General features: G+C 32.4%; 2 protein-coding genes across 3 annotated transcripts; both read left to right on the top strand.

Annotated features, from left to right (window-relative positions):
* The first annotated feature begins 35,630 nt into the window (after positions 1-35,630).
* LOC139872136 (aspartic proteinase 36-like) lies at positions 35,631-42,141 on the top strand. Its single transcript, XM_071859955.1, has 11 exons — positions 35,631-35,660; positions 35,775-36,187; positions 36,624-36,753; positions 38,136-38,383; positions 39,273-39,500; positions 39,942-40,104; positions 40,359-40,432; positions 40,563-40,653; positions 40,738-40,810; positions 41,161-41,232; positions 41,818-42,141. The coding sequence occupies exons 2-11, from the start codon at positions 35,970-35,972 to the stop codon at positions 41,979-41,981; spliced, it is 1,461 nt and encodes a 486-aa protein (XP_071716056.1). The 5' UTR covers positions 35,631-35,660; positions 35,775-35,969; the 3' UTR covers positions 41,982-42,141.
* Positions 42,142-43,241: 1,100 nt separating this feature from the next.
* On the top strand, positions 43,242-47,449 carry LOC139873164 (uncharacterized). 2 transcript variants are annotated; one of them, XM_071861097.1, is made up of 9 exons: positions 43,242-43,440; positions 43,521-43,600; positions 43,806-43,968; positions 44,111-44,207; positions 44,454-44,560; positions 45,203-45,931; positions 46,488-46,560; positions 46,809-46,867; positions 47,200-47,449. In XM_071861097.1, the coding sequence occupies exons 1-9, from the start codon at positions 43,318-43,320 to the stop codon at positions 47,233-47,235; spliced, it is 1,467 nt and encodes a 488-aa protein (XP_071717198.1). In that variant the 5' UTR covers positions 43,242-43,317; the 3' UTR covers positions 47,236-47,449. The 2 variants fall into 2 exon arrangements, with proteins under 2 accessions (XP_071717198.1, XP_071717197.1); XM_071861096.1 differs by having other exon boundaries at positions 44,454-44,593; positions 47,200-47,448.
* The last annotated feature ends 24,640 nt before the right edge of the window (positions 47,450-72,089 follow it).

The raw sequence follows: 72,089 nt of genomic DNA, 5'->3' as shown, positions 1-72,089 counted from the left end.
TTATCCAATTTTGTTTTACCCGTCATTTCTTCGTTTCAAATTCGTTTGCTATGGTTTCATATTGAAATTATGTTTATGAATCTAAACAGAAAAAGTATAAGTTTATAGTCGGAAATACAGGTTACAAGTCATTTTTTAAAGAGGTAGTCATTTCCGTCGAAAGAACGACATCTAGATGACCATTTTGAAAAACATACCTTCACTTTGAGTTTAACCATGATTTTTGGATATAGTTTCATGTTCATAAGAAAAAAAAAATTTCCCAGAAGAACAACTTTTAAATCAAAGTTTATCATAGTTTTTAATTATCAAACCCAAAACAGCCTGCGGTGTTACAACAACGGCGTATGTCCGGTTTTACGGTATTTTTCGTGTTTCCAGGTTTTAAATCATTAAGTTAGCATATCATATAGATATAGAACATGTGTTTAGTTGATTTTAAAAGTCAAGTTAGAAGGATTAACTTTATTTGCGAACAAGTTTAGAATTAACTAAACTATGTTCTAGTGATTACAAGTTTAAATCTTCGAATAAGATAGTTATATATATATATGAATCGAATGATGTTATGAACATCATTACTACCTAAAGTATAGTAGGTAAACCTACTGGAAGTAACAAAAATTGATCTAGCTTCAAAGGATTCTTGGATGGCTTGAAAGTTCTTGAAGTAGAATCATGACACGAAAACAAGTTCAAGTAAGATTTCCACTCGAAATAAGATAGTTATAGTTATAGAAATTTAATCAAAGTTTGAATATGAGTATTACCTTGTATTAGAAAGATATCTTACTGTAAATAAGAAAGATTTCTTGAGCTTAGATGATTACTTGGATTGGATTAGAAAGCTTGGAAGTAATCTTGCAAACTTGATAGTATTCTTGATTTTATGAAACTAGAACTTATAGAATTTATGAAGAACACTTAGAAATTGAAGATAGAACTTGAGAGAGATCAATTAGATGAAGAAAATTGAAGAATGAAAGTGTTTTTAGGTGTTTTTGGTCGTTGGTATATGGATTAGATATAAAGAATGTGTAAGTTTGTTTTCATGTAAATAATTCATGAATGATTTATAATATTTTTTGTAATTTTGTGAGATATTTCATGCTAGTTGCCAAATGATGGTTCCCAGATGTTTAATGACTCACATGGGTTGATAAGGAGCTGATGATTGAGTGTATATACCAATAGTATATACATCTTAGAAGCTGTGTATTGTACGAGTACGAATACGGGTGCATACGAGTAGAATTGTTGATGAAAATGAATGAGGATGTAATTGTAAGCATTTTTTTTAAGTAGAAGTACTTTGATATATGTCATGAAGTCTTCCAAAAGTGTATTAATACATCTTAATACACTATATGTATATACATTTAACTGAGTCGTTAAGTCATCGTTAGTCGTTATATGTAAGTGTTGTTTCGGAACCTTTAAGTTAACGATCTTGTTAAATGTAATTGATCCATTGTTATTACACTTAAATGAGATGTTAAATTGTTATGTTAACATGTTAACATGGTGTATTAATATCTTAATATGATACATATGTATTTAGTAAGATGTTGTTATAATGATAATCATTATATTTATCGTTTCGAGTTTTCTTAATTCACTAGTCTCATTTTATGTATATAACTCATTGTTAATATACCTAGTGAGATAATTTCTTATCATAATATCATGTTAACTATATATATATATATATATATATATATATATATATATATATATATATATCATCATATAATTTTTACAAGTTTTAACGTTCGTGAATCGCCGGTCAACTTGGGTGGTCAATTGTCTACATGAAACTCATTTCAAATAATCAAGTCTTAACAAGTTTGATTGCTTAACATGTTGGAAATATTTAATTATGCAAATATAGTTTTCATTTAATATATAATCATGGAAAAGTTCGGGTCACTACAATATATATATATATATATATATATATATATATATATATATATATATATATATATATATATATATATATATATATATATATATATATATATATATATATATATATATATATATATATATATATATAAGGTTTTTGCTTAGGTGTCATTTTCTTATTAAGTTTAATTGAATTAATTATTAATTATAATTTGATATATATACCAATCTATAGTTTCTATTAAAATCCTACAATGATGATGTCGTTATTAGGCTAATTCCTTTGTTAAGAAATAATTAAAAAGAAAGAGAAAAAATATAAGCCCTTAAGGTGATGTCATTAATCTAATTGTTAATGACTTATTTATTAAATTTACTTATTTATTTATTTCATATTTTTCGAGAAAAAAATTCACTCTCATTAATTATTAATTATTATTATATTATTATTCAAATTTAAATATAAGTTCTCTTTACGAGATTAATTACGTTATATATGTATACGAAATATACGTCTCAATAAAAGGTTCTAATGTACGCTTTTATGATAAGGAAAATAGTAATTGTGATGAAAATTGAAAGATGGTGAGAGACTAAATGTAGTTCATTTATTCCGACCAAGTTAAGTACATCAATGTGTTATAAAAATAAAGAGAAGTTTCTTAGTCGAAATCTGTTGGGTCATTAAACTAAATGACTTTAGCATTTAAATTCACTTAATACATAAACTATACCATTAAATTGTTTTGTCTAAACATACCTGTAATTACACGGGTCATTTCACTAGTAGATATAGATTTACATACATAGATTATATAAATATAAATTACTATTATGTGAATTTCGTGAGTATTAAAAACGCAAAGAGATTATGATGTAAGAGACTATGATGTACATGTAATTCAATTATATCTTTTAATATAAGAGTTATTTAGTTGTAGAAAGTATATCTTAATAATAAGTAATTAGAATATGCTACAAAATAAATTCCAAAAACATAACTTTTACCTATATCTTTCAATGAATGATGAAGTGGCATAAAAATGTTAAGATATATATATATATATATATATATATATATATATATATATATATATATATATATATATATATATATATATATATATATATACATATATATATATATATATATATATATATATATACATATATATATAGGGATCATATGAGAACTTTTTAGCAATGAGAACCCTGAGAACTGAGGAATTTCGAGCAAAAAAATTAACGCGGCCGAACAAAAAAAATTACGTAGTCGAACAATTTTTCATTTCAACTTATACTCCTTTCAATTTGAGTGATTGCAGCAGGTTGATGATAAATTAGATCCCACTTTTGAATTCTTTATCTAGAATACTCCCATTAGCTGTAAAGGAGGCATGAAGTTTTTCTTTAGTGGTAGATATGGGCCCCACCTTAAGAAATCATTTGTTTGACTACAGTACCTACTTGCGAAACCCACTTGCAAAGAAGATAAAATTTCTTACAAAAATTATTAGAAGCTACCACTGTGCAATTAACTGTTGTTTTAATTGTCTGCAACAAGTAATGGTAATTTTTAAGCGACAGATGGAAGTGATTGAACTATTGAAACTCTTGTCCATGTAAGTCTGCACTTTTTAATTTTTACACCTTGATCTTATTGAGGTTATTATGAATCTAATTAAGCTTTACACCTTCAATTTTTTCTCCTTCATCTTGATTCTACAAAAAAATATGATTTTCAAACAAAAATGATAAGTTCGAACAATTTTTGTTATGCAATTTTTGTTCTACATCTTATGTTCTACAAATAGATGCAAGTTGATGCACCTATTAAATATGTAGAACATAAATTGTGGAAGGTGCAATTCGAACAAATTTGGATAAATTCGAACAAATTTGTAGAAATTCAAACAATTTTAAGTTCTACAAAATCTCAATTAGAACAAAATCAGGTCTAATTCGTACAATTTTTCACCAATTCAAACCTGTTTTACATCTTTTTTGTTTCAACACCAAAAAGATGCAGCTCCAATTTTTGTTCGCCATTTATAAAAAAAGAAACTGATTTAGATCAAAACAGGTTGAATTCGAACAAAATTGGACGAATTCGAACAATTTTTGTCATACAATTTGTTATACAAACTGTATAGTCGAACAAAATTAGCCATAGTCGAACAAATTGGGCCATATTCGAACACTTTTTGTTCTACAACTTTTTGTTCTATAGAAAAGATGCATCAATATTATTTGTTAAACTGTGCCCAAAAATGTTCGACCGTGTCCTAATTTTTTGTTCGAATTCCCTTCTTTTTTGTTCGCCCGCCAAGTTTTTGTTCGAATTACCTTGTTTTTTGCTCATCCGCGTGTGTTTTTGCTCAAATTTCAATGTATTTGGAGTTCTCATGGTTCTCACATCAATTGAGTTCTCGCTGGATCCTCTCCCTATATATATATATATATATATATATATATATATATATATATATATATATATATATATATATATATATATATATATATAATTTTTTCCCTTTTTTGGATTTTTTATCAGGCATCAAGATCACACGAAAATATGAACATTTAAAAAAGATACTTCGTGATGAATGTTATTATTTATGAGGGAAAATGATCGATAAAAATAACATTCAAGATAATATTGTTCGTGAAGAATGCTAACGTTTTTTTTTCATGTTTTGTGAAGTAAAATTTAGCCCGATTTAGAGTTTAGGGTTTATGGTTTAGGGTTTAGGGTTTGGTGTTTTGAGTTTATTCCATAAACCCAAAACACCAAACCCTAAACCCTAAACCCTAAACTCTAAACCGTTTGTGTTAAAAACTCAATCTAAATCCTAAATCTAAGCCCTAAACCCTAAATTTCTAAACCCTGATATCTAAACCATATAAACCCTTATATCTAAACCCTAATATCTAAAACCTCAACATACGCTCGAAAAACACGATAATTGTTATATATTAGTTCTTCGAGCGTTTTTCCGCCAAAATAAAAACATTTATCACAAAATGTCTTTATTAAATGTTCATATTTTCATCCAATCTATAATGTTCGTGAACAAAGTTTTTTCAAAAAATGGATAAAAAAAGATTTTGCTTCCCCCCGCCTCCCCCGGATTGGTTACTTCCCTCTTGATCCTACCACTATATATATATATATATATATATATATATATATATATATATATATATATATATATATATATATATATATATATATATATATATATATATATATATATATATATATATATATATATATATATATATATCGATTTTTTAAAATTAAACTCGCGAGTTACACTTTTATTAAAAAAGAATTGTATAAAATAATTCTAAAATAATATAACATATATTTTACTGATGTTACGTTCTACAACAAATTTCAATGTACTACAAATATTACGTAGTATATAATGCATATATTAAAAAGATATTAATGATGAGAGAAAAAATTGTAGACAATATGTTATTAACGCCACTCAAAATCACTTTTAAAATTTGTCAACATCACGAGCTCTTAAACTCAAAATAACTTTTACAAATTCGTCACTAAAAGGATTTTTTAAAATTTATCAGCACCACGGGCTCTTAAACTCAAAAGAATTTTTAAAATTTGTCAACACAACGGGCTTTTAAATAATTATTATACTTTTCATATTTTTTTAGTATCGCTATTTATAGCAATATGAACTGCAAATTACATTTTTTGTACGGTATTTTACACACCCGTGCAACGCACGAGCTCAAAAAACTAGTATGTATATATATATATATATATATATATATATATATATATATATATATATATATATATATATATATATATATATATATATATATATATATATATATATATATATATATATATATTCACTACCCGTTCATATAGATTATAAACGATTCATATCAGTTGATTACATTGCGAGGTTCTGACCTATATATGATACATTTTACAAACATTGCATTCGTTTTTAAAAGACAAACTTTCATTTCATCGAAAGTTGACGGTATGCATACCATTTCATAATATATCCAACTATAAATGACTTAATAATATTCTTGATGAACTCAACGACTCGAATGCAACGTCTTTTGAAATATGCCATGAATGACTCCAAGTAATATCTCTAAAATGAGCAAATGCACAGCGGAAGTTTTCTTTCATACCTGAGAATAAACATGCTTAAAAGTGTCAACCAAAAGGTTGGTGAGTTCATTAGTTTATCATAATCGATCATTTTCATAATTTTAATAGACCACAAGATTTCATTTTTCCATAAATATACATCTCATATCAGGCATTTCGCAAACTGTATAGAGATAAAAATCATTCATATGGTGAACGCTTGATAACCGAACTAACAGGATGCATATAGAATATCACCATCATTCCAGGACTCTCATCGGACATGATAATCGAAGCACTAAAGTATTCGTAACCCGAATGGGATGTGTCAAGGTCCATAGATCTATCTTTAGGATTTGCGTCAATTAGGGGCCATTTCCCAAATTCTTAGGCTACCAAGCTAAAAAGGACATATTCGATTCGATAATCCAACCATAGAATGTAGTTTCGATTACTTGTGTCTATTTCGTAAAACATTTATAAAAACAGCGCATGTATTCTCAGTCCCAAAAATATATATTGCAAAAGCATTTAAAAAGGGAGCAAATGAAACTCACAATACTGTATTTCGTAGTAAAAATACATATGACGTCATTGAACAAGTGTAAGGTTGGCCTCAGATTCACGAACCTATATCATTCGTATATATATTAAAACATATCCTTGTAATCGAACAATTTTATACATATATATTATTTTTAATGATATAATTTTTATATTAGTAACTAATGTATTTTCATTATTAATATATATTCATTTCTATATATAAGAATATAGATTTTGTTATGTTACATATATTAAATATCTTATATATATACTTTATTTATATGTATTATGTCTTAAATTTTATGTTATATATCTATTTTATATATATATTCATTTAAAATAAAAAAAATTTATATTCATTTTGTTATATTAATATATCTATAAATATATGTTTAGTATTTTATTTAAAACCGGTAGTTTGTTATATGTAAATAATTTTATAAATAATGTTCATAATAATAATACTAACCTAAATGAAATTGTTAATATATATAATATCTTTAATAAAAAAAATGTTAATTTTTGATAAAAGATAGTTTTAATAAAAATAGTAGTAATAATCTTATTAATAACAATAATGATAATATAAATAATAATACTTATGATAATAATAATAATAATAATATTAATGATAATAACTTAATACTAATACTAATACTAATGAAAAATAATAATAACTTGTATTATTTTCATAATAATAATAATAACCCTAATCATAATAATATTAATACATATATAATAGCTATAATACATAAATGATAACATTTTACAATAGTCGACATAGTAATAATACTTATAGCAATAAATCAACATAGTAATAATACTTATAGCAATAATAATGATTATGATATTTATAATTAGGATAATATTAATAATAATGATAATCATAATACTAGCACTAAAAACAATTATAATACTTATGAATATAAATGTGATAATAATTATAATCATAATACTAATACTAATAATAATCATCATAATAATAATGAAAATGAAAATAATAATAATAATAATAATTTTGATATTAAAAACTATCTTAGAAGTCCTTTAAAAAAAATAGTTGCACCTAGCAAGGATAGAACCCGAGACCTCTCGAAACCCGACACCACCTCTTAACCGTTCAGCTGTACTTGCTTATCTGTTTTGTATCAAGTTTAAATTTATATAACCCATCATTTTTATTTCTTATTTCTTCTTCCCCTTCTCTCTAACCTAATCGACCCAGGATCAAATCAATCACCACAATAACATATTTGTATTTGTTTTTGTATTCAAAACTTAAACAGAAATCTTATGTACTTGTTGGAATTATTTAAAACAACGAAAAAAAAGAAACTGGAACAGGTACTGTAGGAGTCGTATGAACTCCAAATCAAACTAGAAATTCTTGAAAGTGTTAGACCATACTTATAACATGAAAAAGATAGTAATTGACTACTAGAAACTTTACAAATCATCAATTTTACTGGAAACTAAATAGAGAACTCGAATTTTACGATGAACAATCTATTGACCTTTTAATTCCGAAACTTTGACTCTAAAATTAATGATCGATAGGAGGAATTGGAACCTCAATTTTTGCAGATAGTTTGAGTAAAAGATTGTTAACAAAACTGTATTATTACTTTTTGAAATTGAATTCAAATTTGGGCTGTTATAATTCGAGTTAACGAACAGAGATAAAAGTTTTATTTTTCTGTATTTTTCTCTATTTAAATCATTGAAATTTATAATTGATGATAAATGTGGACGACTGTCTGATATTATTATTATGATATAGCTGATTGTTTTATAGTGAAACTTGATCAACCTCAATAATCGTGGTGGACAGGAAGACAAAATCAAAATAAAGAATAAAAATAAAAAAATTAGAACCCGTTAAAATACTTTAACAAAATTGTACGATTGATATAGATGCCTAACTGTTTTTGATTTGTATTGAGGACAGAATCACAATCAGGTTAAAAGCATATCGCTGAATTCAATTTATATCAGGATTAAAGGCAGGAAAAGACCTTGGATTGTGATGTTAAACTTACTCCAATTTTATAATTACAGTTATAGTATATTTAGTATTAATAATAAATGATTTTGAATATATTAATAATAATAATAATACTATTAATAAGAATAAATAATAATAATAATTAATAATAATAATATTATAAAAAAATAATATTATTGATAAGGATACTAATAATAATAAATGATAAAAATAATAATATGATAATATCAATAATAACAAAATAATAATCAAATAATAATTTAATAATAACTAATAATTATAATTACAATAATAATTATTTTTAATGATAAAAGGAATAATAATTGTAAAAGTAATAATAATATAACAATTTACATGTATCAAATTTTATATTTATATTTAATAATTTTAACAGTATTAGTAATACCGATATTAATATTAATATTAATATTTATCTTAATATTAATATAATAACTACATTTTAACTTGTTAGTAAATTTAATATATTGATAATACATATTATCAATTAATGATTACATATTATATGATAACTTATTTTTAGTATTAGATTTTTATACGTTTTTAATATATATTACAATATACACATAATAATAATTATGTATAGGAATCATATATATTCTCAACTACTATATATATAATTATGTTTTAAATATCAAGTTTTATTACTTAGAAAAATATTTTAATTATATATATAACTTAAAGTATAACATTATACATTTAATACATTGTTAACGTTGACAATTTATGTTCGAAATTATTTATTCAATATACTCCATATATTTAGAATAACAAGTTTTAGTTATATAAAGTTATCTTTCACAATAACTAAATTACATATTAGTTCATTAATATATTTAATTTTATATACATATTTATTAAAAAAATTTGTTCGTGAATCGTCGAGCACAGTCAAAAGGTAATTGATTACATGAATATAATTCCAAAATTTTTGAGACTCAACATTACAGACTTTGCTTATCGTGTCGAATTCATATAGAGATTAAGTTTAAATTTGGTCGGAAATTTCTGGGTCATCACAGTACCTTCCCGTTAAAGAAATTTCATCCCGAAATTTGAGTGAGGTGGTCACGACTAATAATAAAAATATTTTCATGACGAATATGACTTGATAAATAGAGTTTTATCATTATTGAGTAATACGGATAAAATAATTCGATTACTCGAATAGTACGAATGAAGCTATCACTAAATAGTGAAATGAGAAAGACATGTTTCATCATAACTTTTGACTAGTCATGGTTGAATTTAGGTAAATAAGGTTCGTCCTAACTTTTGACGTTGTCTTGGTTGAATTCCGGAATTCAAAAGATTTAAAGAAAATCTTCGAAATATAATGATTTGATTCTTCGGCGAATAAGGAAATTAAGATCTCTATAATTAAATACGGTGATCTACCTCGATTACTCTGTCTGATATTTCTATTATAAATTAAACTCTTCCATTCCATTATTCTCACCATTCATATACTTTCTTTCTTAGTTCATACATCCAAAAGATTGTGAAAATGCTTAATCCCGTTCTAATCCTTGATATTTTCCTAATTATCATTTCTGTCATCCTTTTTTTCAATCTTCCACCAGAAGAATCTGTTTACTTCTACTATTACCTTGGGGTGATATTTTTCTTAATTCTACCGTGTCCTTATATTGCTATTCGTATTAATATCCACAGTTTGTAACTTCCGTGTTGTTATTGAGCTTTATATTTTCTCTTTTATTTTGGAGCTCTTTGCCTTTTTATTCTCTTTTTGACCTCTAGTAAAGCGAGTAATGGTCCAGAATCTGTAAGTATGGAGTTTTGAATGAACTTAATATTCTAAACAATAAAGAACATAATAGCACGATTTGATTTGTCAAATTACCTGAATCACTGAGAACAGAACTATCAAGAATATATTTTCTTGATATGTTCAGAAGTTAAGCAGAATGAAAGAGTTATGTAACATGGCACATGGTGACGTTATGATATGTGAATCATCACGTCCCATTAGAAACTCTGCATGACTTACTGTAATATAATCACGTTGATCAAGTGTCATTATATTATACTAACTCATGCATCAGTTCCCAACACTACTTCAAAAATATTCATATTTTAAACTCGAAGGTTTCAGAATTAGAAACTAAAATAGTTTCTCTTCTGATGTAACACTGATATCGCGAAGAGATAATTGATTTCAGATAAGAATACTTATGAAAATATCTTCAGAAATATGGTGGATATTTATAATGAATGATACGATGATATCTTAGAATTTTAGAATCATAGTGTGATGAAGAAATTCATTCATAATGATTTAAAATAATTAAGAAGTAAGATATTCGCTAAAGATTTCATCAGAAACAGAATCATCGGGATTCTTTATGTACAAGTTTAGTCCTTGTGATTTGTTCAGGGTCTCCTTCATGGTTTGCTCAATTCATTTTTCTAGTTCCAACTTTTCTACACTTTGTCAACACACTATTCTTTATCATCAAACTTCCGACGGTTAAGGTCGTTTATGGTTGTTTACAGTTTCTGCTGCTTCATTCAGCTTTTTCAACATTTTAGAGTACTGATTCGTAGACTGGGTGTTTTTCAGAATTTTCGGAATTGAAGATCATAATTCTAGGAAGTGCATGTTATATGTAAACATATAACTGTTGCTGTAGACATGCTGCGAGACTCGAAATACTGATTGCTGATTCTCAGTAATTGGTATGGCAATTCTCGTTACAAGATGTGGATGAGTATATGATAGGTTTTCAATGAACGTAATGATTTTTTGGAAAGTCAAAAATTAATGGAGTTACTGGTAAGTTTACTGCTAATGCGGTGGGATATAAATGGTTCCTCGGTACCGATGGCGAAAGGCAAACTTATATATCAAGATTATAATAAGGCTAATTCAAATGAAAGTCGAAGTTGGTTTGCTGGAACTGTGACAAAATTGGCTAATTTGAAGAGGGATTGTAAAGTTATTTTCGGTAATAACAACGCCAAAGGAGCTAGCACAGATACATGTTAAATGTTTATCCAAGTTCCAAGTGTTTTCAGGTGCATAACTATATGTATAACTCTTTCCTTTCGTAGATGAAGTGCGGTTGGTTCATCCTCTCGATTGAGATGTTTTCAAGAATCATGAAAAGCTTGAACGCAGATTGTAATCGTCGCGATACAAATGAGGTTTAAGATGAAATCAAGTGGCAAACTTGAAGAAAGGTTTAGTTTCATCTGTTATAATCAATATTTTAATTCATTTTAATTGTCCAATGTCATTAGTCCATAGTTAGGGGTTCACAATTAGTAGTTCAACAATTCATATATAGTTTAATATATAATATTCGAATTAATTAATACATGTCGTGACCCGTTATATACATGTCTCAGACTCGATCACAACTCAAAGTATATATATTATTATAGAATTAACCTCAACCCTGTATAGCTAACTCGAACATTACTGCAATAGAGTGTCTATGGTTATTCCAAATAATATATATAGATGCGTCGATATGATATGTCAAAACCTTGTATACGTGTCCCGATATTTAAAGTGCGTAAAATAAATAACAGAAATTAAATGACGATAAATAAAATTACGAGAATTAAAATTGCGATAATTAAATTGCGATAAATAAATTGCGATAAATAAATGTAATAAGGGATTAACAGTTAGTTAGGAACAGTTAGCTAGGATTTTGTTAGCGTGTATTCTTAACAAGATCTATCATAGTTAATTTGTTTGTTTCTAACAAATTTTATTTTTGTCAATTGTTTTCTTCGTTATGCCACTTGTTGATTCTGATAGGTCAAAATCCAAATATGAAATTGAATAAAAATGATTATTCTGTGGTGAACGGATACGTATATTGGTGGATGTAAGTAGGATAGTAAATGACTATTGAATCAAATTGAAAAAATGTACAGTGTAACTTATTAATGTGAAATCTAAATATTTCTCGGGTATTACCTACCCGTTAAAATATTTCCACCATTAACGGTTTGTACAAAGAAATTTTTAATTACAATCTTTATGAAAATATACATATATATTTTCTTCAGATGTAATCATGGATTTAATGAGTTAATATGATATTAATCTCATTTGATTTTTTTTTTCTTTTTCTGTTTGAATTAGAATATATAATCTCTTAAAACATTAGAGATTACATAAATGACATGTAGAACGAAGATAAATGATGTAGGACTATATGTAGAGTGAAGATTAAAGATTATAGATATCGATTGTTAGATTGTTGATGGAAGGTGTGAATGATAGCATATGTGAATTAAATATGATAAAAGTCCTTTAAAGCTTCTTTTATCTTTCTCGGGTATTACTTACCCGTTGAAAATTCACACGTCATAGTTAATATGGAAAGAATTTTTATTACGATCTCGAGATATACATAAACATATATACGTATATCCTTTTAATCGTGAAACGAAAGTATTTGAATTAATATTTTATAATTCATCATTTTCAGTACTCTTTGATGTCTGTGGTACTTACGGAGCTTGTGGTGATTGCAGTGCTTGTGGTGTTGGAGAGGATGCTGGTACTGGTGGTGTTGCTGCTGGTGTTGGTATTGCTTATGGTACCTGCGTAGTAGATGAGCCTAGCTTCCAAATCGAATACCGTCACCTCCAGGGTTTCTACTTTACGCTCGAGTCTATGAATTATTTCTACCCATTCTTCCGTAAGGTTTGTCAATTCTTGATATTTAGTTTAAAGTCTTCTAACTTCTTCTAATAATCCTATCTTATTGAAATTCAGGAGTAGAGGACGAATACTATCTTTAACGACATCGAGTCGACCTTCGAGGCGGAAAATCTGTGAGAAAAGAGTGAAAACGGTATTGCGAACAGGTTCGCGGGTAAGCGGATCGAGCACTCCGACGTTAGGTGGTAAGTTCGGCTCGTGATATGGAGTACCTTCTTCATTTCTCCATAGGGAAAGTATTTCGCGAACCCATCCCCACTTTCTAAAGAAATCACGGTAGTTGATCGGTTGGTGCGCTCCCGTCACGCTGTCTTCGGAGTCAGAGGAACTTGGTCGATTCGTAGAGGCCATCTTACGCGATCACCGAAAAGATTTTTGGTATGAAAATTTAGTGACAGTAATTGATAGTTGGATGGTATTCTCAATGCATAATATGCATAGATATATATAGTACCAGGATCCCTTAAATTACGAAGAAATTTACGGGAGATATCAGGCAAAGTATACCGTAATAGATACGCTAAGATATGAATTTGTCTATACACTATCGATGCACTAAATGCATTAAGACGTGTCTAGACTAAGAATGATAAGCAGATAATTTTTCGACACGAAATGATAAGCAAAACTTTTGACATGCAGACAGTGTCGAAGTCCAGACACACTAATGCATCTTAACAACTATCAGTTAGACACACTAATGCAAGACCTGGTTCGTTAAGACCACCGCGCTGATACCAACTTTCATGACTCGTTCATATAGATTATAAACGATTCATATCAGTTGATTACATTGTGAGGTTCTGACCTCTATACGATACATTTTACAAATATTGCATTCGTTTTTAAACATCGCATTCGTTTATAAACGATTCATATCAGTTGATTACATAGGTTCGCTAAGTACACTTGGCAAGTGCGTATGTTTACGAAGTATTAAACACCCGTTAAATGCTAGCGCTATTAGCCCGAGTGGGGAGGTCAAACCCTATGGATCCATATCTAAGATTCGCGTTCACCGGTTCAAAGACCAATGACTAAACGTTACCGAGCTAAGGGGAAAGTTTATGCCGTTGTATAACCCACGCATATATAAAGTTTAAGTGCTCGTGACTAGTATGTAAAACGTAAACTGCGCATGTATTCTCAGTTCCCAAAATAGTTAAAGTAAAAACGGATGCTATAACTCACAGTGATAAAGTAGTAGTAAAGTTGAGTCGGGAAAAGTAAGCAAGTATGTTGTCCAAACGGGTCCTCAACCTAAGTCAAAAGTTACTAAGTCAGTAAATCGTTCCCAAAGGTTTAAATGTATGTAAATTAGGTCTTAAGTATCACCATCATTCATCATTAAACAAAAAGTGTAAAGTAAGTTTTAAGTCAAGACTAGGGTTTGAAATAAAGGCTGATTTCGTTCAGTCGCCACGACCTCTATACAAACTGAAATGAGGTGAGACCAGTGGACATGGCTCCGTATATGAGTCCCCTAGAGGCTGACCAATATCCAGAACCAAACTCCTCTTCATTTGACCGTGGTGATGGTTTAAGTGCGAGTAGGTCAGAAATTTCAGCACAACGTTAATAGGGTGTAGTGACTTTCGGGAGGCCATAGATCCTAAACCGTAACTCGGATTAAGACAAGGTCTAAATGGAAAATCATCTACTCGAACCGAACTAACTGAAAATAAACTTTACAGTAGCCCAGGTAGTCTGATAAGTTCCAAAAACAGTAGCTAAAGGTGTTTCGGTGGGTTCTTGGTGCTTGATGCTCATCACGGTTCTCATCCTTGATGCGTATAGCTTCAAGTGTACAACTCGTTGATGGTTTTGCATCATATTAACCAAGGTTTGACCATCATAACACTAGTGTAAGTCTAAGATAAGTTGCACAACTCACTTAAGAGTTGTATGTAGTTTGATGAACCAAAGTTACATCAAGATCTTAGATCCGACACATACATGAGTTATAAAAGTAATATTAAGCTACAAACTTGAAAGTAAACTAAATAATCAAGATCATAAGTTGTAGAACATAGTTCTTAGTTAGATCTTGAAGATCCTAGACCCAAAAGTCTAGATCTAAAGTTCTTAAGTTAGATCCTAAGTTATAACACTTGAATCTTTACTTTAATGAAACCATAAGTTATGAAACTTAGATTTTCATCTTGTAAAGTGTATGTAAGCTTACAAGCTCTTGTTTACAAAAAAAATAAGTAGACCATAAGCTATAGAAACTTAGATCTTTCATAAGTATATGAAGTTATAACTAGAAAGTTATACTTCCATGTTCTTGAACTTATAAAGTTAACTTTAGTTTCAAGAAGTATGAGATCAAGATTAACTTGTACTACTTGACCATTAAACCATAATCACGAATTCAAAAGTACAAGAAATGAAGAAATAAGCTAATCTACAAGTTGATAAGTTCATGGTTGTTCAAACTTTTAAAGATTCAAGCCAAGGCTTTGATCTTTAAGAAAGTAAACCTTAAGTTTACAACATGAACTCAAGTATGATTATAACTCATGAACTTTAAATCTTTAAAACATTAAGTGTAGAACCATAACTAGAAAGTTTAGATTCTTGTATGTTCTTGTATGAACAAGATGATATGAAGAAAAAACTAGAAAGTTTGATTCTTAACAACAACAAATAACAACAAGTAATTAAACAACAATAAACAACAAGTAACTTAAACAAGCAAATGATGATGATGATGTGAGTTTAGGCTACGGTTTTCATGAGGGAAAAAGAAAGAAAAGAAGCCTTGTTACTTACAAGAATGGAGAGAAAAGATGAGAGAAAGTTGCAAGTACTTTGTGTTTGTGTGAAGAATGAAGTGTAATGAGGGAAAACTAGTAGATAAGTAATCAAAAAAATTTGAAAAAGATCTCCCCCACACTCACCAAGGCCGACGGCCAAAAAGGGGTGCAAAAGAGGGAAAAATCCACTAGTTTCTTTCATGCATCTAGCTCAAAATGGTAATAAGGTTAAATGGTGTGGGAAAGTGTTGTAATTGTACAAGTAACTAGTCTCCTTACAAGCTAATTAATCTAGTTTCATCTAAATGTAATACTTGCATAAGAAGATGGGCTAATTAATCCATTAAGAAGGTAGGGTGGGCTTCCAAGTCCACTAATCATGAGTCCATTAATAAAAAACCAAGTAATCAACAAATTAAGTAAATAAGCCCAAGTAATTAACTAGTAACCTTAGTTAATCAAAAATGATTAATAAAAATTAATCATGAATGTAAATAATATTCTAAATATTTTTCGTGAAACGTTCGTGTGTCGCAAAGACAAGTCGGGACATGTAAAGTCAAGTACGGTAACAAGTAAATGTATAAAAATACATTTGTTAAATCACAAGTATTAATAATAAATATTATTAATTAAACGTTGGAAAATCCAGGGTCGTTACATTACCCACCTGTTAAAGAAAATTTTGTCCCGAAATTTTAAGCTGAGGTAGATGGAGGAGTCGGGAAAAGGTGAGGATACTTCTGCATCATTTGATCCTCTCGTTCCCAAGTAAACTCAGGTCCGCGTTTGGCATTCCATCGTACTCGAAAGATCGGAATCTTGTTGTGTTTCAAAGTTTTGACCTCACGGTCCATAATCTCGACAGGCTCTTCCACAAAGTAGAGTTTTTCGTCAATTGTAAGTTCCTCCTAAGGGATGACATGTTCCGGTTCGGCAAGACACTTCTTCAAATTCGATACATGAAAGGTAGGATGAACGGAGCTCAATTGAGTTGGAAGATCCAAACGGTAAGCAACGGGTCCAACACGCTCCAAGATTTCAAAAGGACCAATGTATCGCGGGTTGAGCTTCCCACGTGTTCCAAAATGGATCACACCTTTCTAGGGTGCGACCTTCAACATTACACAGTCACCCACGTTGAATTCAAAGTCTTTATGTTTTACATCGGCATAACTCTTTTGACGATCACGGGCCGTCTTGAGTCTCGTTTGAATCTGGACAACCTTCTCAGTGGTTTCATGGACTATCTCGGGTCCGGTGATTTGCGTTTCGCCTACTTCGGCCCAACAAATAGGAGATCGGCACTTGTGGCCATACAATGCTTCAAAAGGTGTTGCATTAATACTCGAATGATAACTGTTGTTGTAAGAGAATTCAGCTAGCGGCAAATGCCTTTCCCAGGCCTTTCCAAAATCAATGACACATGCACGCAACATGTCCTCCAAAGTCTGAATTGTGTGTTCGCTTTGTCCGTCGGTCTGTGGGTGATATGCGGTGCTCATGTCGAGACGTGTTCCCAAGGCTTCTTGCAAAGAACGCCAAAATCTGGAAGCAAAACGGGGACCGCGATCTGAGATGATCGATAAAGGTACACCATGACGAGATACAACCTCTTTGATGTATAGTTGAGTGAGTCTCTTTATCGTATCAGTTTCCTTCATGGCTAAGAAGTGTGCAGATTTGGTAAGACGGTCAATGATAACCCAAATGGTATCGTATCCGCCCACTAGTTTAGTAATGAAGTCCATCGTTATCCTTTCCCACTTCCATTTTGGGATTTTCGGTTGTTGAAGTAACCCAGAAGGCCTCTGATGTTCGGCCTTAACTTTCGAGCAAGTCAAACACTTCCCAACATATGTTGCAACGTCCTTCTTAAGATTAGGCCACCAATACTGTTCCTTAAGATCGTGGTACATTTTACCGGCTCCTGGATGAATCGAATATCTCGACTTGTGGGCTTCATCTAGTATAAGGTTCCGTAAATCTCCATAACGAGGTACCCAAATTCTTCCGGCATAGCATCGGAGTCCCGTCTCCTTAACTTCAAATCGAGAAACGAGAATGTTCAAGTATTCATGAGATATATTCTCTTCCTTGAGAGCCTCATCTTGGGCTGCTCGGATCTGGCTATTGAGGTTCGAATGAATGGTGATGTTCAGTGCCCGAACACGAAGAGGTGCCATCCTCTCCTTTCAGCTCAAAGCGTCAGCTACAACATTGGCCTTACCAGGATGATAACGAAGTTCACAATCATAGTCATTCAGCGTCTTGATCCATCGACGCTATCTCATATTTAGTTGCTTCTGATCAAAGATGTGTTGGAGGCTTTTATGATCGGTGAAAATAGTGCTCTTTGTTCCATAAAGATAGTGTCTCCACAGCTTTAATGCAAAGACAACGGCTCCAAGCTCGAGATCATGCATTGTGTAATTTCGTTCGTGAATCTTCAGTTGTCGGGAGGCGTAAGCGATAACCTTTGTGCGTTGCATCAGTACACAACCAAAACCACTTTTTGAAGCATCGCAATAAACTACGAAATCGTCACTGCCTTTAGGAAGTGATAAGATAGGTGCGGTGGTTAACTTCTTCTTCAAGGTTTGAAATGTAGATTCCTGTTCGGGTTCCCAAATGAACTTCTTCCCTTTGTGAGTCAGCGGGGTCAAAGGACGCGCAATCAGAGAGAAACCTTCAATAAATCTTCGGTAGTAACCGGCGAGACCTAAAAATTGGCGAATGTGCGTCGTAGTAGTGGGGGTTTCCCACTTGCTGATAGCTTCGATCTTTGCGGGATCTACCTTGATACCCTGGTCGCTCACAACATGACCCAGAAATTGGACTTCCTTCAACCAAAATTCACACTTGGAGAATTTGGCATAAAGTTTCTCTTGTCTCAAGAGTTCCAACACTAGACGAAGATGTTGTTCATGTTCTTCTTCGCTCTTATAGTAGATAAGGATATCATCTATGAAGACGATAACGAACTTATCCATGTATGGCTTGCAGACACGATTCATGAGATCCATAAACATGGCAGGTGCGTTTGTTAAACCGAATGGCATTACGAGAAACTCATAATGTCCATAACGGGTTCTGAATGCATTCTTCATCACATCGCTCTCTTTCACCCTCAACTGGTGATAACCGGATCGCAAATCGATCTTAGAGTAAATGCTCGATCCTTGTAGTTGATCAAAAAGATCGTTAATTCGGGGAAGAGGATACCGATTCTTGATCGTCAATTTGTTGAGTTCACGGTAGTCGATACACATGCGGAATGATCCGTCCTTCTTCTTCACAAATAGAACAGGTGTGCCCCAAGGCGAGAAACTTGGTTGGATAAATCCACGGTCTAGCAGTTCTTGTAATTGGCTCTGCAACTCTTGCATCTCGGAAGGTGCGTGTTGATAAGGTGCTCGAGCTACAGGTGCAGCTCCTGGCACTAAATCGATCTGAAACTCTACTGCTCTCGGTGGCGGTAATCCAGGCAATTCCTCTGGAAAGACATCAGAAAATTCGTTCACAATTCGTACATTGCCTACGCTCTTCACTTCGGTTTCTAATGTTTTCACATGTGCCAAAACAGCAAGGCGTCCTTTCTTCATGATCTTTTGCGCTTTCATGCAACTAATGAGTTTCATTTTTGAGCTACATCTCTCTCCGTAAATAATGAATGGCTCACCATCTCATTGTGGTATACGAAGAGCTTTATCTCCACAGATAATGTCGGCCCTTATCTTGGTCAACTAGTCCATACCGACAATAACGTCAAAGCTTCCCAACTTAATGGGTATCAAGTCAATCCCGAAATCCACACTAGCTATGTTGATAATAGCTCCTCGGCTAACTTGGTCAACTTTCTCAAGTTTTCCATTGGCTACCTCTACAAGCATACTCTCCTTTAAAGGAACTAACGACCAATTTATCTTAGAGCAAAAGTGTCTACATACATAACTTCTATCGGCACCAGTATCAAATAGGATAGAAGCTAATAGATTGTTGATAGTGAATATACCTGTCACCAAGTCGGGGTTCTCACGAGCATCCCTTGCATTTACATTGAAAGCTCGTCCACGCGGTGGTCCGCCGTCCTTTCGCTTGTTGGGGCACTCATTTCTGAAGTGGCCCGTCTGTCCGCATTCATAACACTTTCTCGGTCCATTGGGGTTCGGCTTCCCAGTCATGGTGGTGATCTTGCAGTCCCTGCCAATATGCCCGATCTTTTTGCACTTTTCACAAACAACGTTACAATACCCGGTATAGTGCTTGTAGCACCTCTTGAACTGTGGTAGAGTACCCTTGTAGTTGGGGTTTGAGTTGGTGTTCGGATTGGAGTTCCCACCGGTGTGCCTCTTTGCGGGGGTTTGATCATAGGCTCTCCCCTTGTTGTTATCCCACTTTCGCTTATCACTACTACTCTCTTCGGATTTTGTCTTTTTCAGTTCATCGATGATGATTTGGTTCATTAAGGTGTGCGCCATGCGCATTGCTTCCGGGACATTGGGTGGCTTAGACGAGGTGACATTTCCCTTAATGGACTTAGGAAGTCCCCACAAATACCTTTCCATACGCTTAAACTCTGAGGTAACCATGGTAGGACACATCAGGGCTAATTCTAGATACCTACGGTTGTAACCATCGAGATCGTTTCCCACAACCTTCAACTGCATAAACTCAATCTCCATTTTCTGGATCTCGGTCCTAGGGCAATATTCTTCAATCATGGCCCCCTTAAACTCTTCCCACGGAGTGGCATACGCCTCATCAATACCCTTTGCTTGTGCCAGTGTGTTCCACCAAGTTAGGGCGCCGTCAGACAGCGTACATGAAGCATACTTGATTTTGTTCGCCTCTGAGCAGTTACTAACTCGGAACACAGATTCTAATTTCTCAAACCACCTAATGAGACCAACTGGCCCCTCAGTTCCACTAAAGTTATGGGGCTTGCAGCTTTGAAACTCTTTGTATGTGCACCTATTACGAATGGGCTGGATAACCGGTGGCGGTGGAGCTTGGGGGTTCATTTCCGCTAAAGCTGCGGCGACTCGTTCATTGATCATTTCCTCGATTTGGGCTGCGGTGGGTGTTGATCTTCCGTTGGCCATTGATGTTCTAAACAAAAATTTTGACTCAAGTCAAAATCCAGCATTCAATACATAATAATACAGTATATAGTAACCAACATGGAATCAACACATCACATGTTTATTAAGTAATGCAACTAGATACAGATACCACGAAGTCATCATATAGTAACGTAAATAGAACACTGTGCAAAAATTAAACAACACAAAGTTCCATTAATTAATAATAAGCTGCATACATCCGCATATGTTCGTACAGTACATAAGTAATACATGAAACTACAAGTGAGATTACATAATGAAATCTACTACAAATGTCCTATGGTGATGGTGGGTATAGGATGTCCATTACGTGGGACATCTGGTCCTCGAGCTCAGCTACCCGAGCATGGAGGATCTCCACCACTCTCGTCAGTTCCTCGACAGAGGGAGAGGGTGGGGCAGGCGGTGCAGTCGGTACGGGTGGTGTCGGTGGTGCAGATAGTCCGGCTCCAGAAGTGGATGGTGCACAGCGGTAAGGCTTACGGATGAAGGGATCAGTAGGATACGGCACAAGCCGCTTACGGGCAGTAACCCTATGACGCCGACCATGAGCATCAACGAATGGTCGACCTCCATTAATCCCTAGAATGACGGTACCATCGAAACGGTACCACTTCTTCGGCGGGGTGGAGGGTGGCTGTACAGGTGCATCATCAGGGTCCTCATCTGAATCCTCATCACTAGAGTCGTCAGAGGATGAGTCGTCAGATGAAGAATCAGCGGAAGATGGGTCGTCTAAATTGGTTGGGGGTGGCTGCACGGGTGGCTCTCCTCGGGCGGCCATCATCTGTCGGTATCTGCCGGGTCCGATCGGCGCGAGACGTCCATCAGGAAGGCGTCGGCACCAATGGTTATGCTCATTATGGACTGGACCTTCCCCAAGTTCCGCGGGAATCACAGCACCACCGGGATGGTGCTGTGGCTCCGGAGGTCCTGGGGCAAGTGGAGCTGGAATCTCCGGTGGGTCCTCGGCTCCGTCTGAGGTAATCACTGGGCCGGGTGCATGGCTATTAGCTCCGAAGGACGAAGCGCCTGAATCACTGGAGGGTGTCGACGACGGGATCTGAGAATCGGCAACGATGGCAGGTGAGGTGGCTGATGAGTCTGTGTCACTGTCCAAAATGATGACAGGTGGAATATCCAACATCTGAACAAGGAAAAATAACTTTTTCCATGTCAGTAAGTCATAAAGCATGCACGTATTAGGCAAAGTAACTATGACAGTCTAGATCATGTATAGCAATAAGTAGTATGGCAATAATAACAAATCGTACAGAAGTATCATGCAATCGAAGCATATAGTAGCATGCAGTAGAGTAAACATGTGGCAGTATACGGTATGTAGTAGCAAAAGTAAGCAGCAGCATGCAGCAAGTTCCGCAGAAACAGGTAAACTAGCAAGTTGTAGATTAGTCTTATTAGTGAATCCTACTCGGTCGGGTCTAGACTCACTAATGCAACCTAATTCCCTATAACCAATGCTCTGATACCAAATGTGATGCCCCGTACAAAACCATCGTGTACAAATCATCAACAACAGGATCATTACAAGGTCAAATACTATATGCGGTTTCAAAAGAAGTTTGCATTCATGAATAAAGGTGATGTCTTAACCAACATCAAATATCTTACAACAAAAGTACGCTTCAATGAACAGAAGCAATTAGTAATAGTATGTGACCCAATGGTCGTTACAAATCATTGTTTCAAAAGGTAACATAGTTTGAATGCAAATAAAACGTTTCATGCGTTGACAACTCTAACAAGCGCAGCGGGTGTCTACAAAGCATGACTAGTACAGCAGAAGCAAGCAAACCTTAAGCACCTGAGAAAAACATGCTTAAAAATGTCAACACAAAGGTTGGTGAGCTATAGTTTAAGTATAACAGTAATGTAAGGTAGACCACGATATTTCAGTGCTTCAACAGCATTTCAAAACAGTATGAAAAGTATATGTATAACCGTGGGCACTTGGTAACTAACTTAACGTTTATCACCCCCTAAAAGTACACTTGGAGAGTGCGTATGTTTATGAAGTATTAAACACCCATTAAATGCTAGCGCTATTAGCCCGAGTGGGGAGGTCAAACCCTATGGATCCATATCTAAGATTCGCGTTCACCGGTTCAAAGACCGATGACTAAACGTTACCGAGCTAAGGGGAAAGTTTATGCCGTTGTATAACCCACGCATATATAAAGTTTAAGTGCTCGTGCCTAGTATGTAAAACGTAAAATGCGCATGTATTCTCAGTTCCCAAAATAGTTAAAGTAAAAAGGGATGCTATAACTCACAGTGATAAAGTAGTAGTAAGGTTGAGTCGGGAAAAGTAAGCAAGTATGTTGTCCAAACGGGTCCTCAACCTAAGTCAAAAGTTACTAAGTCAGTAAATCATTCCCAAAGGTTTAAATTTATGTAAATTAGGTCTTAAGTATCACCATCATTCATCATTAAACAAAAAGTGTAAAGTAAGTTTTAAGTCAAGACTAGGGTTTAAAATAAAGGCTGACTTCGTTCAGTCGCCATGACCTCTATACAATCTGAAATGAGGTGAGACCCATGGCCATGGCTCCGTATATGAGTCCCCTAGAGGCTGACCAATTTCCAGAACCAAACTCCTCTTTGTTTGACCGTGGTGACAGTTTAAGTGCGAGTAGGTCAGAAATTTCAGCACAACGTTAATAGGGTGTAGTGACTTTCGGGAGGCCATAGATCCTAAACTATAACTCGGATTAAGACAAGGTCTAAACGGAAAATCAGCTACTAGAACCGAACTAACTAAAAATCAACTTTACAGTAGCCCAAGTAGTCTGATCAGTTCCAGAAACAGTAGCTAAAGGTGTTCTGGTGGGTTCTTGGTGCTTGATGCTCATCACGGTTCTCATCCTTGATGCGTATAGCTTCAAGTGTACAACTCGTTGATGGGTTTGCATCATCTTAACCAAGGTTTGACCATCATAACACTATTGTAAATCTAAGATAAGTTTCACAACTCACTTAAGAGTTGTATATAGTTTGATGAACCAAAGTTACATCAAGATCTTAGATCAGATACATACATGAGTTATAAAAGTAATATTAAGCTACAAACTTGAAAGTAAACTAAATAATCAAGATCATAAGTTGTAGAACATAGTTCTTAGTTAGATCTTGAAGATCCTAGACCCAAAAGTCTAGATCTAAAGTTCTTAAGTTAGATCCTAAGTTATAACACTTGAATCTTTACTTTAATGAAACCATAAGTTATGAAACTTAGATTTTCATCTTGTAAAGTGTATGTAAGCTTACAAGCTCTTGTTTACAACAAAATAAGTAGACCATCAGCTATAGAAACTTAGATCTTTCATAAGTATATGAAGTTATAGCTAGAAAGTTATACTTCCATGTTCTTGAACTTATAAAGTTAACTTTAGTTTCAAGAAGTATGAGATCAAGATTAACTTGTAATACTTGACCATTAAGCCATAATCACGAATTCAAAAGTACAAGAAATGAAGAAATAAGCTAATCTACAAGTTGATAAGTTCATGATTGTTCAAACTTTTAAAGATTCAAGCCAAGGCTTTGATCTTTAAAAAAGTAAACCTTAAGTTTACAACATGAACTCAAGTATGATTATAACTCATGAACTTTAAATCTTTAAAACATTAAGTGTAGAACCATAATTAGAAAGTTTAGGTTCTTGTATGTTCTTGTATGAACAAGATGATATGAAGAACAAACTAGAAAGTTTGATTCTTAGCAACAACAAACAACAACAAGTAATTAAACAACAATAAACAACAAGTAACTTAAACAAGCAAATGATGATGATGATGTGAGTTTAGGCTACGGTTTTCATGAGGGAGAAAGAAAGAAAAGAAGCCTTGTTACTTACAAGAATGGAGAGAGAAAATGAGAGAAAGTTGCAAGTACTTTGTGTGTGTGTGAAGAATGAAGTGTAATGAGGGAAAACTAGTAGATAATTAATCAAAAAAATTTGAAAAAGATCTCCCCCACACTCACCAAGGCCGACGGCCAAAAAGGGGTGCAAAAGAGGGAAAAATCCACTAGTTTCTTTCATACATCTAGCTCAAAATGGTAATAAGGTTAAATGGTGTGGGAAAGTGTTGTAATTGTACAAGTAACTAGTCTCCTTACAAGCTAATTAATATAGTTTCATCTAAATGTAATACTTGCATAAGAAGATGGGCTAATTAACCCATTAACAAGGTAGGGTGGGCTTCCAAGTCCACTAATCATGAGTCCATTAATAAAAGACCAAGTAATCAAAAAATTAAGTAAATAAGCCCAAGTAATTAACTAGTAACCTTAGTTAATCAAAAATGATTAATAAAAATTAATCATGAATGTAAATAATATTCTAAATATTATTCGTGAAAAGTTCGTGTGTCACAAAGACAAGTTGGGACATGTAAAGTCAAGTACGGTAACAAGTAAATGTATAAAAATACAATTGTTAAATTACAAGTATTAATAATAAATATTATTAATTAAACGTTGGAAAATCTAGAAAACTCACAGTGATAAAGTAGTAGTAAAGTTGAGTCGGGAAAAGTAAGCAAGTATGTTGTCCAAACGGGTCCTCAACCTAAGTCAAAAGTTACTAAGTCAGTAAATCGTTCCCAAAGGTTTAAATGTATGTAAATTAGGTCTTAAGTATCACAATCATTCATCATTAAACAAAAAGTGTAAAGTAAGTTTTAAGTCAAGACTAGGGTTTGAAATAAATGCTGACTTCGTTCAGTCGCCACGACCTCTAAATAAACTAAAATGTGGTGAGACCAGTGGTCATGGCTCCATATATGAGTCCCCTAGAGGCTTACCAATTTCCAGGACCAAAATCGTCGTCGTTTGACCTTGGTGACGGTTTAAGTGCGAGTAGGTCAGAAATTTCAGCACAACGTTAATAGGGTGTAGTGACTTTCGGGAGGCCATAGATCCTAAACCGTAACTCGGATTAAGACAAGGTCTAAATGGAAAATCATCTACTCGAACCGAAGTAACTAAAAATATACTTTACAGTAGCCCAGGTATTTAGCTACAGTTCCAGAAACAGTAGCAAAAGGTGTTCCGGTGGGTTCTTGGTGCTTGATGCTCATCACGGTTCTCATCCTTGATGCGTATAGCTTCAAGTGTACAACTCGTTGATGGGTTTGCATCATCTTAACCAAGGTTTGACCATCATAACACTAGTGTAAGTCTAAGATAAGTTGCACAACTCACTTAAGAGTTGTATGTAGTTTGATGAACCAAAGTTACATCAAAATCTTAGATCCGACACATACATGAGTTATAAAAGTAATATTAAGCAACAAACTTGAAAGTAAACTAAATAATCAAGATCATAAGTTGTAGAACATAGTTCTTAGTTAGATCTTGAAAATCCTAGACCCAAAAGTCTAGATCTAAAGTTCTTAAGTTAGATCCTAAGTTATAACACTTGAATCTTTACTTTAATGAAACCATAAGTTATGAAACTTAGATTTTCATCTTGTAAAGTATATGTAAGCTTACAAGCTCTTGTTTACAATAAAATAAGTAGATCATAAGCTATAGAAACTTAGATCTTTCATAAGTATATAAAGTTATAACTAGAAAGTTATGCTTCTATGTTCTTGAACTTATAAAGTTAACTTTGGTTTCAAGAAGTATGAGATCAAGATTAATTTGTAATACTTGACCATTAAACCATAATCACGAATTCAAAAGTACAAGAAATGAAGAAATAAGCTAATCTACAAGTTGATAAGTTCATGGTTGTTCAAACTTTTAAAGATTCAAGCCAAGACTTTGATTTTTAAGAAAGTAAACCTTAAGTTTACAACATGAACTCAAGTATGATTATAACTCATTAACTTTAAATCTTTAAAACATTAAATGTAGAACCATAACTAGAAAGTTTAGGTTCTTGTATGTTCTTGTATGAACAAGATGATATCAAGAACAAACTAGAAAGTTTGATTCTTAACAACAAGTAATTAAACAACAATAAACAACAAGTAACTTAAACAAGCAAATGATGATGATGATGTGAGTTTAGGCTACGTTTTTCATGAGGGAAAAAGAAAGAAAATAAGCCTTGTTACTTACAAGAATGGAGAGAAAAGATGAGAGAAAGTTGCAAGTACTTTGTGTATGTGTGAAGAATGAAGTGTAATGAAGGAAAACTAGTAGATAAGTAATCAAAAAGATTTGAAAAAGATCTCCCCCACACTCACCAAGGCCGACGGCCAAAAAGGGGTGCAAAAGAGGGAAAAATCCACTTGTTTCTTTCATGCATTTAGCTTAAAATGGTAATAAGGTTAAATGGTGTGGGAAAGTGTTGTAATTATACAAGTAACTAGTCTCCTTACAAGCTAATTAATCTAGTTTCATCTAAATGTAATACTTGCATAAGAAGATGGGCTAATTAATTCATTAAGAATGTAGGGTGGGCTTCCAAGTCCACTAATCATGAGTCCATTAATAAAAGACCAAGTAATCAACAAATTAAGTAAATAAGCCCAAGTAATTAACTAGTAACCTTAGTTAATCAAAAATGATTAATAAAAATTAATCATGAATGTAAATAATATTCTAAATATTATTCGTGAAAAGTTCGTGTGTCACAAAGACAAGTCGGGACATGTAAAGTCAAGTACGGTAACAAGTAAATGTATAAAAATACATTTGTTAAATCACAAGTATTAATAATAAATATTATTAATTAAACGTTGGAAAATCCAGATAACTCACAGTGATAAAGTAGTAGTAAAGTTGAGTCGGGAAAAGTAAGCAAGTATGTTGTCCAAACGGGTCCTCAACCTAAGTCAAAAGTTACTAAGTCAGTAAATTGTTCCCAAAGGTTTAAATGTATGTAAATTAGGTCTTAAGTATCACCATCATTCATCATTAAACAAAAAGTGTAAAGTAAGTTTTAAGTCAAGACTAGGGTTTGAAATAAAGGCTGACTTCGTTCAGTCACCACGACCTCTATACAAACTAAAATGAGATGAGACTATTTGCCATGGCTCCGTATATGAGTCCCCTAGAGGCTGACCAATTTCCAGAACCAAACTCGTCTTCGTTTGACCGTGGTGATGGTTTAAGTGCGAGTAGGTTAGAAATTTCAGCACAACATTAATAGGGTGTAGTGACTTTCGGGAGGCCATAGATCCTAAACCGTAACTCGGATTAAGACAACGTCTAAACGGAAAATCATCTACTCGAACCGAAATAACTGAAAATCAACTTTACAGTAACCCAAGTAGTCTGATCAGTTCCAGAAACAGTAGCTAAATGTGTTCCGGTGGGTTCTTGGTGCTTGATGCTCATCACGGTTCTCATCCTTGATGCGTATAGCTTCAAGTGTACAACTCGTTGATGGGTTTGCATCATCTTAACCAAGGTTTGACCATCATAATACTAGTGTAAGTCTAAGATAAGTTGCACAACTCACTTAAGAGTTGTATGTAGTTTGATGAACCAAAGTTACATCAAAATCTTAGATCCGACACATACATGAGTTATAAAAGTAATATTAAGCAACAAACTTGAAAGTAAACTAAATAATCAAGATCATAAGTTGTAGAACATAGTTCTTAGTTAACACTTGAATCTTTACTTTAATGAAACCATAAGTTATGAAACTTAGATTTTCATCTTGTAAAGTATATGTAAGCTTACAAGCTCTTGTTTACAACAAAATAAGTAGACCATAAGCTATAGAAACTTAGATCTTTCATAAGTATATGAAGTTATAACTAGAAAGTTATGCTTCTATGTTCTTGAACTTATAAAGTTAACTTTGATTTCAAGAAGTATGAGATCAAGATTAACTTGTAATACTTGACCATTAAACCATAATCACGAATTCAAAAGTACAAGAAATGAAGAAATAAGCTAATCTACAAGTTGATAAGTTCATGGTTGTTCAAACTTTTAAAGATTCAAGCCAAGACTTTGATCTTTAAGAAAGTAAACCTTAAGTTTACAACATGAACTCAAGTATGATTATAACTCATGAACTTTAAATCTTTAAAACATTAAATGTAGAACCATAACTAGAAAGTTTAGGTTCTTGTATGTTCTTGTATGAACAAGATGATATCAAGAACAAACTAGAAAGTTTGATTCTTAACAACAACAAACAACAACAAGTAATTAAACAACAATAAACAACAAGTAACTTAAACAAGCAAATGATGATGATGATGTGAGTTTAGGCTACGGTTTTCATGAAGGAAAATGAAAGAAAAGAAGCCTTGTTACTTACAAGAATGGAGAGAAAAGATGAGAGAAAGTTGCAAGTACTTTGTGTGTGTGTGAATAATGAAGTGTAATGAGGGAAAACTAGTAGATAAGTAATCAAAAAAATTAGAAAAAGATCTCCCCCACACTCACCAAGGCCGACGGCCAAAAAGGGGTGCAAAAGAGGGAAAAATCCACTAGTTTCTTTCATGCATCTAGCTCAAAATGGTAATAATGTTAAATGGTGTGGGAAAGTGTTGTAATTGTACAAGTAACTAGTCTCCTTACAAGCTAATTAATCTAGTTTCATCTAAATGTAATACTTGCATAAGAAGATGGGCTAATTAATCCATTAAGAAGGTAGGGTGGGCTTCCAAGTCCACTAATCATGAGTCCATTAATAAAAGACCAAGTAATCAACAAATTAAGTAAATAAGCCCAAGTAATTAACTTGTAACCTTAGTTAATCAAAAATGATTAATAAAAATTAATCATAAATGTAAATAATATTCTAAATATTATTCGTGAAAAGTTCGTGTGTCACAAAGACAAGTCGGGACATGTAAAGTCAAGTACGGTAACAAGTAAATGTATAAAAATACATTTGTTAAATCACAAGTATTAATAATAAATATTATTAATTAAACGTTGGAAAATCCAGGGTCGTTACAATAATAATAATGAAAATGAAAATAATAATAAAATTTTGATATTAAAACTACCTTAGAAGTCCTTTAAAAAAAATAGTTGCACCTAGCAAGGATCGAACCCGAGACCTCTCGAAACCCGACACCACCTCTTAACCGTTCAGCTGTACTTGCTTATCTGTTTTGTATCAGGTTTAAATTTATATAACCCATCATTTTTATTTCTTATTTCTTCTTCCCCTTCTCTCTAACCTAATCGACCCAGGATCAAATCAATCACCACAATAACATATTTGTATTTGTTTTTGTATTCAAAACTTAAACAGAAATCTTATGTACTTGTTGGAATTATTTAAAACAACGAAAAAAAAAGAAACTGGAATAGGTACTGTAGGAGTCGTATGAACTCCAAATCAAACTCGAAATTCTTGAAAGTGTTAGACCATACTTATAACATGAAAAAAGGTAGTAATTGACTCCTAGAAACTTTAAAAATCATCAATTTTACTGGAAACTAAATAGAGAACTCGAATTTTACGATGAACAATCTGTTGACCTTTTAATTCCAAAACTTTGACTTTAAAATTAACGATCGATAGGAGGAATTGGAACCTCAATTTTTGCAGATAGTTTGAGTAAAAGATTGTTAACAAAACTGCATTATTACTTTTTGAAATTGAATCCAAATTTGGGCTGTTGTAATTCAAGTTCAAGAACAGAGATAAAAGTTTTATTTTTCTGTATTTTTCTCTATTTAAATCATTGAAATTTATAATTGATGATAAATGTGGACGACTGTCTGATATTATTATTATGATATAGCTGATTGTTTTATAGTGAAACTTGATCAACCTCAATAATCGTGGTGGACAGGAAGACAAAATCAAAATAAAAATTAAAAATTAAAAAATTAGAACCCGTTAAAATACTTTAACAAAATTGTACGATTGATATAGATTCCTAATTGTTTTTGATTTGTATTGAGGACATAATCACAATCAGGTTAAAAGCATATCGCTGAATTCGATTTATTTCAAGATTAAAGGCAGGAGAAGACCTTGGATTGTGATGTTAAACTTACTCCAATTTTATAATTACAGTTATAGTATATTTAGTATTAATAATAAATAATTTTGAATATATTCATAATAATAATAATAATAATAATACTATTAATAAGAATAAATAATAATACTAATTAATAATAATATTATAAAAAAATAATATTATTGATAAGGATACTAATAATAATAAATGATAAAAATAATAATATGATAATATCAATAATAACAAAATAATAATCAAATAATAATTTAATAATAACTAATAATTATAATTACAATAATAATTATTTTTAATGATAAAAGGAATAATAATTGTAAAAGTAATAATAATATAACAATTTACATGTATCAAATTTTATATTTATATTTAATAATTTTAACAGTATTAGTAATACTGATATTAATATTAATATTAATATTTATCTTAATATTAATAATATTAATATAATAACTACATTTTAATTTGTTAGTAAATTTAACATATTGATAATACATATTATTAATTATGTAATACTTAATGATTACATATTATATGATAACTTATTTTGAGTATTAGATTTTTATACATTTTTATACATTTTTAATATATATTACAATATACACATAATAGTAATTATGTATAGGAATCATATATATTCTCAACTACTATATATATATAATTATGTTTTAAATATCAGTTTTATTACTTAGAAAAATATTTTAATTATATATATAACTTAAAGTATAACATTATACATTTAATACATTGTTAACGTTGACAATTTATGTTCGAAATTATTTATTCAATATACTCCATATATTTAGAATTACAAGTTTTAGTTATATAAAGTTATCTTTCACAATAACTAAATTACATATTAGTTCATTAATATATTTAATTTTATATACATATTTATTAAAAAAAAATTGTTCTTGAATCGTCGAGCACAGTCAAAAGGTAATTGATTACATGAATATAATTCCAAAATTTTTGAGGCTCAACATCACAGACTTTGCTTATCGTGTCGAATTCATATAGAGATTAAGTTTAAATTTGATCAGAAATTTCCGGGTCGTCACACACACACATATATATATATATATATATATATATATATATATATATATATATATATATATATATATATATTGAAAGGATCCATAGAGAACTATAGTATGTAGAGAACTCATAGATTGAACTTCAATCTATGTGGAGATTGAGCTTCAAAAAAAAAACTGAAAAAATAGTCAATCTGCACACTAAAAAAAGTAAATTTGCACAAAAAAAAGTCAATCTGCAAAAAAAAATGAAAAAAAGTCAATCGAAAAAAAAAGAACTGCAAAAAAAGTCAATCTGCACAAAAAAATCAATCTACACAGAAAAAAGTCAATCTGCAAAAAAAAAGATGCAAAAAAAGTCAATCTGCACAAAAAAGTCAATCTGCACAGAAAAAAAGTCAATATGCAAAAAAAAAATGTCAATCTGCAGGAGATTGACTCAATCTGCACGAGTTTCATGTGTTCTTTACTACCTTTGGTTCTCCATGGATCCTCACCATGTGTATATATATATATATATATATATATATATATATTAAATAATAGTAATCATTTTTAATTTTGATTTTAAGTAAAAAGAAACAGATCATGATAAATAGTACAAGAACTTGTATTAATACTACCTCCGTCCCAATTAGATAGTCTGTTTTTTCATTTTGGGATGTCCCAAATTAATAGCACACTTCCATAAATAGAAAGGAAAGAGGATATTTGATTGGTGGATCCGGAGAGAGAAAATATTTCATTGGTGGATAAATGAAGTTAGTGGAATTTCCTAAAACTGTGTGCCCTTTTGTCTGTGGACTATTAAATTGGGACGGAGGGAGTAAAACTTTTCACCTAGCGGATTAAACTAATATAATAGTCCGTACTAAATAGTAGTATCACATATAAAAAATAATTTCCATCTTGTATCTTGTATTCAAGTAATAATAACTAGTTTTCTAACTCTCGCTTCGCGCCGGGGGTTCGGTTTTCAATGTATTTTATTGCGTTTAGTTTGTAAAATTATTTCATGGCTAACGATGATATCGTTGAAGCGCAACTCGAGTCGAACTAAAAGGTATAACCCGTGAAAGATTTAAATTTTATTTTAAATTAACAATATATTTGCATCTCCGCGTTTTGCTATGAAATTGTCGTTTTTTTAAAATTTAACGCAAAATCAACGTGTATGAAAAGTATCCCAAATATTTAGCGTTTTTTAAATAGCGTCCGTTTTGCTTATAATTAATGACATTGTGTTCCTAAAATTATTTCGAGTTTAAAGATGGTGTCGGAAAAATTTAACTCTTTGCAAGCGAGAAGATATGACCCGTTGAATATTTGGGTGGAGTTTATTTAAGATTTTTTACGAAAATGGTTATTTGACACTTAACCCCCTGTTTGGGGGGTCGATTTGAATTTGTGACAAAAGTGTGGGGGGCTTTGTTGGTGTAATGAAATTTAGTTAAAAGTAAAAAAAAAAAAAAAAAAAAAAAAGTGAAAGAACTAAAATGCCCCTAATTATTATTCATAACTTTTGTCTATTAGATTATATGGTAAGGTAATGGTAATGTAAAACTGTTTAGTTTAATTACTTTTCTTTTCTTTATTTTATTATTATTATTATTATTATTATTATTATTATTTTAAATTGAGAATACATATTCTTAATTTCAATTACATTCTTTTACATCCTTGTACTTGTTTTTCTCATTCTTTCTCTTTTTCACTGTAAAAATAAACTCGAAGATGCAGATAAGCAGATATTTACTTTACACATATACTCTAATAGTAGATCGGGTCATTTTCAACAATGACATACTTTCTCATTAGAATTAACTCTCATCAACGTTACATCAACACTTACTCATCATGACTAACTCATGGCTAAATCATTCTCAACCATTACATAATTCCTCATAAAAATTGAGACCCACTATATTATTTAATTAAAAAAAGTTATAAGTATTAACGCTAATAGTACAAGTAATAAAACAAACATTCCGTATCAAAATGTGAGTGGGAAAGAAATAAGTGAGAACGAGAGGGTGAGGGCTAACGGAGGGTTAAGTGAAGGTTATACAATGTGAATGAAGCCCTCGAAGACGTAGATGAGGACCCGTATTCGCCTCATTCCATGATAGCCTAGTATTAAGATCATGATATCCAGGTAAAAGACTTTACTCATATTCGTAACAAATTCATATTTGTCATCTTATCCTTCAAAATATCCTTAAGTGGTCTAAATCAAACTAAAACACGCTACACTACCTAACGTGGTACAATAACTAAAATGGTCGCTATTTTGCTACTCCCTCCGTCTCATTCCAATAGTCCACAGACAAAAAACACGCAGTTTTAGGAAATCCCACTAACTTCATTTCTCCACCAATGAAATATCTTCTCTCTCCATATCTACCAATGAAATATCATCTTTCCTTTCTATTTATGAAAGTGGACTATCAGAATGGGACAGCCCAAAATAGAATACTGGCCTATTGGAATGAGACGGAGGTAGTACAAATCATGCCAACCCTTACAATCTATAGTCAAACCAAAAAATGAAAGTCAACGGTAATAGAACATAATTGCAAAAGATGGAAACAAAAAAAGTAAATAATAAAAATAAATAATTTAATAATAATAATACTCCATAATAATTAATATTAATATTAATAATAATAATAATAATAATAATAATAATAATAATAATAATAAATTACTATTTAGTAATAACTAGTTGTGGAGCCCTCGCTTCGCGCCGGGGGCTCCGTTTTAAATGCGAGTTAAAAAAAAAGTCTTGATCTATTTTGTAAAAAAGAATTTTTTTCGACATCTAACATTGAAGGGTTGTTCCTTTTGTGAAAGTTGCTTCTTTTAGCGTTCGGGTTTTATTTAAAAAAAAAAAGGTTAGTAAAGTGGGGGGTTCGATTTGTATTTTAATAAAAGTTAGGGGGTTAAGTTTGTGAAATTTGAAAAAAATTTACGTATAAAGTGGGGGTTCGATTTGTATTTTAATAAAAGTTAGGGGGTTAAGTTTGTGAAAATTGAATATTAGTAAAAAAAAAAATTAGTAAAGTGGGAGTTTCATTTGTATTTTAATAAAAGTTAGGGGGCTAAGTTTGTGAAATTTGAGGAAAAATATACGTATAAAGTGAGGGTTTCATTTGTATTCTAATAAAAGGTAGGGGGTTAAGGGTGCGAAAAGTAGAAAAAGGAATAGTGCGGTTCATTTCGCCTATGCATTTTAGATATACGTATAAAGTGGGGGGTCCATTTGTATTCTAATAAAAAACAGGGGTTAAGTTTGCGAAAAGTAGAAAAAGGAATAGTGCTGTTCATTTGGCCAATGCGTTTAGATATAGGTATATAATATAATATAATATAATATAATAAAGCAACTAGCAAGATCTGGAATGAAGAAGTATCAGTCAACAGATCATCGTTGATGTGATGCAAAATGGCAACCTTAAGCTTCCTGTAAATATATACATCCATCCATTTATATTTATATACAATATACAATATATAATTTATTATACGTTCCTTGTCGTAGCCGCTTCTCATATTTATTTTTTTTCATTTCATCTGTAGCGGCTCACTCGAGGCTTGTTTTATTGTCTTCAACAATACTTGCATAAAGTAAAAAAGTGTAGATATATAAATATATACTCGTATATATTTTAATATATATACCCCATATACACAAATAGATAAAGTTTGAAACTTTATTTCAAATTCAAGATACCCATTTGGTTAAAGTACAAATTTGAGTTGAATTAGTGAGAGATGGATCTGAGATTGGTTATTGGATTTGTTGGTATTATTGTTATTCAGTTAAGTTGGTTGGCATCAGGGAATGTGGTTTTTCAGGTTCAACATAAATTTGGTGGAAATATTATAAAGACTTTGAGTCAATTTAAAGCTCATGATTCCCACCGCCACCGGAGAATTTTATCCGCCGTTGACCTTCCGATTGGCGGCGACGGCAGCCCCACCTCTGCAGCGTTAGCTCTCTTTCACCTAAAATATTTGTGTTTGTATATATATGTGCGAGTTTGTGTTTATGTGCATATATGTATTGTTTATTAAGTATTGAATTTCAACTGTTTATGTATTTGAAAAATACTATTTTGTTGATTTTTTTAATGATGTTTGTGTGGATATTGTTTCATTAAATGAGCAAGATTACTGGATTCCATATATTGCAGTATGATTTTCATTAAAGCCTCTATGTTTTGATGGTGTTGACTCTATCCTATTTAACAATAAAAATGAATTTGCCACAATGATTCATTGAGGAAATTGGATAATTGCTAAATGCTACTTACGGCTTATTGCTTGAATGTTGATATTTAGATGTTGGATTGTAGGGATGCTGTTGAATTCTAGGGTTTATTGCTTAATGAAATCTCTGTGTTGTTCGTATGGTTGTTTATATAGGCTGTATTTTACAAAGATTCAAATTGGGACTCCACCGAAGGATTATCACGTGCAGGTTGATACAGGGAGTGACCTCCTTTGGGTGAATTGTGCTGGATGTAAAAAATGTCCTAAAAAAAGTGACCTTGGAGTATGTTATTTCTCTTACTTGGACTGTAATTTTTAACTATTCTGAGTACTTTGTGTAAATTTCAACCCATTAGCTGGCAAACTTGGAGATCGTAAAATGGGGCGAAGATAATGACTTAGGGAGCGAATATTTAAAAAAAAATATTACCCATAAGAATTATAAAATATAACACTAGAAATTTTTTCGCAGGTGGGGCGGGTACCCCCTTTGCTGGGGCGGATCCAGAAACTTTTTTCGATGGGGCAAAACCATGCCTGGCAAACGGGTCGGGTTGGGTCGAGACCCAAATGGGTTTGGGTCGAAACGGGTCAGAATTTAAATGGGTCAAACGGGTTGGGTCGGGACCCGGGTCGGGTTGGGTCTGAGTGGGTCAAGACCCAACGGGTCGGGTCGGGTCGAGAACCATTTTATTCAATAATTTTAGTTTTTAATATTTTTTAATCATTTTTATTATTTATTATTTTTATTATTTTATTACTTTCTATTATGTTTTGAAAAATTGCATCGTGCAACTAAAATTCAAAATTTTACAGCTCGACCCGTTGGACCCATATACAAGACCCGTTAGACCCATCTCTATTTGTTGGACTTGGTGGATTTGAACCCGATCGACCCATTTCTTATTTTTTTTTTTTCTAAGACCCAATATTTTTTTAAAACACTCATTGGACCAATTTTTAGGGATGCGAATCTCAAAGACTGAAAACTTTACAACTCGACCCGTTTGACCCATATGCAAGACCCATTAGACTCAAATTGAGCACTTTGGGTTTGGTTTGCCAGGTATAGGCAAAACGTAAAAAATTGAAAAAACCGTCAAATTTAACATAAAAATACACTAAAAAAATTTCGATCGTCGGGGGCGGCCGACCCCACTTGATCCCCCCTCCCTCCGCCCCTACCCCTCCGGGTACCACTAAGTTCCGCCCATACTGGTCAATTCATCTAACTCTTGCATCTACAACAAGAATTTTTTATAGTTAACATCAAATTAGAGGTGGCATAATGGGCAGGTAATACGGGTTGTCTAACGAGTAAAAATTGGATAAGTTTCAATGTTGCCACGAACAAGTTTGGTGGGGTCGGACTGACATGCAATACCTGTTTGTCCATTGATAGGCTCTTAACAGTGGTAAACACGTTGGGTGACTTTCAACCATTCAAACTTGTCGCATAGTATCTGTTTACATAATAGCTAAGTTGGTGATATATACGGGTCAAATGGGCCTAATTTTGTCACATAGGTCGAAATTGCCACTTTACTGAAAAGAAAATGGGCCGAAATTGCCACTTTCAACCATTCAAACTTGCCGCACAGCATAGTTTCTATTATATTTTCTTTTGTCTTAAAAGTATCTGATTTTTACCGTTTTCATCACCAGATATCACTTGCTCTATTCAATCCAGAGGCATCTTCAACTGCAAAAATTGTTGATTGCAATGAAGATATTTGCATATCTACACTCAGTGGGCCTAGTAGTGACTGTAAGGTGGGTATGTACTGTTCCTATTCGGTTTCATATGGCGATGGGAGCTCGACCTTGGGATATTTTGTGAGGGATAACGTACAACTCGACCGAGTTTCAGGAGACCTTCAGATCACATCAATGAATGGGAGTGTAGCATTCGGGCAAGTCTTTTATTCTTCTTCGTACTGTATTTTTTTTTTTTATAGAAGTAGCAAAAGGTGGCCGGCTAGAACATGCCGGGTTGGCTGATCATATACCCTTTCTGCCAATAGTGTTCATATCTTTTATAAATAGTTCGTATATTAAATATGATTACAGAAAATATTGTATTATTGTATAATTTACTAATAGTACATACAAAATAACTTAAGAGGTTCTATGCGTCACAAGTATATTTTCAGAAACTTTCTGCCCGTTTAGTTTTCTTTCAAGTTGTTTATTATTATTATTAGGATTAGGTTTAGGATTTTTCTACTGACAGCCATGAGGTTGTTGTTAACGTGTATAAAACTGTTGAACTCTTCAATAACCGCCACTTTAAAGTTAAATATATAACCGCTATATACAATACTTTTATGCACTTTAACGACAGCTTAAGGGCTTTAGTTAAGAAAACCTTATTATTATTATTATTATTATTATTATATTATATTATATTATTATTATTATTATTATTATTATTATTATTATTATTATTATTATTATTATTATTATTATTATTATATTATTATTATTATTATATTATTATTGTTATATTATTATTTACTATTATTAGTAATAGTAGTAATAGTAGTATTATTATATTATTTAATTTTTTGATGTTGATTGGACATTGTAGTGATAATAGTAGTATTATTATATTATTTAATTTTTTAATGTTGACTGGACATTGTAGTGATAAAACATAACATCTTCATTCATAAGTAAGTCGGTCGATATTGCCAAATCTAGTTTTGTCAGTATAAAAACACATGAAGGTTTAAAGATAAGAGCTATATGATCTATTTTCACGTGAAAATAAGTTACTGTATTACTCCGTATTAATTACAGTTGTGGTTCACAACAATCTGGGGAGTTAGGGGGCTCATCACAACAAGCATTAGACGGGATACTTGGGTTCGGTCAAGCGAATTCTTCTATGCTTTCACAACTTGCTTCGGCTAAAAAGTTGAGAAAGATATTTTCACATTGCTTGGATGGCTCTCAAGGAGGTGGCATTTTTGCTATTGGAGAAGTCGTACAGCCAAAAGTACAACAAACAACACCGATGATTCCTGAGTAGGTTATTCTCACATACTAATACTCATATGAACAATCTTAAAAAGTAAATTGCTAAATCGGGAGTATTTAATTTGATATATGTATAACGTATATAGATTAATTCTTGTAGAAGTGAGTAGACGATCAAGTATCAAAATAATGATTTGTGAGAGGACACCTTAATTCAGTAGAAATTATGTGATGAATTTGTTTTTGATTAGGATAATCTAAGTATTAAATGATTAAATTTGGTGAGATACATAATATTTGGACTTCTTCTACTTGTGTTGATAAATTGATGAATTTTATATGCATATTTAGTTGTATTTGTTAGAAATCTTTATCTATGATGTAGAGAGATAAATTTGAATAGGGTTTTCTTTACAATGCTAGCTTTTACCTTTGTCACATAATAGCTATATATATATATATTTGTTTATTTTTTAATTTGTATCATAGGGCACATTATAATGTTGAGTTGAAGACAATTGAGGTAGGTGGTGACATTCTACAACTTCCAACAGATATATTTGATGTCGGAGAAAAGCGAGGAACAATTATTGATAGTGGTACAACCTTAGCTTATCTACCGGACCTCGTTTACAAGCAAGTACTACAAAAGGTATGTGGAATTTTTTTAGCCCTGTTTGCGCGTTCATCTTGGCCTTACTCGTTAAATGAAAATGTTTTGTAGAATATAATGTTTAAATGTGGTTTTGTTATATGGAGTCACGAGTGTCGGTTAAATTAATTATATAAGAAAGTAATAGATATAAATGTCCTAAGACTAAATGATTATTGAAGCTTAATTAGTTTTAAAACACAATCCAAAGAACTTTACAATTCTCACAATTAATACTTTTTAGTTTGGCTTAGATTGAGGCTGCGCAACCTGGTTTGAAGAGTCACATTGTTGAGCAGCAGTTTACATGTTACAAGTACTCTGGAGAGTAAGTATTTTGCTACCAAGCTTTTTCAAAATTATAAAATTGTTCTTTTACCTAATCTTTGATGGATCTTATTTTTGGCACAAACAGTAGTTTTTTGGTTTATAACGGTCTTAATTCTCTGATAATGCAGTATTGACAATGGTTTCCCGGATGTCATTTTCCACTTTGAAAATTCACTTTCTTTGAAAGTTTATCCTCATCAATACATGTTCGAAGTTGCGGTACGTAATCCAAGTTATCCTTTTCATGCATTTATGGTTGCCTAAGGCACAATAATATGTTGTTTTATGATGTTCGATTTTCAGGATCAAGACTGGTGTGTTGGTTTTCAGGACAGCGATTTGCAATCGCAGGGAAAAGAGATAACTTTGTTGGGAGGTTAGCCTCGAGTTGTATTCCTGTATAATCGTATAGTCTTGACTTAAGGGTTTACATGTGCATTTTGAAAGTGTTTAATTGATATCGAAAATCAGAGCCGGGAAATAAGTTATAACAAAAATGAATTATAGGAGATAATCATTGCGTATGCTTATGCCATTTCAAATCGCACTAGCTTTTCGGGTGTCAGAAAATTGTGATTATGTAAAAACAAATGATGCATGAAATGACCAATAAAGGCGTTCATGTTAGAAGGGGCTACATTTTGTGAGATGGGACTCTCAAATTAAGTAAAAATCTCTAGAAGATTTCAAATATTAAGGTGGTGACAAAGAATGTTTTGTGTGTAGATCTTGTTTTGACGGATAAATTGGTGACATACGATTTGGAAAAGAAGACAATTGGATGGGTCGAGTACAATTGTAAGTATTCTTTCTTCTATGACCTTCCGGAATCTAGCTTTGGTGTCATGTGACAACACTAATTATATAAAAAAAAACTTACAAAGTACCATTAAAATTTTACGGGACACCACTAAATATAATTCTAGGAACCCATATGTTTTTGGGATTCATGGTTTTATAGTATGTGCCATTAAGAGAGTTCTGATCCTAGATTCGCCACTAGGTGGGACTGTGGGAAAATGAGCAGGTTGTGTGGGTTGGCTGAGCTGATGTTTATGAATTGGGTCAACTTTACCCCCTTTAGATTCAGCAAGGGCATGAGAAACTAAATCCATTCACTTGTCTAATGAATCACTTTGTGTTGTTTTATATTTTGAACGGGTCCAATGTCGAATTACATTTAAAAATCCAAAAAATTGTTTGTGGGTCAACTAAACCCAAATTGGCCCGTTTTGACCCTCACTAAAAAGTACCAGGTACCAAAACTACCTCACTCACCAGACCAGACCCACTCATTTTGCCCATTTTGAACCATCTTGCCTTCTCTAAACAAGTGATGAAAGCATAGTGTAGTTTATGTTGATCGGTTTTGGGTTTGTTCAGGCTCTACAAGCATAACAGTGAAAGACGAGCAATCTGGGAACGGGTATAAAGTGGGTGCCCATAATATATCTGGTTCGGGTCGTATTTGTACGTCAACTAATTATCTTGTATCCTGCTTGATGTTTCTTCTAACTGTTATCTTCATCAACACCAGGATCGATTAATTTTTCTTGCCACACCCATTGATTTTTTGTATTTTCTAGCATTGATTGAAGAACACCCCGATTTTTACATGTTCTTATACGTTGTTTTTTTCTTAAGTTTCTTTCTATCAAATATAGTGATCATCAAATATATAGATCTTGTATGTTTTTGACTTTTAGCATCGATATCATTTATTCATAGTACTTGATAGTTAAATGAAATCATATTTTGCTTCAAAATCCATTGTTTTGTTTGTATTTTTGTATATTTATAATATTTCATGTGAGATTCTCAGTGTTGGTGCGAACATATTTTAGCATATCATGATGATAATGACTGCTAGTATAATGATTCTCTAATTCGATGTGCAAACACCTTAGAATACTATATCTAGTATGAAGAACAAAATATGATACGATAAAAAATGAAATTCAATGATTAGAGATATAATATCTGACCTTAAACTTTATATGTTTGTTTTACGATTAGTTTGTCTTTCAAGGCTTCCATCATAACCACTTAAAACATGTATTCCTGTGATCATATATTTGGTGTGAAAAAAAACAAAAAAAAAACAAACCCTTCAATATATCATGTAAACTATTACTATTATTTAATCTGATTAGCAAATTAGACACGGTAAAACATGTAATCTTTCTCTATACGTAGGTGGAGAAACTTCTCTTCCATTCTAAGTTATAATAAAGATTGTCTACTTCCTACATCTCTCATACCTTTAAGTGCGAGATTGAGTATTGTTGTTTTTATTATTGAATAGAAATCAAGGGAGATTGACAAATTTGTTTTTAAAAAAAATTGATATAAAAGGATGAAATTATTTTTTGCCATTTAAGAATGAGGTTTGCGATTTGTGAATGGAACACACATTCATAAATGGCTCTTGCGGGTGGTCTGAGACCCTTATGAATCGCCAAAAAATATGCGTACTGGATTTTCGATTTAGCATAATAGTAACACAAAACCCTAATACAAAAACGTCAATAATTTTAATCACGCAGACTTGCCTGAGTGACCACCGAGTTGCCCAATGATACACATCTTTCGGGTTCAATTCCTGGCTATGCCAAATTGTTCAGAAACAGAGTGTGATTAGAGGATGCACATAATGTGCAACTCACCCGGTACCAGACCTCTCGCTCGAAGACTTCATTACTCTGAGATAACCAATGTGCTTGTTTACAGGGTCGGGTCGCTAACCCAAGAAAAGAACTTAGTGGGAGGGAGGAAATTTCAAAATCTTGAAAACTCAGCCCGAAAAAAGTTAGAAAGTGAGAAGGCGTTACATAAAATATATTAGTATCAGATCAGATTGAAAGAGTACTTGAAGATACGAGAATGGGTTTAAACAATGGCAGTTTCCTCCAATCTAATTCAATGGCAGCTTCTTCTATCAACAACAACAACAACAACGATACCTCCTCACCTGCTTCTCCTATCCGTTCTCACTTCCGTACAACTGTAATTTTCTGTATAAATTCTTCATATATTTCATAAATTGACACCAGTAATATGCTAATGTTTGCAAAATTAACAAACAGGTAACGTTGCAAAATTGGTGGCTAACTAATCCTCAATCAAACGTGAAAACCCTAGGTGTTGCTGGCGTCACTTTTCAACAGTCTGTATTCTCTTATTTTGTGATTTATTTATTTATCTTGCCCTAATGTTTTAATCCCAAAGTTTTGGACCAATAGCTTATGATTCTATCTTGAATTGCATTGAAAGTGATTTGAACATACCTGTATCTATGCTTTATTATCAACTATTTTCTGTACACGTGTGTGTTTTGGTTGTCAAATTTGGTATTTTATCTATCTATGCAGTATCCATGAAACTCATATTAATGGGGCTGTGAGATGCTTTTCTTCTGCACCAATTTTCAAAAGACACGATATCTTCGAGTTGGAGACTGATGATGGTGTGTTTGTCATTTTGCAAGGTCTCATCAACAAAGAGAAATCGCTTGAAAGTGGATTTTCCCTTGATGTATGCACCACAATCATCCACCATCTACTCATACTATTATGGTCTTTAATTGCTACTAGTACACTGATATAGTTGTATTAACTTGATTCGTTTTTTGGTGGTCAATATTTACTTATAACATAATGTATTTTTACACTTGCAGGTGGTTCGTAAATTTATAATCGGTTTTCCTTATAACTGGGAGGAATTTTCTACAATTAGCCCAAAAGAAGGATCTGCTGCTGAATCTGTCTCAATAGGTAAATTACTAATATCTTAATGTCATTATTGAGTAAAAACCCAAGTGGTTGGGTTGGGTGGGTAGTAGTAACCCACAAATGTAACATGTTTTTCTTGTTAGGCCAAAGTTTCGTATACTACAATTATATATTTGATAAAAAAAAAGTAATCTTTTGAAGATTTAGTTAGTAAAACACTCTTTCCTTACAAATATTGCTTTTTCAGAACATGAATTTCTCACTTTATTCATATGTTGAATACTTCAGCACAAGATTACGTGAAAGACTCCACTGATGGACATGCCGATTCTGTTGATAACCCACCGCAACATTGTGATAGTGCAGACGTGATATTGAGCGATAAAACTAGCACTGTCAGTATAGAATCCCCACTTAAAATTCCATGTGTATGTTTCCTTATTATGCATTTCTGTTCTTCACTACATTTCATCAGTCCATATTTAGTCGCTTTTATACCTTCGTTGCAATTCCTTAAGAGAAAAAAAAAAAAAAAATAAACAAAAGGGTTCTATTTCTAAGGGTTAGTCATTTTAAGTATCTTTGTTTTTGTTAATCTTGTCTCACTATTATCTGTAATGTTTAGCTTGGTCTAGTAAAATGCTATGGTCTGATTGTATAACCATGCCTGTTGACTGCAGGTTCCATTATGTACTTTTACTTTGCAGTGTTTGAATTTTGTTAAATTGCATGAATTTGAAATATTTCCTTTTTCTAATAGAAAAATTATTGACTTCTTGAGAAAGCATCAATGTTTTCGAGTGTCTTTAAATCTAATAATTTTTTTTTTTTACCAAAAACAATGACTGTTTAAGCCTTTAAACTTGCATCAAAATCAACCCATAACTCTTTCAATGTCTTAGGTTCCTTAATATCAGTTATTTTCATATCTTTAATCCATTAAGTTGTACTTAAAGTTAGCTACCAGACAAAGTGGCCACTTGTCCAGCTGACCCGTCAACCCAATTTAATACTTCAAAATGTCGGTTCTTAAACAGGAGCCTATAATTAAAGCTGGAAATAATGGATTATGTGAAGACTCTCCTTTGACACGAGAAATTGATGGTTCAAGTCTCGAGATGAGTCCCATCATAAGAAACAATGTGGACTCATCTAGAGTATCCAAGCGTTTAGGGGTGTCTAGCAGGCGCATGACAAGATCTATGGCTAAAAAGGCTTGCAATAAAAAGAGTTCTTCGTCAGTGCATGATGATGTATCCAGTTTGGAAAAAGTAACTCCTTTTGATCCCAAAGAATTAGAAGGTTGTGACATCTTAAAGATGGATAATGATAATGCCTTATCCAATAAGAAGGCTGTTAATGTTGTTGATCATGATACGTCTGAAAACATGAAAACTAATTCAACATTTTCTGGTGGGGCTCGAAATGAGCCGAATGAAATTCCAACGTGCTCTCAGGACATGCATTTTAAGATTAAATCAAAACGAAAACGGAATGACCAAAATGCTGGTGCTGCTGAGGATTCTAACGTTGTTTTTAAAGAAATAGATGTGAATGACAACATACGCGTTACGAGAACAAAAAAGAAGACTTACCAAAATACGATAAGAAGTGACGATGTATCAAATAAAGGTGTGGATAAAAAGAACGTGATGAATTCCAGGACTCGGAGCAAGTCTCAAAGCAAACCGACATCTGGCAGGTCACGCTGTGAGCATTCTAAAAGGAAACATCTAAGTTCTTATTCTACTCCAAAGTCGAGCAAGGTAATTATATAAGCCTTTGGATACATAAAAAACTCTGTTAAACTCGTGTGATCTTGATGCCCGAAAAAAAAAAATTCGGGAAAATTTTTTTGCTTCCCCTGCTTCCTCCAATTGGTTATATATATATATATATATATATTGGAGGTGCTTTTAGATATTTTGTTTGTTGTGCTTGATATTAAAATACAAGTATCAGATTTCAAATTAAAGCTATGTGACAAAAAAAAAGAACTCTTTTTTGTGGAATTTGGGAAAAAAAGAAAATAAATACAGGTCTTATATCAACATCTTAGGAATTTGTTTTCTAAAATGTGACCTTTTTCATAATTGTTAAGTTTGTTGATACGTATATTTTGCAATGTCAACAATGTTAATCTTAATGCTAAACTCTAATTTGAGGCGTAACTAGAAGCATATGATTCTAACTGCAAGTCCATGTGAATCTCAAAGTATGTTTTTAGTGTATATGGTTACTTTGTTCGCCTATAATACCGTTTACAACTGTAATCGTTTTGTATATGTGTTTTGTTTAACTTAACATGATGTAATTGTATAGGTGTCCAAGGAAGGATTTGTAAGTGCAAACATTTCGCCGTTATCATCTTTCGGTGGAAAAAAATCTAGATCGGGTAAATAGCATTGTTTTTTTTTTTTTAAGGCAGACTCACCGACCCAATCTAATACTAACACGAATATATACACCTCGAAATGTCCTAAGCAGGACTCGAACCCTCAACCTCAAGGTTGTAAGGGTGACCTCGATACCGCCAACCCATTGGCTCTTTGGTGGTAAATAGCATTATAGCATTCTTTAATATTAAGTACTTATTTACCTAAAACAAAACAAAAGAAAATAATATGATTTAATATAATGCAGGAAGATTTATCATACCTACTTTGGAATTTTGGCGCAACCAGAAATTGGTTTACGATGAGGTTTGTTATACCTTTCATGTTTACTCCATGTGGTTTTCTGTCAGTAAGATACCTCTTTTTCAAAACACCAAATGTTGACTTGATAATGCTAGTTGTGATTTTGACTAATCTCTTGGGATATACGAGTGAATCGATTCAAAATTTACCAAGTACATTGTTAGTTATAGCTATCGTGTAATGTTTGCACCGTTATGTGTGATTCGCATCTAATACAAATATTGGGAACATTTTATGTTGTAGCTGTTGATAATCATGCTTGAAATTCAGCATTTGAAGTACCTTGGCTTATTTGTTTTTCTTATTGGCTTATTTGTTTTTCTTATTATTTTCAGGATAGGCAAGTGTGTGGAGTCCAAGAACCTATGTGACACATTCTTTGATCAGTATTCAGCTTTTGTTATCATCATCACCTTGTATCAAAACATGTAATCTACGTAACGCTGATGGGCTTTTAGTCTCTGCCTTTAGTATATTACTGATGTAGTGTTGTGAATATAAGTTAATTTGGTCTATTTGACAGCTGACTAGCTGGGATTCAACTGCTACTATATGATGTTTGCCAGTGCAGTTAAATGAAAGTATAGTACCAAAGTGCCAATGGCTTGGTGGTATCGAGGTCACCCTTACAACCTTGAGGTTGAGGGTTCGAGTCCTGCTTAGGACATTTTGTGGTGTATATATTTGTGTTAGAATTAGGTGGGTGGGTGAGTTTCCCTTGCTCAAAAAAAAAAAAAAAAAAAAAAAAAATTGGAGGTATAGTTCTGTTATCTTGAAAAACTTGAGTAATGATCAGCTCATTATTAAGACATCTTTTCAGCTCATTAAAATAGATGGTGCCATGGCGGAGGTCGTAACGCCACGTGATTGTACGACAATGGTGTTGGTAGATGATATCACGTCTGAACAGATTGAGAATGATCGGCAGTTCGTGGTAGTGGAGCAGCAGTACGAGGATCGGTGAGGTGCATGATGGCTTCACAAATTGCTCATCTGATTGATGTGGCTCCTGGCGGTAATTGCAACTTGCAATGGCGTGTTGCAATTAGAGCAGTTCACCAACTGCATCATTTTGTTGTTATACTTTTGAATATTTGTATAATTTGGGGGATTTTACTAGGTTCACTTCAATCATGATCAGTTCTCAGTCCTTATATACAACTTATATCAATTTTGATTTTCATGATTTGATTTTAGTTTAGGCGTTTTTGTAATTTTAGGTTTTAAGGTTAGATAAGAAAGGGGATGAAGGAAATAGGGTTTCGGGTTTTAATTGAAAGTGAAATGAGAAAGAAAAAGCGAATGAGAGGGTAAAATGACGAAAATACTCTCATGTAAGGAGCACGTGGGTACTCAACGGAATATGACTAACGGTCGTTGGCGTAGGGACCAACCAGGTAACATTAGCAAATGTCCAGGGCAACTGCGTAAAAAAAACTATACGTCTATACGTGCAATTTTGGACCAAATTTGAGGACCAACCGTGTAATTTGCTTTTATCATATAAGATGATTTTTCCTTTTTTTGGAACAACAAACGCACACCCATTAAATTGTCCACGAAGACCACGACGGGAGTCGAACTCACGACCTTAAGATTGACAAGTTACCCGATACCACCAGGCCATAAGCTCTTTGGTTGTATCATATAAGATGATACAAGAAGATAACAACATCACGATCAGTCCATGCGAAAAACATATGAATAATAAGTAATTGGTCTCGACGGAATTTTATAAGAGTAAGGGATCGTGAACAAGACTTAGAAATACGTGATAAAAAGGTACAGTGACAACTACAAGAAGATCTAATCTATCACATCTAAAATCTTTCACCAAACTTTCGTACTCTACCGTCTACACTAGACATCATTGTCATATTTTTAAGAATTTCAAAGACTTTTTTGCACCATTGGTCTCTCGTTTTTACATCGTTTTGCACGCGGCGTCCCTACCATTTTTTAGCTACAATGATCCATTCATTTTACAAATGTTGCGTGGGTGGTCTCTCCATCTAACTTCTGTTAAATAAGTCTGATATATCTTGACATGTGCATTACATGTGAGGGTAATTTCGTCTTTTATATCATTATATGCAATTATTCTTAAGCATCAACATCAAAATGTTCTCAAGCAACACCATTCGAATGTCTATAAATTTCTTTCCCGTCAAGTTTACACAGTATGCAACTATTCTCAAACAATCTTATGTATAAAGTTTAATGGGTACAAGAAAATAGAAAATGTATGTACAAGCAACAACACCACCCAACCTGCAAATAGGAGATGGTATGGTTTATGTTTCATGTGACAATCCTTTCTTTCATCCAAATCTAAACTAGATCTTGTAAGTAGCGGAAACAGTAAAAAAATTTCACCAGACGAATTTTATTTTTTTAAAAGCGTAGTAATTTTTTTGACAAGATATGGAGTTTTTTGGGCAAAATACGGAGGTTATTGGGCATAATACGGAGGTTTTTGGGCAAAATACGAAGGTTTCTGAGCAAAATATGGAGGCTTTTGAGCAAAATACGGAGACTTTGGGAGCAAAATTTGGAGACTTTTGGGCAAACAAAATCCACTGGGGTCAAAATCGAAATATCCAAAAAAAAATCAATGAAAATTACAAATCCATTTGGGGCGGGCGCCCCACCCTGCCCCTTAGTGGTTTCGTGAATAGCTTCAAACTTAGCCGAAAGTCAGGCCGGTTTGACAAGGTTAAGACTTTGTATATGAGAAAATGTAGAACTCCCTTAAAAACGATGTTAATGGCACGAGTGTGGTGTATAAAAAGGGGTCCGGTACATGACAATATATTGGAAGATGTAAATAGACAACTCTTTGTTAACTTTCTACTACCTTTATTAATTATATCGATAAATAAATACATAATCTATTTTTGGGAATAAAGAAGTTTATATTACAGTATAGCGTACTTTGCTTAAAAACTTTGTATTATGTTTTTATAATGTATTATGTTTTTTTGTACATTGTTATAAAGTTTAGATTTAGTAATTTTTTTATTTTTTATTTTATTTAATTTTTAATTTATTTATTATTATTATTATTATTATTATTATTATTTTTTTTTTTTTTTTTTTTTTTTTTTTTTTTTTTGTAAAGTCATAGAGCTTTAATCAGCATCCAGTTTTTTTAGATGATAACGACATCGATTTCGGGGATGCGATCCAATGTTTGTTTGATGATGTTCGTGGGATGTTGGTGGATGCTCTTCGGGTAAGACTACAAAAGTTTATGATCGTTTGCATGGCCGTGGTGGTAGCTTTTCGAGTGTACATTTTAATTCGAAAAAGTGGATTTATGATCTTGAAGATCGCAGTTTGATTGCTCCTTCTACTGCTACTTTAATTGGTGATGGTTCTTCAAACGTTTTTAGTATGAAAGTTAATGATCAGGTAAAATGGTTTATTAGATGATATCATAATTTTTTTGTTATTATTTCAGATATGCAAATTTTCTATCACGGAAGATGATGATCTTCTTAATGTCCTTGAGTTTGTATTGAAAATCATGGAAGAGTGTCTATCTATTATACATAATAGTAAGTACAATATCATCTCTTACAAGCGACATCGGCACCAAATTATTACTTTCCTTTGCACACCATACTCAACAGGTTTTCGGGTACATTGCATTTGAGTTTTGTTTTTTCTAAATTTTGATTTTATTGAGGTGCCAGTGGCGAAGCTACCTTAATACTTATGGGATCACTTGACCCCATTCAAATCTTATCTATTAGTTTTAGACAATCAAGTTTGCTATGTAGTTATCTTAGAAAGTTAGAATGGTAAATGTGACTCACTCGTTTATATAAAACACAGAACAAATTTGCTTAAATTAAAGGCCCATCTACACATTAACTTTAGAGCCCAATTCAACATGATTATGTAATTCGCATTTCGTATTGGTTGAAAATCAAGTATACAAAAGTTATTTAGAAATTACTTGTGCATCATTCACAAATGGAATATTCTAATGAAAAAAAATTTAAAGTGCAAGCCTTGAGAAAACTTCATAAAATTTAGTTGTGCTACTTCAATATCATAATTTTTTTTTTATATATAAACGAATTTTTCTTAAAATCTTATAGAAACAAATTAATATTAATCCTTATCAACTAACGTCGATTAATATTAACAGGATTTTCTCGAAACTAAACACGTCACTAAAATTCGAAGCCAAACAAAATTAATTGAAGCACGCTAAAACTCCAAATCTACCTATATTGATCACGAATATTTTTTTTTTTTAGCAAAAAAACGATAACATTAATAACGAATCTGAATATCAACTAGGTTATCCAACCATTGTAATAGTAAATACCATTTTGAGATAAATAAATTGTACTCGTAAAAAGCAGGGTGACAATTCCAAAACCCCACCAACCCTTCTCTCTTTCTTCCTGCTGCCATCATCACTTTTCTTCTCCATTCTATAAAAACACAACCACCTTCATTCATTGAAGACACAAACACACAAAAGTGTTTCTTTTTTAATCTGTTGCACTCCTCCAAAAAATGACGAAGCAAAAAACAGGAAAACGACAAATGGAGACGGAACTTCCTGGGCAAGATGAAACCCGGAAACGGAGACAAAAGACAGAGCAAGACGTGGGTCGTGCAGAAGACGGTTGCAGAAAGCAGCAACCGTTCTTACTGGCTTCTTGTAACTCTTGGGCAACTGGAATATTCAAAAAAATATTTAATTTCTATCACTTGTGTTTTTCTCATTGGGGGCAAATGACCCCATTTAATTTAATGTATTCTTCTATCAACAACAACAACGCTACCTCCTCACCTGCTCCTCCTCGTTCTCACTTTCATAAAACTGTAAGTTTCTATATTTATTTAATTTCTTATAAATAAATTCCTCATAATATCCCGTTGATTGACTCCAATTATATGTTGATATTTGTGAAATTTAAAAACAGGTGACGTTGCAAACCTGGTGGCTAACTAAACCTGAATCTAATGAAAAAACCCTAGGCGTTGCTGGCCTTACTTTTCAAGAGTGTGTTTGCTTTTTCTTAATTTCTGATATTATTTATATACCTTTATTTATTTATTTATATCTAGCCCTTAATTTCGGAGTAAAGGTTTATGCTTTCTATGTTGTTTTGCAGAGAATATATGATTATAACCTTCTTGAGTTTTTGTCTGCTTTATTAGTCTATAATAACTATAACTATACTAGTATGTACAAGTGTATGTTTGGGTTGTGAATTTGATATGTAATGTATGCATTGTTGATTGAACTCATAGGAATAAGGACGGGGAATACTTTCCTTCAACACCGATTTTCAAGGCTCGCGATTTCTTGTTGGAGACGGTTAATGGTGTGTTTGTCATTTTGCAAGGTTACATTAACAAAGATCTAACGCTTGAAAACGGATTTTCCCCTGATGTATGTACCACATTCATCCACTATCTACTCGTGCTATTATTGTACTCTTATGGATGTGTTACTGTAGGATTTATGCGCAAGGTACAACACATAACTATATGGCTGAATTAATGTGAGCCTTCAGGGTCACACACATATACACCTAGACGTCAATTAATAATATATATGTGATATATATATTATTAAAAGTAATAAATAAAATTAATTAACTAATAGTATATATGTTAATTAATTAATCCTAATAAGGATTCGTATGCAGCAAGACACAAATATGGTTTCCATATTAAAATATTGTATTTTGAGATGGATATATATTCCATCATAGGCACTGACGTTTCGACCTTATATTATATATATATCCTTTAAGAATACAAGAAAAGAGGAGGTGTTTTTAAGTTTTCATTCTTTTTCCGAGAGCCGCAAAAAAAGAAAAAAGAAAAAAAACAACAATTGCTCAATTGTTTTCGACTAAAAATAAAGCACTTCCTCATTCGGTTTTCGAGTACGGCGTGTTCGCCAAATAAACAGAAAACATATATTCATATATTTTGAGTCTTTACAATTTGAATAAATAATCATTGTGATTATTTATTATTTCTTGACGGGACTAGCACATCCGTTTGACGTTGTTTGAAGTGTAGTGTGGACTACCCTAGCGGCAATCATACTTTTGATTGTTAGTTTCTCTTCTATCATTCCGGTTCTTCAAGAAAGGTATAAACTTTAAACTCCCTTGTTGTTTATTTATTTAACCGTATAAATCATATGGATCCGTTTTTTGGTGATTTAGTTATTAATATAATTAATACGCTTCCGCTTAAAGTTATTGTTATTATATGTATGTACATGATAATAATTAATTTGAAAATTGTTTTCTTAAAACCCTAAATCACCGACAGTGGTATCATGAGCCTCTTATGTTTTTATACGGTTAGTATATTTATGCGTGGTTGTTATTGATTAAATGGCTTGTGTATATATTTGTATGCTTTATTTTAATATCCATGGCCAAGACATGCATCTTGTGCCATGGAGCAAGCCATAATTATTGTCATGATCATGTTATTATTATGATGATTTAATTGTGCATAGCAGATGAAAACCTAGACCGTGTGTATGTGTTGTGATCTTGTATGTTTGTGGTTGTTTGGATGCCATTGTTTTTATGGCTATTTATTGATGTAATTTAATCTTTTATTTTGGGAGGCCGTTTTGAGCCAATTATGTAATTTACAATTCTAGTTTAGTTGTATTTTATTTTATAATTAAATGTAACCTCCATGATGGAATAAAAGACTTGAAGTGAACGGAACTTGGCCAGCAAGACACACTTGCAGTAAAGTCGTTGGACAAAAGATGTAAGAGATGCGGTAAAAGAGCACATTTGGTCATCATGAGATCTTGACGCAAGTGGGAGCTTCTATGGTTTACTTTTGTGATTGTCCCTTTAGTTGACCGCTTGGTTCTCATAATGGTTCGTGAGACCAAGCATAGGATTTTCATCGGTTGAGGCTATGCACATACTTATTATGTTTATTTTGTTTGGTTGCATTTTATATGTTACGTGATTGTGTATAATTTGCCATGTGACAACTAAAATTAAAACATAATTAAAATCGAGTTAAAACGTTTTTAACTTGTGAGGCGAATATTAAGCATGTAATATTCGTAACACAATTTTTCTATAGATTATTAAAATTGTATAATATACTCGTCGAAATTTAAGTCGTGCCGTCCAATTCGGTTGAAACACTTGTCGTTATTTTTTGACTATGCGTGAGACCTAGTTGAATTATAACTCGAGGTAATCATTATCTATGCGTGAGACCTAGATTAATTTTTACACGTTTCACAATTGGATGACTTAATCGAGTTGAGAGGTGAGACCGCAACCCGAGGCAAGGATGGGACTAAACATGCCAGCATGACACTAGTGTTAGACACTAAATGTCGTGAGTCCCATAAAGATCTAAGAGTTGCACCTGTAATGCAATTGGTGCCCACCGCCTACCGATTGAATCCACCATTGCTAGCAGATCAACTGATGTGATGGTGGAAGCACAATGTGGATCTTAGCCTTTTACGTAAATTAAAAGTTTTATAAGTTTTTTTTTTTTAAAACATGGGTACTTAATTTATAAAAGGATAATTATTAAAGATACTAAAAGAACCTTGTTTATTTTGTAGATGACATCAAACGCAATTCAATCCGTAAACAACATGACCATAAGGTCAATCCTTGAGAAGGAAAAATTGAATGGTAACAATTTCATTGACTGGTATCGAAACCTTCAGATTGTCTTAAAGTCTTAAAGGAAGTTGCACCATCTGGAAAATCCTTTACCTGAAGCCCCACCTGAAACTGCTAATGCTACTGTTCGTAATGCTTATACTAAGCAGTATAATGAACAACTTGAAGTGGCATGTCTTATGCTTGCTAGCATGACCTCTGAGCTCCAAAGGAACTTAATGGACTACAATGCATATGACATGATCGAGGAACTCAAGACGATGTTCCAACAGCAGGCAGAACAGGAATTGTTTGAAACTGTGAAAGCGTTTCACGCTTGCAAACATGAGTTGGGGCAGCCGGTTAGCCAATATGTCTTGAAGATGAAAGGCTATCTGAATCAATTGGAGCACCTAGGTTATGCTATGCCACCAGTTCTTGGAGTGCACTTGATACTTACTTCACTATCCAAGGACTATGATGGTTTTGTAATGAATTACAATATGCATAGCATGGGAAAGACCATTCCCGAGCTGCATGCAATGCTTAAGCAAGCTGAAAAGGGGCTACCAAAGAAGACTCCTGCAGTCTTAACTATAAAGGAAGGTAAAATCCAGAAAAGAAAGTCGCAAGTTACTAGTGGAAAGGGAAAAGGAAAGAGTAAGCAAGCTTACACTCCCAAGAAGAAAATTCCACCACCAGCAAAGAAAGAGCATCCCGCAAAGAACATGGCTTGTCACCATTGTGGCCAGATTAGTCATTGGAGATGAAACTGCGTGCTTTACTTGGAAGAGTTGAACTCTATAATTTTCCTAATAAAACTTGGGTGTATGACACTGGTTGTGGTACTCATATTTGTAATGATATGCAGGGACTTAGGAAAATTCGGAAGCTGAATAAAGGGGCTTTGGATCTGTACCTTGGCAATGGCGATCGTGTAGCTGTCGAAGCTATAGGAAGCTATGAGTTCATCCTCCCAAGTGGACTTATTCTTATTTTAGATAATTGTCATTATGCACCTTCTATTACTAGAGGTGTTATTTCAGTTTCTCGTTTGAAGGATAATGGTTTTAATCATATATTCACAGATTATGGTATTTCGGTTTCTAAGGATAATATTTTTTATTTTAATACTATTCCTAGAGATGGTATTTTTGAAATTGATATGCATAATCTTGTTCCAAACGAAAGTTCTATATTTAACTGTAGCTCTAAGAAATTCAAGCATGATTTGAATTCCACATATCTATGGCATTGTCGTCTTGGTCATATAAATAAGAAACGCATAACAAAGCTGCAACACGATGGGCTTCTTGAGTCAACCGACAATGAGTCGTTTGACATATGCGAATCTTGTTTATCTGGAAAAATGACAAAGAAACCCTTCACCCACCAGGTTGAAAGGGCGAGTGATCTACTTGGACTCATTCATACTGATGTATGTGGTCCATTTAGAACAATGTCTAGAGATGGAGCTACCTACTTCGTTACTTTTACTGATGATTTCAGTAGATATGGTTATGTTTACTTGATTAAACATAAACATGAAGTATTTGAAACGTTCAAAGCGTTTCAAAATGAAGTAGAAAATCAACTCGAAAAGACCATTAAGGTTCTACGGTCTGACCGTGAAGGCGAATATATGAGTCAAGAGTTTTTAGATCATCTGAGAGATCGTGGGATTGTCTCACAATTTACTCCTCCTTACACACCTCAGCATAATGGGGTGTCAGAAAGGAGAAATCGAACTTTGCTTGACATGGTTCGATCAATTATGAGTCTAACAACTCTACCACCATCCTTTTGGGGATATGCTCTAGAGTCTGCTGCACGCATTCTCAACATGGTTCCAACCAAGAAGGTAAACAAGACACCATATGAAATATGGCATGGGAAGGTCCCAAATCCGTCTTACTTGAAAGTCTGGGGTTGTGAGGCTCACGTGAAGCGTGATACACCAAACAAACTTGAGTCCAGAACTATCAAGTGTATCTTTGTAGGATACCCAAAGGAAACGATGGGATACTACTTCTACTATCCAGTAGAAAACAAGGTTTTCATTGCTAGATATGCTGAGTTTTTGGAGAAGAGTCTCCTCTTACAAGAAGCAAGTGGGAGCACTGTAGATCTTGAAGAAATTCAAGAACAAGATACATTACCTTCTGAAGACACTAGCAAAATTCGTACTGAGCCGCAACATGAAAATTTCGAGGTGCAGGACGAAGCATGTCTCATTCGTAGATCTAGTAGAACCTCTCGTCCACCAGAAAGGTTAAACCTTATGGTTACGACAGAGGACTTGGAATTAGGGGATCTTGACGAACCCGCTAATTACAAAGCTGCATTATCAGATCCTGAATATGATAAATGGCAAGATGCTATGAATGAAGAGATGCAGTCCATGAAAGATAATCAAGTTTGGCGCTTGATTGATCTCCCACCAAACAGCAAGCCTGTTGGGTGTAAATGGATCTTCAAGAAGAAGACCGACATGGACGGAAATGTACACACCTTTAAGGCCCGCTTGGTAGCAAAAGGTTATACTCAAACCTACGGGGTTGATTATGAAGAGACCTTTTCTCCAGTGGCGGACATTAAAGCTATTAGGATACTCATAGCTATAGCAGCGTACTATGACTATGAGATTTGGCAAATGGATGTCAAAACTGCATTCCTAAATGGTCACCTTAGCGAGGACGTATATATGGTGCAACCTGAAGGGTTTGTGAATCCTAAGTATCCTAATAAAGTATGCAAGCTTCAGAAATCCATTTATGGATTAAAGCAAGCATCAAGGAGTTGGAACAAGAAGTTTGATGAGAAAATCAAAGAATTTGGTTTCTCACAAAACCTTGACCAACCCTGTGTGTACATGAGAGCTAGTGGGAGCGTTAAAGTCTTTCTGATCTTATATGTTGATGACATATTACTCATGGGAAATCATATTCCAACGCTACAAGACGTTAAGTCCTGGCTTGGAAAATGTTTCTCCTTGAAAGATCTGGGAGATGCAGCGTATATCCTAGGAATCAAGATCTATAGAGACAGATCTAAGCAGTTAATAGGTCTGATTCAAAGTGCATATGTTGACAAAATCTTAAAGCGATTTAAGATGGAAGCTTCCAAGCGAGGTAGTCTTCCAATGCAACCAAATGTGGTATTGAGTAAGACTCAAGCCCCCTCTACACCCGCAGAGGTGAAGCGAATGACTGGAGTTCCATTTGCTTCAGCTATTGGATCCATCATGTATGCTATGAGGTGCACTAGACCAGATGTTTCTTTCGCTCTCAATATGACGAGCCGATACCAACAGAATCCAGGTGATTGTCACTGGACTGCTGTAAAGAATATATTGAAGTATTTGCGAAATACTAAAGATATGTTCTTAGTTTACGGAGGTTTCGATGAACTGAGCGTAAAGTGTTACACTGATGCTAGTTTCGAAACTGATCGAGATGATAGTCGATCACAATCTGGCTACGTTTTCGTTAAGAACGGAGGTGCAGTCGACTGGAGAAGCTCGAAGCAGAGCACTACAGCGATGTCTACAACAGAATCAGAATACATTGCTGCATCTGAAGCTGCTCAGGAAGCTGTTTGGATCAGAAAATTCATATCTGGGCTTGGCTTTGTTCCCAGCATTGAAAATCCCATGGACATGTATTGCGACAATACTGGTGCTATAGTAATAGCAAATGAACCAGGAGTTCTACGTGGTGCCAAACATATCCTTCGAAAATTTCACTACATACGTGAAGTTATAGAGAGATGTGATGTACGTATTCAAAAGGTTCCAACAGAAGACAATCTAGCTGACCCGTTCACAAAGCCAATGTCTTGTACCAAGCATGTCGAGCATTCTAGGAACATTGGGCTTAGACCAGCTAATAGTTTTATGTAATTTTAGTATTTGGATAATTGGAACATGAAAGCAGTTTTTATTGTAATGAATTGATATAATGTGTTATGATCGTTTTTATTTATAATTACTGTGTTCTATATTTGCATGTTTAAATCCATGAATAATGACTTATTCTAAATTTTCCATTGTCGATTGATGATACGGGAGTAACATCAAACTAAGACAAATGTGAGTGTTTGATATGGTGTAATGTGTTACTATCAAACTCACATGTATTCATAGGATGAATATTGGAATGACCCAACCTCGAGATTTCACTGCATGGATCGGCGTCAATAGTGAAACTCGCAAGTGGTTATGTCATAAGTCCTTCGACCTGAGATGCACGCCGGTTTCGATGTGTGGAGCATTATACTTTGATATGGTTAAACGCAGTCCTGAATAAGGCTGTTATAAAAGCCATTATTGGGTGTAATGTAAAGCTCGTGACAGACACGTGTATGCAAGATAGGATTTGTTCCTCCAATCTGTTTGGAGTTAGATACTTTTGAGCTCCTCGATGAATGAATAAGATATTTGTGTGGCCGCACCCAAATGTAATTGAGATGATACTTAATTAGTTTGGTGATCCAATTCATTTATGAGAATCGAGAAATAAAATTGTTAAACAAATGAGAAAGACTGATGATCCATGTCTCAAGTTTAACTAAAGTATCTGAAACAAAGGGATAAATGACATTTAACACTTACAATGAGTAGTTCTGAGAAACTACCCTCACATGAATTTGGGGACAATGGCGTGTTGCTAGACGCTAACCATTGTTTGTATAGTTACCCGGTGTTGTGCCGTGCACAAGTGGGAGTCTGTAGGATTTATGCGCAAGATACAACACATAACTATATGGCTGAATTAATGTGAGCTTTCGGGGTCACACACATATACACCTAGACATCAATTAATAATATATATGTGATATATATATATATTATTAAAAGTAATAAATAAAATTAATTAACTAATAGTATATATGTTAATTAATTAATCCTAATAAGGATTCGTATGCAGCAAGACACAAATATGGTTTCCATATTAAAATATTGTATTTTTGAGATGGATATATATTCCATCATAGGCACCGACGTTTCGACCTTATATTATATATATATCCTTTAAGAATACAAGAAAAGAGGAGGTGTTTTTAAGTTTTCATTCTTTTTCCGAGAGCCGCAAAAAAAGAAAAAAAAAACAACAATTGCTCAATTTTTTTCGACTAAAAATAAAGCACTTCCTCATTCGGTTTTCGAGTACGGCGTGTTCGACAAATAAACAGAAAACATATATTCATATATTTTGAGTCTTTACAATTTGAATAAATAATCATTGTGATTATTTATTATTTCTTGACGGGACTAGCACATCCGTTTGACGTTGTTTGAAGTGTAGTGTGGACTACCCTAGCGGCAATCATACTTTTGATTGTTAGTTTCTCTTCTATCATTCCGGTTCTTCAAGAAAGGTATAAACTTTAAACTCCCTTGTTGTTTATTTATTTAACCGTATAAATCATATGGATCCGTTTTTTGGTGATTTAGTTATTAATATAATTAATACGCTTTCGCTTAAAGTTATTGTTATTATATGTATGTACATGATAATAATTAATTTGAAAATTATTTTCTTAAAACCCTAAATCACCGACATTAACTTGAATCAATTTCGTTGTCTCTTAGAATGGACTCATAGTCTTAACGTTGTCTATTTTTGGTGGTCGAATATATATCTACTCTAAGAGATTTGGGTGGTCGATTTTGTCTTTTAACATAATGTATTTTTTTTACTTGTAGGTGTTCGATCATTTTGTAACCGGTTTTCCTCGTAACTGGGAGGAATTTTATACAATTTGCACAAAAGAAGGATCTTCGGCTGAATGTGTCTCAATAGGTAAATAACTAATAATATCTTAATGCCATTTTTGAGTAGAAACCTAAAAGTGTAACATCTTTATTCTTGTTGGGCCAAAGATTCATATACTATGTTATGTTATATCTTAAGAAAAAGTAGTCATCTTTTGAAGATTTAGTTAGTTAAACATTCATTCCCGTACAAATATTGTTTTTTCAGAACATGAATTTCTTACTTTATACATATGTTGAACATTTTCAGCACAAGATAATGGGAAAGACTCCATTGAAGGACATGCTGATTGTTATAATGATAAAGCACCGCATCAACATTGTGATAGCTATATTTTGGGTAAGGAAGCTCAAGATAACGGATACACGATATCGAGAAATAAAGCTACTACTGTCCGTGAACCATCCTCACCTGAAACTCCACGTGTATGTTTTTTCATTATGCATCTCGGTTCTTCGCTACATTTCATCAATTTAATAAATGCAAAAGGAATTTCTCTTAATTATTATGTCCTTCCGAGCATTTTATGTTTTTTTGTTGTCTTTCTATTTTTTTTTTTAATGTCATTAGTGAATTTTCATTGCTTGATCTAGTAAAATGCTATATTGTGGTCTGAAATTGCATGAATTTGGAAGAATTCCTTTTCACGATAGAGAAATTATCGAGTTCGTGTGAAAGGCTCCAATTTTTAATGCTAAATGAAAAACAATGACTGTTTAAGTCTTTAAACTTGCATAAAAATCAATCTGTAACTCATATGTTAGGCTTAATAAATTGATATCACATAATCACATAATCTTATTAATTTCCAAGTTTTAATCCATTAAGCTGTATAAAAAAGTTAGCTCCCAAGCAGAGTTGCACTTATCCAGCTTGATCCATCAACCCAATTTAATACTTTTTTTTAATCTCTTTCATTATTATGGTTCTTAAACAGGAGCACATAATTAAAGCTGTAAATGATGACTTTTATGATAAATCTCCCGTGAAACAAGAGTTTGATGTTTCAAGTCTCAAGATGAGTCCCATCATAAGAAAGGATGTGGACTCGTCTACAGAGTCGGAGTGTTTAGGGGTGTCAAGCAGGCGCGTAACAAGATCTATGGATAAAAAAGTTACCAGTAAAACGAGTTCTTCATTAGTGCATGATGTATCCAATTTTGACAAATTTGATCCCGAGAAATTGAAAGGTCGTAAAATTTTAAGGATGTATTCAAGAAAAGCGTCTGTGACTCAGATCAAGTTTCGAAGAAAACTGACACCTGGCAGGTCACAGAGTGAGAACCCTAAAAGGAAACACATAAGTTCTTATTCTACTCCAAGGTCGATCAAGGTAATTATATAAGCCTTTGGATACAAACAACTTTCTAAAACTTGGATATAATATGTGTGTGTGTGTGTGTGTGTGTGAGAGAGAAGTTTAGGTGCTTTAAGATATTTTATTTGTCATGCTTAATATTTAAATACAACTATCTAGATTTTCAAATTAAAATTGTTCTGTGACAAAAAAAGGACTTGAATTCAGGTCTTATCAATATCATTAATTTATTTTCTGAACTGTGATCTAAGTAAGTTGCTGCATTTATATCTCAATTGTTAACATATTTAAGTTTGTTAAACTATTTAGTGTCCATATACGAGAACGCATATCTTCTTCATGTATAATAAGAAAGTTTAGTTTGAGGCATAAATAGAAGAATGTGAATCTAAATGTATGTCCTTCTGAATCTCAAAGTATGTCTCTAGTGTGTAAAGATACTTTATTCACGTATGGTATCTTTTACAGCTGTAATTGTTTTGTATACGTGTTTTGTTTAGCTTATAATGATTGATCTTATTGTATAGGGGTCCAATGAAAGATGTGGAAGTGCAAACATTTTGCCGTTAGAATCTTTCAGTGAAAAAAGATCTAGATCGGGTAAAGAATTATTTTAATCTTTCAGTGCACCTTTAATTTTAAGTACTTGTTTACCTATACAACAAATGAAAGTAACACGCGTTATTTTAATGCAGGAAGAGTGCTTCTACCTACTTTGGAATTTTGGCGCAACCAGAGATTGGTTTATGATGAGGTTGGTTTGTTATACCTTTTAAGTTTAACCAACTAATTTTATCAGCTGTCATATGTAGTAAATATCTATTTATTTTCAAAATTTGGTATTTTTATGGGTGGAATTTAAGGTTTTCCCTTAGAGAAATATGTCTTTTCCAAAACACCAAATGTTGACATAATAATGCTAGTTATAAGTTTTGATCAATCACTTGCAACACACGAGTCAGTCGATTCAAACTTTTCAAATTACCAACTACATGGTTGGTCTTTCAAATATTGTGTAGTCCCGACTCAGTGTTGTACTAATATCTGAAAATTGAAGGGCCATTCGTGTTTGTGGATGTCGAGGACTGCAAAATCATAAATCTACGAGGCTATCATGTTATGTTTGCAACGCATATGTGTGATTTCTCATATATTAAAAATCTCGGAACATCTTATGTTATAGTTGTATATAATCATATTTGAAATCCAGATGTTTACCACGTTGACGTATTTGTTTTTTTCTAATTACTTTTAGGATGGACAAGTGTGTGGAGTCCAAGAACCAATGTGACACAATTGTCCATCACTATTCTGCATGTGTTAATTGTTATCATGATCGATCACGTTGTATTGTGCTTTTGAAACTGTAATCTATGTAACGCTTGCTGGCTTCTAATCGCTGCTCTTAGTCTATTACTAGTACGGTTTTGTGAATATAAATTAATCGCTAGGCTGTCCTAATTATGATTATTTTTGGTCAATTTTACAGCTGAGAAGTTAAACAGCTACCTATCTAATATATGCACATGCTTTGTTTGCCAGTGCGGTTAAATGAAAGTTTAGTTTTGTGATCTTGTTTTGATCCTACTAAAAGATGAAAAAAGATAGTCACATAAACTATAACCTAATAACTTAAGTAATGATCAGACCTCTCCCTTTCATAGATAACTCTATGGGTGATTTCATCTTTGAATGTGTTTAGTCAATACTTATAAATCATTGAGTTGGCACAAAAATAGATCATTTATACATCAACACGTGCAGTGTGATGTTGCATTTATAAAATTTAATGGTGCACGTATCACATCCTTGAAATTGGTTTCGTTTATCATTTGAAAACTACCATTGAAGAAGGTTTTCGTCTCAAGTTGATGTTAGATATATCAATGCCCTTCACACATTAGTCCTCTTTTCAATCTTAAATCTCATTATATATGTATGGGACATTGATATACCCAACATTATTTTACTTTCATTCATCATAATTATGCATTAACAGAATGTACAGTATAACATGTTAATGCACAATTTATGATAGATAAAGTAAAAATGATGGTGAATATATCACCATCAATGTGTGAAGTGGCAGGTGGTTAATAGAAAAGTAATGGCATATCCAGCTAAATTATTTGTTAACAAACAGATCTAATACATGGTAAAATTAAAATAAAGATCCAAGAGATTAAGAAAATATTTAAGCATATCTCTCTCATATGTTGATTTGTTATTATTCATTAAGTTGACTCAACATTTTTGTACCAACTTATTATTTTGCCAACTGAAATACAAAGTAATGTGACTATAAAAAGTACACGTGATGAATCTGCCAATGTATTATCTTACAAGATAGTGAATCGGTTCGGAAAGAAATCTTTGAAAAAGATGGTTAACTGTATATGGGTTGTCCTAATTATGATTATTTTTAGTAACTAGAGCATCTCACAACTGCACATCACATGTACTTATATAATCAAAGCATGTTGTTGATTGTTTCATTTATTAGACTATCTTAATAAATCTAACTTTTACCTATCATTTTAGTAATTCGTCAACCTACTGTATGATTAGTTTTAGCTACTAAATTTTTGATTGTTACTATTAAACATCGTAGCTTCATATATATTAGGAAAAAAAGTATAATTAATATACGTTTTCTCATTGTATTATATCATTAACATGGGTATATGATTGGATGATATTTTTCATGTCACTTTGAATTGCATAATGATATTTTTTTTTGTTTTTTGAATACTTTAATTTACATGAGTTTTACATATATACTTCATGAATAAGATCCGTGGGTAAACCCGCAACCCGCGAATATCCGTGGGTACGGGCATGGATCTTAAAATAAATCCGTTAACCAAGATCCGCGGGCTAATGGATCCTCAAAAAATCCGCGGATGTGGGTGATGGATGTAGTGGATCCGCGCCCACGTCTTGTGTTGTTCGTTTGGTGTGTTTCCTTTTCATCGTTTGTAATCGGTTTTGTTTTGTTAGTTTGTCTTTATGGTTTATGGGTTGTTTGGGAGGTTTGGTTATAGATAGTTTTCGTTTGGATATTTCGAGGTGCGAGCTTCCCGGTTTCACAAGTCTTTTATAATCGTTGTTGAGAGTGTTTTCCTTTAAAAAACGGTCTCGATTTTTCGTTATTTTGGCCGAAAATGTAGATATAGATACCACTGATGAAAGGACCCGTCCTAATCCATCCGGAAAAAGTCCATATCGATTACAAACGATTCACAATAGTTGGTTACATCGCGAGGTACTTGACCTCTATATGATACATTTTACAAACATTGCATTCGTTTTTAAAAGACAAACTTGCTTTATATCGAAAATTGATGACATGCAAATCATTTCATAATATATTCAACTATAATTGTCTAAATAATAATCTTGATGAACCCGACGACTCGAATGCAACATCTTTTGAAATATGTCACGAATGACTCCAAGTAATATCTTTTAAATGAGCAATTGCACAGCGGAAGACTTCTTTTATACCTGAGAATAAACATGCTTTCAAGTGTCAACCAAAAGGTTGGTGAGTTCATTAGTTTAGCATAAAGAAACATTTCCATCATTTTAATAGACCACAAGATTTTCATTTCCAGTTCTCATAAGTATACGTCCCACACATGGAGACAAAAATCATTCATATGGATTGAACACCTGGTAACCGACATTCACAATATGCATATAAGAATATCCTCATCATTCCGGGATCCTCCTTCGGACATGATATAAATTTCGAAGTATTAAAACATCCGGTACTTTGGATGGGGCTTGTTGGGCCCGATAGATCTATCTTTAGAGTTCGCGTCAATTAGGGTGTCTGTTCCCTAATTCTTAGATTACCAGACTTAATAAAAAGGGGCATATTCGATTTCGATCATTCAACCATATAATGTAGTTTCGATTACTTGTGTCTATTTCGTAAAACATTTATAAAAGCGCATGCATTCTCAGTCCCAAAAATATATATTGCGAAAGCATTTAAAAAGGGAGTAATGAAACTCACCATACTGTATTTTGTAGTAAAAATACATATGACGTCATTTAACAAGTGTAGGGTTGACCTCGGATTCACGAACCTATATCATTTGTATATTTATTAATATGCATAGTTGAGCAATATATATATATATAAATTTATTAGTTATATACTTTTTTATATTAATAATATAAATATATATATATATATATATATATATATATATATATATATATATATATATATATATATATATATATATATATTTGTTTCATATATTTATTTTGTTATATAATATATTACTTTTCGTTATGTTATATGTATTAAATATATTTTTATATATGTATATATTATTTGTTTGTTAAAAATAATAATATTAATAATATTATCATAATCTTAGAAATGGCAAAATTTATAACAGTGTTAATACTTAATATTATTAGTAAAGGTAGTAATATTAATAATAACTCTATTAATGATAATAATAGTGATATTAACAATAATATTTGTGAAAAATATTAATTTTACTATTAATGATAGTTATAATATTGATTTTAGTAATTACATAATAATAATTCATATACTAATACAGTATTGATACTTATGTTAATATTAACGTTAGTTTTAATAGTACATCTTATAATAACGATAATAACAGTAATTTTTAATAAAATGAAAAGTTTATTACTAATGATAATGAAAATAATAATTTTTATAGTAATATATAATACTTAATAACAATAACTATTATAGAAATTTCATTACTCGTGAAAATATCAATAACCATACATATGTTAATCATAATCGAAATCTTCATATTAAATTTCTAAACTAATAACTAAAGCTTCTATAACATCATTTCGTAATCCGGATCATAATAGTAATAGTAATACTTATATTAATAATACTCATAATAATAATAATATTTAGTGATAATACTAGTGCGAGTAATGATAACGATATTAATATTAGTGATAATAACAATAATACTAAATAATATTACTTGATAATGATGATAATATTAGTAATAACAATATTAATAATAATATTCATATTTGTAATTTTTTTAATTATGAAAAAGATAAATATTAACTAATACTTATTTTAGTATTAATAATAATAATCACTATAATACTTGTATTAATAACAATATCAATAACCATAACACTAATAATAATAATAATGAAAATGATAATAATAATAATAATTTTAATAAAAGGAACTACCTTCTTTGAGGAAAGCCTAAAAAAAAATATAATGCTCCATGAGGGACTCGAACCCGGGACCTCTCGCTAACCTGACAACCCATCTAACCATTCGTCCAGTCTGTTCATTCAGAGATAACCCACAAAAAAAAAATATAACACGTAATATGTCCTGACTTCTTCTTCTCCCCATATTTGTTCGACCAGAGGCCTTCAGGACTCACAAAATTGAGAAATTGAGTTCATTGATTAATTTAAAACTTGATATCCAATAACTACACACTCTCTTGTGATTAATTGAATTGAAAAAGAAAAAAAAAAGAGACTGCTGCTCGTCGCTGCAGTATAAAAAAAAATGATTTTCGCAAAGGGTTATGATTCAGGTAAATGTTATAACACGAATTAGTTTGTAATTTGTTTATAAAAACTAATGGAATCATAACTTTTACTTGAATCATAACATAATATACTAATTTGAGGGAAGAACACTAGTTGACTTTTTAAAAAACAAAACTTTGACTTTGAAATTCGGATTCGATATTGAAATTTGGAACTTCAAACTTTGTAGATAGTTTAAACGAAGGATTCCCAACAAATTTGCATTTCTACTTTTTGAAAATTCGATAGAAATTGAAATATGATGAAAAAGTGCAAGACATATGAACGAGCCTTTTTTTCCTTCTTTATTTTCTGTTTTATAAACTCAATTGTCAGCAGATAAGTAAATAAACTCCGTAATTAAAGGGTTTAGGTAGTATATAAATTGTTTAAATGTTGTTTTGTTGTGTGATTATGTGGGTGCCAGGTCTCACGAGCATAACAGTACAATATAGGTAAGAAGAAAAAAAAAATATTGATGGTGATATATAAAACAATTACGCCTAATTTATGTCTTTTAATTTTATCCATTTTATATTTAATTAATATTACTAATTAATAATTATATTAATAACAATAATAATAATAATAATAATAATATTTATCTTTATAATATTAACACAAATTTTTCTATTATATGTTAGTATAAAACCGTGTATCTATATGTATCTATATATATATATATATATATATATATATATATATATATATATATATATATATATATATATATCTATCTCTATTTTTTTTTATCCTTTATTTGTATATCTTATGTATTTATATATCAATCTTAAATATAACAATAATAACGATATTACTAAAAATAACACTAATAGTATTGATATAACTACTTATGCTTAACTAATTTCATATCTAAATAATACTGATATCAATATTAATAATGGAAGTAATACTTATCTTAATTGATGAAAGTAATAATAATATAAGTACGACAACTATATTTTTAGTTGTAATTACATTTAATTATATTAACATTACGATTTATTACTTGTGTAATGTTTACAAATCATATAATTGAACATTTATAACCTACCTATATAATATACCTGTAATAATAGTTATACATCGAAATCACCTATATTTGCACATACATTCATTTTAAATTACAAATTAATTATTTTGTATCTTATTTTATATATTTAATTCTAATGTTTAAATTATATTTTATAATTTTAAATTATTATTCATATACTTACATTTATATATATTTATAAATCTACATATTTATTTATAATTAATTGTTCGTGAATCGTCGGGAATGGTTGAAAGGCAAATGCATACATGTAAACTGTTCTAAAGTTTTCGAGGCTCAACATTACAGACTTTGCTTATTGTGTTGGAAACGTATAAAGATTAAGTTTAAAATTTGGTCGGAAATTCCTGGGTCGTCACAGTACCTACCCGTTAAAGAAATTTCGTCCCAAAATTTGAGTGAGGTGGTCATGGCTAACAATAAAAATGTTTTCATGATGAATCTGAGTTGTTAAATAGAGTTCTATCACTATTGAATAATATAGATAAAACGATTTGATTACACGAAGCGTACGAATGAAGTTATAACTAAATAGTGAAATGAGATAGACAAGTTTCATCATAACTTTTCACTAGTCATGGTTGAATTTAGAAAATAAGGTGCGTCTTAACTTTTGATGTTATCTTGGTTGAATTCCGGAATTCAAGGGATTAAAAAAAATCTTCGAATCTAAAAGATTTGATTCTTCGGCGAGTAAAGAAATTAAGATCTCTATAATTAACTATGGTGATCTGCCTCGATTACTCTGTCTGATATTTTTACTATAAATTTTACCTTTTCCGTTCCATTAATTTTCACCACTTCAATACTCAATTTCCAAATTCAAAAGATCGTGAAAATGCTTAATCCAGTTCTGATCATTGTCCTTATCCTGATTATCGCAACCATCATTCTCCGTTTCCAACTTCCACCGGAGGAATCCGTTTATTTCTACTATGCTTTAGGGATTATTGTATTTATAATCCTCCCGTGTCTTTATATTGCTATACACACTAATATCCACGGTTTGTAATTTCGGTGTTGTTGTTGGGCTTTATATTTTCTCTTATATTTTGGAGCTCTTTGCCTTTTTATTATCCTCCCAACTTCTAGTAAAGCGGGTAACGGTCCAGAATTCGTAAGTATGGAATTTCGAATAAACGTCGTGTTCTAAATAAGAACTAATGTATTAGCACGATTTGATTTATCAAATTACCAGAATCACTGAGAATAAAACTATCAAGAAAATACTTTCTTGATATGTTTAGAAGTTAAGCATAATGAAAGAGTCATGTAACATAGCACTTGATGACGTTAGGATCTGTGAATCATCACGTTCCATTAGAAACTCAGCATGACTTACTGTAATATAATCACGTTGATCAAGTGTCATTATATTATACTAACCCATGCATCAGTTCCCAACATTACTTCAATAACATTCATATTTTAAGCTCTAAAGTTTACAGAATATAGAAACTAACAGTTTCTATATGATGTATCACTGATAGCACGAAGAGATTAATGATTTCAGATAAGAATAGTTATAAAAATATCTCCCGAAATATGGAGGATATTTATAATAAAAGATACGATAATATCTCGGAATATCTAAGATCAAAGGATGATAGAAACTATTATCTGCAAGGGTTTAGAGTAAGGAGCAAGATATTCACTAAAGACTTTAGCAGACATTGAATCATTTGGATTCTTTGAAGTCAAACTTATTCTTTGTGATTTGTCCACGGCTTTCTTCCTAGTTTCGCATAATCTGCTTTTCGTTACTAAATTTTCTATTGAATGTATCCAATATAATAATACACAGGAAGCACAAGGAGGTATATAATTTCGGACGAGAATATTTATGAAAATATCCTCAGAAATATCGAAGATATTGATGATGATATTTTGGAATTTCTAGTTCGATAATTGATGGAGAAAGATTTTCCGCAAGATTTTAACATGACTTCGGAGCAAGATATTCTCTAAAGATTTCAACGGATCCAGAATTATCTGAATTCTTTGAATATAGGGTATGGTCCTTGTATTTGTCCTTGGTCTCCTTCATGGTTAACTCTATCCGTTTTCCAGTTCCAACATTTCTGAGCTTTTCCAACATATTATTATTTATCATCAAACTTCTGATGATTAAGGTCGTTTACGGTTGTCTACGGTTTCTGCTGCTTCATTCAGCTTTTTCAACATTCAGAGTATTGATTTGTAGACTGAGTGCTTTTCAGAATTTCAGAATGAAAAAATCATAATTCTAAGAGAGAAATGTTATACATATAACTGTTGATGTAGATATGCTCTGAGTTTTCAAAGTACTGATTGCTAATTCCTGATAATTGGTATGGCAATTCTCGTTACAAGATGCAGATGAGTATATGATAAGAATTCAATAGATAAATATAATGATTTGTCGGAGAGATTTAAGCCAAGGAGCAACGAGGTTGCTGGTACGTCTACTGTTAATATGGTGGGATATAAAAGAGTTCTCTGGTATCAAAAGGGTAATCGTATATATCAGGATTATAGTAAGGCTATTTCAAATGACAAGTAGAAGTTGACTTGCTGGAGCTGTGACAAAATTGGCTACTTTAAAAAGGGATCGCAAAGTTATTTTTGCTAATAAATGCCAAAGGATCTGACGCGGCTGCGTGTTAAACTTTTACTCAGTTGCCGAGAGTTTCTCCGGTGCAATACTATATACATAAATCTTTCCTTCCGTAGATGAAGTGCGGTTGGTTCATCCTCTCGATTGAGGTGTTTTCAAGAATCATGAAAGGTTTGAACGTAGATTGTAATCGTCAAGATACAATGAGGTTTAAGATGAAATCGAGTGGCAAACTTGAAGAATTGTTTAGTTTCATATGTTATAATCAATATTTTAATTCATTTTAATTGTCCAATGTTGATAGTCCTCAGTTGATAATCCACAGTTAACAGTCCAATAATTCATATATAGTTTAATATATAATATTCGATTTAATTAATATGTATCGTGACCCGTATACGTCTCAGACTCGATCACAACTCAAAGTATATATATATTTTGGAATCAACCTCAACCCTGTATAGCTAACTCCAACATTTGCATATAGAGTTCCTATGGTTGTTCCGAAATATATATATAGATGGGTCGATATGATACAAAACATTGTATATGTATCCCGATAATTAAAGTGCGTAAAATAAATAACAGAAATTAAATGACGATAAATAAAATTGCGATAAATTAAAATGTAATCAGTTAACTAGGAACAGTTAGCTAGGATTTTGTTAGCGTGGATTCTTAAAAAAAAATTCTCATAGTTAATTTGTTTGTTTCTAACAAATTTTATTCCGTCAAATGTTTTCTTCATTATGCCACTTGTTGGATTCTGATAGGTCAAAATCCAAATATGAAATTGAACTTGGATGAAAATAGTTGTTCTTTGGTGAATGGATACGTATATGCGTGAATTTGAGCAGTGTTGTTAATGACTGCTGAATCTGAATTGAAGAATGTACAGTATAACTTATTAATGTGAAATCTGAATATTCCTCGGATATTACCTACCCGTTAAAAAAATATTTTCACCATTAACAGTTTGTACAAAAGAATTTTTAATCACAATCTTTATGAAAATATACTCACATATATATTTTCTTCAGATGTAACCATGGATTTAATGAGTCAATATGATATTAAACTCTTTTGATTTACCATTTGAACAAGTATATATAATCTCTAAAACATTAGAGTTTACATAATCATCATGTCGAACGAAGATAAATGATGTAGAACTTCATGTAGAACGATGATTATACTCGAGGTACAGAATGAGATGTCGAAGCTGGTGATGCGGATGTTGTTGTTGGT

This window comes from Rutidosis leptorrhynchoides, chromosome 10 (assembly GCF_046630445.1).
Source record: "Rutidosis leptorrhynchoides isolate AG116_Rl617_1_P2 chromosome 10, CSIRO_AGI_Rlap_v1, whole genome shotgun sequence".
Classification (NCBI taxonomy): domain Eukaryota; kingdom Viridiplantae; phylum Streptophyta; class Magnoliopsida; order Asterales; family Asteraceae; genus Rutidosis; species Rutidosis leptorrhynchoides.
Note: the sequence above shows the minus strand (reverse complement) of the source record. Positions and strands in the feature narration are given on the sequence as shown.

Coding starts and splice junctions, on each gene's coding strand:
- LOC139872136 (XM_071859955.1), top strand. CDS start 35,970: ATGGATCTGAGATTGGTTATTGGATTTGTTGGTATTATTGTTATTCAG. Junction 39,501..39,941: donor ACAACACCGATGATTCCTGA/GTAGGTTATTCT, acceptor TTTGTATCATAG/GGCACATTATAATGTTGAGT. Junction 40,433..40,562: donor TGTTACAAGTACTCTGGAGA/GTAAGTATTTTG, acceptor CTGATAATGCAG/TATTGACAATGGTTTCCCGG.
- LOC139873164 (XM_071861096.1), top strand. CDS start 43,318: ATGGGTTTAAACAATGGCAGTTTCCTCCAATCTAATTCAATGGCAGCT. Junction 44,594..45,202: donor CCCCACTTAAAATTCCATGT/GTATGTTTCCTT, acceptor GTTCTTAAACAG/GAGCCTATAATTAAAGCTGG. Junction 46,868..47,199: donor AGAAATTGGTTTACGATGAG/GTTTGTTATACC, acceptor TATTATTTTCAG/GATAGGCAAGTGTGTGGAGT.